Genomic DNA, 72,089 nt, shown 5'->3' with positions numbered 1-72,089 from the left:
ATTTATTTTTTTTAGTGTTATGTGGCATGAGAGAAGAATAAACTGAGCTTTTGAGATAGTCCAGTCACCCACCCTTACCTTGGGGCTTTTGCATTTGGTGATGCTGTATTGGAACATGAGTTACTCTTCTTCACTCTCTAGATTTGTGTTAACACCGTACTTTGTCCAGTGATGATTATAATTCTGAAAGACACAATATTGACAGACTAAAATTCTGACTGTCAAAATTTCCAGAGTCACAATCCCCAAACTCTAATTTCAGTTGGTGGATGAGCTATGTAAGAGGGGTGGACAGCTGAATTCTGGGAAAGAGATTAGTATGTTTTCTGTTATTCACAGGATGGTTGTGAAATTGCTCAGTCGTGTGCTGCTTCTGCCCCTTCACACGGAGCACTGTACTTGCCTGAAAAATGCCCTTCATCATAGGATGAAAATAATCTGTGACAGGCAGGGACCTTCTGAGTGAAAGACACTCATTGATACAGAAGTTTCTTTAGTGTTAAAAAAAAAAACACATTAAATTGTCAACTGTTCTTGCTTAGAGATTTGACTCTTAAGTAAGATAGGCGTATATTTACCACTAAGTCAAACAGAACACTAGGGTATGCTTCCCTTTAGCTAATGGATGGCACTTGCAAAACTTTCCCTTATGTATGTACAATTGCCCATAGTCGACCTTTGTAATATGCATTTTCATTTGTTGATTTTTAAGTTTTTTTCCCTTTTTAAACTTTCATTCCACTATTTTTAAATTGCTAACATTAAGCCAGGCGTGGTGGCGCATGCTTGTAATCCCTGCGCTTGGGAGGCTGAGACAGGAGGATCACACGGGTTCAAAGCCAGCCTCAGCAACTTAGTGAGACCCTTTTTCCAAATAAAATATAAAAAAGGTCTGGGAGTATAGCCCGGAGGTAGAAATCCTCTGAGTTCTATCCCCAGTACCACCAAAATAAATATATAAATAAAAAATAAATTGTTAACATTATTTTTTTTACAAGTTACTAGCCTATATATTTCATCTTCATATAGTTTTTCAATGCTGGAGGAATAAATTATATAACAATAAAGATTTTTAGAAAACCAGTTCCTTTTATGTGTTTCTTTTTGCAAATTCGTGTCTGTAAAAGTGCATTCTAACTTTACTGACTTTGTATAGAAGCATTGTATATGTGTGTAAAATCACTGAAAGGTCTTCAGTAAATAGATGACTTTTTTGTATATTGCATTTGTGAACGATAAAGTTTCTTGAGATGCTAGACCTTTGGGTGACTGCGTATGTAATGGTGACCCATCCTGGTTTTTGATTGCTCTCATCAGAATATTTAGGTTGTCGGCTGGGCATGGTGGTATACACGTGTAATCCCAGGACTTGGGAGACTGAGACAGGAGGATCGAAGGTGTGTGGCTAGCCTCAGCTAATTAGTGAGGCCCTCTGCAACTCAGTGAGACTCTGTTTCAAAAAAAGGAATAAAAAACAGGGTTAAAAGTAGAGTTAGGGGTATAGCTCAGAGGTAAAATGCCCCTGAGTTTAATCCTCAGTACTGCACACACACAAAAAAATTTAGGCTGTTTATCATACCATTCAGATTACTGTGGCTATAAAGCTGAGTGCACATTACTATAAGCAGTGGTGATGTGCATTTATACCTTCACTTTTATGTGATTGCTGTTTGCTCATAACTGTTACATCTCTGCAACTGTCCTTAGTATACATGAATGTTTATATTTAACAAAAATATGTATGCTCTTCTAACCATGTCATTGCATAAAGTGGCTCTTAAAGTACTCTGTCATGATTTTATATGTTTCTCAAATATTTAAAAAATGCAAACATATGCCTTTTTTGTGGTACTGGGGTTCCTGGAAACCCTTCTACCTCCGGGCTACACTCCCAGACCTAATTTTTATATTTTTATTTGGAAACAGGGTCTCTTAAGCCAGCAAGGCTGGCTTCGAACCTGCACAATCCTCCTGTCTCTGCCTCCCAAGCATGGAGATTACAAGCGTGCGCCACCACGCCCGGCTAAATATATGCCTTTTAAATAATTTTTTGAATTATTTTTTTCCAGAATTATGTGTTTAGTATTTTTATCCTTTGGAATCTTAAACTTTAGAGACTTTGAGCTTTCTGAATTTCAACATTTGGGAATAGGGCCCAAACCCTCTTCGTCAATGCGTTCTTATCCACCACCATATACACATATACACGTAGCCACTGAGCTGCACACGTGCCTGCTGGAAGCCTGCTCTCCCTGCCATCAAGCTTTTGCTCCCCCCTCCCCCAGACAGTTAGCACTGTCTGCCATACTACATATCTTTTATTTAGTTCTCCATATTCTTTCTCTATCTACTTGGCTGTTACACATGAAGGCAGAGACTTTTTTTTCAATGCCTTTTCCCAATAGATTAAAATAGTCCTGGGCACATAATGATTAAGAAAAGATTGCTGAAAAAATGGATGAATGAATGAGTGAGTGAAAGAACTATCTGCACCATTAACCAAAGACACTATTTTTACAAAATAAGTAATTGTACATTTAAATTTCAGGAGCAGAAAACAATTCTTCCTGCAAGGCATGTAGTACCTGAAGTAATAGAAGACTTTCTCTGTAATTTTCTGATCAAAATGGGAATGACCAGAACTCTTGATTGCTTTCAAGCTGAATGGTAAATAATTATGTGAATAAATAGTATCTTACAAGTGTTATTGTCATTTAAAATGTGCACTTTTAACTGTCTTAAAAGACATTGAAATGACACAGTTTACACAAATGAGTAGAAACCTTTTGTACCTCTACCTCTGAAACCACACACACACACACACACACACACACACACACACACACACACGCGCGCGCGCGCGCGCTCTCCCTCCCCCACCCTCGCCTCCTCCCTCTCTTTCTCCAACTTAAGTACTAATTGCCAAATAATTTATATTAAACATCTTTTCAAAGATTCATTTAGCTGCTTTTCAAAAAATCAAGGAAGTAGAATATCTCCTTGAGTTATATAATGAAAAACTAGTTTATGAAATTTTTTTACTATTTTTTCATAATTAAGGATATTGTTTTATGTACTAAGACACACTAAAAGTACTACTTTGTTTGCTTTATTTATATCGTTAATGCTTGCCTTTCCCTATTATGTAGATGATCAAATTTTTCTATAAATACTATGTAAAAAGAGATTTGTATTTTCAAATATTAACTACACACCAGATTTTTTGTTATAACTGAAAATTTTAATGACCATTCCTTATGAAAATTCACAGACATGCTGTCTTTATCCCTTTGTCATAACAATAAGTTCGCCAGACACTTATGATTCCTAATATTCACTAAAAATACTATTAAATGATTAAATATGTACTAAGTTTGATCTTTAATAGCCATTGTATATTATACATAGAGATATATATATGAAAATTATATATATATATATATATATATATATATATATATATATATATATATATATATATATGTAGAGCTGAACGTGGTGGCGCACGCTTGTAATCCCTGTGCTTGGGAGGCAGAGACAGAAAGATCGCGCAGGTTCGAAGCCAGCCACGCGCGCTGGCTTAGGAGACCCTGTTTCCAAATAAAAATATAAAAAATAGGTCTGGGAGGGTAGCCCGGAGGTAGAAGGGCTTCCAGAAACCCCAGTACCACCAAACAAAAAACAAAAAAAAAAAAAGAAAATTATATGTGATATATATTCATATATATGATATATATCTATGAAGATCTTTTTGTGTTTGGGGGTTAAATCCTAGCTTGAAATATAGGTGTAATTTTCAATTTTTACCAATCTAGTTGTGATATAATTTTTAATTTTGACTTTTTTATATTCATCTACTGAGAACATGCATATAAAAGTAGTTGGTTTTGTTATTTCTAATTGAATGTAGTAACTAAATTTAATGAGAAGGACCACTTTTCATTAGAAAAAATTAAGAAAAAAATTGGCAATAGAAAAATAATACTTTTTTGTGCTACTGGGGATGGAACCCAGGGGTATTCTACCTCCGATGTACACCCCAAGCCCTATTTTTTGATTATTTATTTTTAAATAGGGTCTCACTGGGTTGCAAAGCGCCTAAGTAGCTGAGTCTGTCTGTGAACTGCAATCCTCATGTTTTGTCCTTCCAAATAATGGGATTACAAGAATGCATCACCATGGCTGGCTTACTTTTTAGTTTTTGAATAACACTTTTTAAAATTTGAAAATTATGCTAATGATTTAAAATATTTTTATAAAATATACCTAAGGAATTAAGAAAATACATTTTTGTAAGAGTAGATAGATGATTAGTTTTGTGTAATTAAGGAAATAAAAGATTAATGTTATTCAGTTACCTTCTACTAAGAATGTATTTTAGGACATATATTATATGTTAGGCCAGTCTAAAGTGTGAAATATTTCCCTTAGGAAAATCTTGTTCCTAGTATATACTTAGCAATTAGGTAATTGTTATAACATTGTCCTTTAAAATTTACCACTCTGAATTGATGAGATGTGTGTATAGCATTGGAAATTGAACCCAGGGGCATTCTACCTTTGAGCTACACCCAAGCCCTATTTTATTCTTTGGAAACAGAGTCTTGTTAGGTTGATGAGAGCCTCTCTACTTGCTGAGGCTGTCCTAAAGTCTCTATTTCTTCTGTTTCAACCTCCCAAGACTAGAATTACAAGCATGAACCACCACACCTGGCTGCAGTAAATCTTTTGAATTCAGGGTCAGAAAACTAAGACCTGTGAGCCTAATCTTGTTTTTCTTCTAGTTTTGTAAATAATATTTTATTGGGCTATAGCCATGACCTTTTTGTAGGCATTGTCTATTTTCATACTATAAAAGCAACATTCATTTGCTGGGGCTGTATGCTCCACAAAGCACTTTTTGCAAGTTCTAAAACACTTTCTTGCTCTTTCAAAAATCAAGTTGTCAAACTCTTTGTGCAATGTAGTCATATAACTTAAAGGGGAACAAGATAGTGGAGATATACATGCATACATCTCTCAATTTGCTCTTAACCAGTTCCCACCCCATTCCCTCCAATCCCTCCTCTCATCTCTGGCTTAGTGATGGACATTGATATGTTTGTTAGAGTACATCATGTTCATTAGAGAATTTCCCTCTTCCCCTGTTCCATCCCCTCAGTTAGGTTGCCTTATTTGCTCACCTATAGAATTTCCATCTTCATCTAGAATTCCTCTTAGAATTCCTCTAGAATTATCCCTAGCTCCTGCATTTTAGGGAAAGCATTGCATTTCTTATTTTTTGTGACTGACTACTCTCTGCATAATGTTCTCTGGTTCCATCCATTTCCCTGTACATGACATAATTGTGTTTTTTTATGGCTGAGTAAAATTCCATTGTGTACATATCCCATAGTTTTGTATCTATTCATCTGTTGATGGATATCTTAGCTGGTTCCATAGTTTGGCAATGGTGAATTGTACAGCTATGAGCATAGATACATATGCATTAGTTTGGTGGTTTGGTTTCCATTCTTTTGGGTAGATACCCAGAAGTGATATTGCTGGTAAGTTCATTCCAATTCTTCTGAGGGTCCTCCATATTGTTTTCCAGAGTGGTTGCACTTATTTGCAATCCCACCAACAATGTCTTAGAGTTTCCAATTCTCCACATCCTTCCTGGCATTTGTTGTTGCTTGTGTTTTCAATTATTACCATTCTAGTTGGAGTTAGGTGGAATCTCAGGGTAGTTTTGATTTGCATTTCTCTGATTGCTAATGATGTTGAGCATTTTTTCATTCATTTATTGGCCATTTGAATTTCTCCTTTTGTCCAGTGTTCACTTGCCCATTTTTTGTTTGGGTTATTTTATTTTATTTTGTTTTTTTGGTGGTGGTACTGGGGTTCCTGGAAGCCTTTCTACCTCCGGGCTATATTCCCAGACCTATTTTATACTTTTTTATTTTTGGAAACAGGGTCTCTTAAGCCAGTGTGGCTGGCTTCGAACTTGCGCGATCCTGCTGTCTCCGCCTCCTAAGCACAGGGATTACAAGCGTGCGCCACCACGTTCGGCTCGTTGGGTTATTTTCTTAGTGCTGAGTTTCTTGAGTTTTCTGTATATTCTAGATATTAGTCTTCTATTGAAAGAATAGTTGGCAAAAATCTTTTCCCATTTTGTTCGCTCTCCGTTGAAGTTCTTGATAGTTACCTTTGCTGTATAGACGCAATCCCACATATTGATTTGCCTTTTAGTCTCTTGTGCCTTTGGGGTCTTGTTGAGAAAATTTTCATCTGTGCTATGTGTTGCAGTATTGGACCTATACCCTCTTCAAGGAGCCTCAAAGTCTGTGGTCTAATTTCCAAGTCTTTGATCCATCTTGAATTGACTCTTGTGCAGGGTGAGAAAGTTGAATTTATTTCCATTTCTTTCCATATGGTTAACAAGTTTTGCCAACAACATTTGTTGAACAGGCTATAATTTTTCTAGTGTATGTTTTTGGCTTCTTTGTAAAAAATCAATTGTCTATCAGTGTGTGGATTTGTTTCTGAGTGTTCTATTCTGCTCCATTGATCTATGTATCTTTTTTCGTGCTAGCACCATGCTGTTTTTATTACTATGATTTTATAGTATACTTTAAAGTCAAGTATTGTGATTTCTCCTACATGATTTTTGTTGCTGAGCACTACTTTGACTATTCTGAATTATTTTTGTTCCAAATGAATTTAGGGACTGATTTTTCTATGTCTGTGAGAAATGACCTTGGTAATTTAATGGGTATTGTGTTGAATCTGTAGATTACTTCTGGAAGTATGGCCATTTTGATGATATTTATTTTGCCTATCCATGAACATGGAAGATCTTTTCATCTTCTAAGGTCTTCTTCAATTTCTCTTTTCAATGTTTTATAATTTTTTTGTAGAAGTCTTTTACCTCTTTGTTTAAATTTATTCCTAAGTATTTTTTTTTTTTTGAGATATACTGAGTGACAGTGTTTGCTGGATTTCTCCTTAAGTGTTTTTATGGCTGGTATATAAAAAAGCTTCCACTTTTTAAAGGTTGATTTTGTATCCAGACACTTTGCTGAATTTGTTGATAAGTTCTATAGGCCTTTTGGTTGAGTTTGTTGTGTCTTCTAAGAATAGTATCATATCATCTGCAAATAGTGAAAGTTTCAGTTCTTCTTTTCCTATTTGTACTCTTTTGATTTCCTTTTTTTTGCCTTATTGCTCTGGTTAGAGTCTCAAGTACTAAATTGAAAAGAAGTGGTGATAGTGGACATTCTTGTCTTGTTCCCCTTTTTAAGGGAAATTCTCAAAGTTTTTCTCCATTTAATATGATGTTGGCTGTGGGCCTATTGTAGATTGCCTTTATGATGTTGAGGTATGTTCCTTCAATTCTGATTCTCTGTAGTGGTTTTAGCATAAATGTATGTTGGATTTTGTCAAATGCTTTTTCAGCATTTATTGAAAGGATCATATGATATTTGTATTTGGTTCTATTTATATGATGAATTACATGGATTGATTTTCATATGTTGAGCAAGCCTTGCATCCCTGAGATGATTCCTACCTAGTCATGGTGTATGATTTTATTGATGTGGTTTTGAATGCGTGTTACTAGTATTTTGTTTAACAGTTTTGCATCCAAGTTCATCAAAGGGCCTGTAGTGTTTCTTCCTTGAGCTTCTTTATTTGGTTTTTGTATTTATGTGATGTTGGTTTCATAAATTAATTTGGGAGAGCCCCATTTCTTTCTATTTCATTAAATAGAATGAGGAGTATTGGCCTTAGCTCTTCTATAAAGGTTTTTATGAAATTCATTTGGGAAACCATCTGCTCCTGGCCTTTTCTTTGATGGTAGATTCTTTATTGCTGCCTCAATCTCTTTGATTGCTACTGGTAGGTTTAAATTTTCTATTTCTTCTTGACTCAGCTTAGGAAAGTTGTATTGTCTAGAAAATTGTCAGTTTCCTCCAGATTTTCCATTTTTTTTAATATAGCATATATATATATATATATATATATATATATATATATATATATATATATATATTTGTATGTGTGTGGAGGGTCTAGGGATGGAACCCAGAGGCATTTGACCTCCGAGCTACACCCCCTGCCCTATTTTTTAATTCTTTATTTTGAAAGAGGGTCTCACTAAGTTGTGGAGGACCTCACTAAGTAGCTGAGGCTGTCTGTGGACAACAATCCTCCAGTCTCAGCCTCCCATTTGCTGAGATTACAAGCATGTGCCACCACGCCTGGCTAAATATAGTTTTTCTTTCTTTCTTTCTTTCTTTCTTTCTTTCTTTCTTTCTTTCTTTCTTTTTTTTTTTTTTTTAAGAAAGACAGACTGCCACATGCAGCGCCTCATTTGAATGTGTCTGGAGTCTTGGAAGCTTGACTACCCTACGTTCTCCTACAAATGGACCTTGAGAGCTTGTTTGGAGGTTCTAGCAGGAGAGCGCAGCTACTCGTATACCCTTGACCGAAGACTGGTCCTTCTCTATTCGGGGAAGGTCGTCCTCTTCAACCAAGCACGCAGCTTTGGGAGGGACGCACATGAAGTGGTGAGGGAGGAAGGGGACACCCGCCTAGCCAGCCAGATCAGCCGAATCAACCCTGGTGATCAATGGGGTGACAGATGTTGCAGCCAGATCGCCCTCACATCCTGAATATAGTTTTTCAAAGTAGTTTCTTATAATCTTTTGAATTTCTACATTGTCAGTGGTAATATCTTCTTTTTTTAACTCTTATCATTGTAATTTGGGTTGATTTCTCTTTTTTGGTTAATTTTGTTAGTGCTTTATTTTATCTATCTTGTTAAGTTTTCAAGAAACCAGCTTTTTGTTTTGTTGATTTTCCATATTGTTTTTATGTTCTCTATTTTGTTGATTTCTGGTCTGATTTTAATAATTTCCTCTCTATTACTGGTTTGGGGATTAGATTGTTTCTGTTTTTCAAAGGCTTTGAGGTATGTCTTTAGGTTACTTATTTGGTGATTTTCTGTTCTTATGTGAGCATTCAATGCTATGAATTTTCCTCTTAATATTGCCTTCAAAGTGTACCAGAGGTTTTGATATGTTGTATCTCTATTTTTGTTTGTTTCTAAAAATGTTTTAATTCCACCTCTTACTTCTTCTATGAACCATTCTTCATTCAGCAGTGTGGTCTTCAGTCTACACATGTTCATGTAGTTTATCTGGGTCTTCTTATGGTTGATTTCTAGTTTTATTCCATTGTGGTCTAAAAAGACACAGGAAAGTATGTCACATTTTTTGAATTTGCTACTGCTTGTTTTGTGGTCGAGGATATGATCTATTTTGGAGAAGGTCCTGTGAGCAGCTATGAAAAATGTGAATTCTGCTGTCGTAAAGTAGAATACTCTATATGTGTCTAATTCATTCATTTGTTTGATGGTGTTCTTTAGGTCTGAGGCATCTTTACTGACCTTTTGTCTAGAAGATCAGTCTAATAGCAAGGTGGCAAGTTTCTTTTCTGGTGTTGTTGGGTGTTCCTATGGACCTCTGAAGGGCATGGTGAGCTCAGCTGCCACTGCTGGAAATTGTAGCCAGTGTTTGCGCAGGAGGAACTGATTTCTTACAGTTCTGATGATCTGCAGCTGCTCACTTCAGGTCCTTGATTGTTTTCCTGTTGGTCTCTGGAGTCGGGTACAGTGAGGAACAATGGCGCTGCTGTGGTGCCAGGCGGGCAGGTTTCTTTTGTGTTCTCTGACAAGTCTTCTAACTTTTTCCCTGCTGCTTTGTACTTATTATGTAATTTCTCTAGTTATGGTATTTTTGCACTTTTGTAGAATGCTTTCTTTAAGGCAATGGAGATTGGATATCAGCAGGACTCGTATGTACTGCTTCCCTTGATCGCCATCTTCTGTTAAACTCTTATATATTTTTATACTATACCTAAGTGAATATAGTAGGAATTTGTTCTATGAATCACCAAAAAATCTTCTACTGGGGGGTTTAATCAGTGCTATTTTATGTCTATTTTATTTTTTTATTTTATTTTTTTGTTTTGTTTTTGTTTTTTTGTTTTTTTGTTTTTTTGGTGGTACTGGGGTTCCTGGAAGCCCTCCTTCCTCCGGGCTACACTCCCAGACCTATTTTATATTTTTGAAACAGGGTCTCTTATGCCAGCACGGCTGGCTTCGAACCTGCGCGATCCTCCTGTCTCCGCCTCCCAAGCGCGGGGATTACAAGCATGCGCCACCACGCCCGGCCTTTTATGTCTATTTTAGAAGTACTCTATGGGCAATGGTAATTTACTCTGTGGTCCAAAATTGAGGAAGGGGTTATAGAATGGAGGCAGTTTAGGTCAGTGGCAGAGTCAACCCTGAGGAGACTAATCCTAAAGACCAGTCTCCTAACCACAATGCTATACTGTAGAATTGTATAAGGCATTCTGGAAAAAAGATTAACAAAGATGCATTGCAGCTTGGCTGGGGACTGGAAGAACTAAAGAAATGTCTTTATTTAGAGTTCAAATTTGTGCCTGTTTTTCAAGTTGGACTGAGGAATCATGGAGCCATTAATGAACTTTTAAACTGTACTATATTTGCCTGTGAAGGACCTCTACTTTTATTTATTTATTTTTTTTTCTGGTACTGGGGTTCCTGGAAGCCCTTCTACCTCAAGGCTACACTCCCAGACCTATTTTTATATTTTTATTTGGAAACAGGGTCTCTTAAACCAAGCAAGACTGGCTTTGAATCTGTGTGATCCTCCTGTCTCTGCCTCCCAAGTTCGGGGATTACAAGTGTGCACCACCATGCCCGGCTACTTTTATTTTTTTTAATACTGGAGATTGAACCTAGGGGAACTCTACCAGTGAGCCATATCCTCAGGCCTATTTTTTTTTTTTTGTCTTGCTAAATTGCATGGGCTGGCCTGGAACCTACAATTTTACCATCTTAGCCTCCCAGGGATTATTGTTGGGTACCATCATACCCAGTAGGACTCTCCATTTCTATAGTGATAAGTTATGCTGGTGTTGGGAAACCAATATTCTCAGTTTTAGTAGTAAATAAGAAAATTTTGTCTTTGTTGGTAAAATATGTTCCTAAATCTCTTTGAAAACATGGAGGAAAAAGTTCTTATTTAATACTTACTACCTACATGTCCTTTACTCTGCTTTTACATCTTGTGCCTGGTGTCATCATGATGGAAAACTGATCACTATTCTGACACCATTTATACCATGACTGGTATTTCATCATACTTTTCATAATCTAAGATAGATTTAAAGCTTTTTGGCACGTAGACAAATCTTACCAAAGTTCTCTATGCTTTCCCATGGAAATGCACACCTATTTTCAGTGTCTACATATTTCTGATTAGTTCATGGTAAATATTAAGAACAGTAATGGAATGCTATTGGCAGTTTTGTTGGGAATACATTTTTCATAATAGGTATGACAATCTTTTTCCAAGATTAGCATTTTTCATTGTTATTCTACGGACAATAAAATAGGATGAAAGAAATAAAAAGGCCAAAATATTTCTTAAAATTAAAACAATATAAGCCGGGCATGATGGCTCACACCTGTAATCTCAGGGTGGGCTAGGAGGATCACAGGTTCGAAGCCAACCTCTGCAACTCAGGGAGGATTGCATCAGCTTAGTGAGACCTTGTTTCCCAATAAAAACTTAAAAGAAAATAGGGCTGAGGGTGTAGCTGAGAGGTAGACTACCTCTGAGTTTAATCCCCAGCACCACAAAAATACAAACAAAACCTCCAATACATATATGAAAAAAATCACACCAAAAACTATAAATGATGTTAGATAGGAGGATGCAGGCTTTTCTGGGAACTCTACTTCTGGAATTTATAGATTGAAATCCCTAATTACTTACAGTGGCTATTTTTAAAGTCATACTTCTTATTTTTTTCATGGATGTCAGAATTTTGCATGATGAATGACTTTTAATATTTTAACATAGATGTGATATATGCTTATATTTTGATTTGCACTTACTTTTTCACATTTTATTTTATTTATATCATGGTGTGTGCTTCTTTAGCACATTTTATTTACACACGGAAAACTATGAAGGCACTTTTTACCCTCATAGAAATAATTTTAGTAAAGTTTTTATTTCTGTAATAAATAAAGTTAGTTGCTAAAAACAACTCTATGACCACAAAACCTTTATGGCCTAGTATTTCAATCAATTTCTATGTCTTCTCTTCATATATAAGCATATCCGAATTCCAAATTCAGATTAAATCTCAGTCATTCCAAATGCAAGTAAAATAGCTGAATTTATGATTAAGTAACTGTTTTCTATTTCATTACTAATTATGGAAAATACTATAATATATTGATTCAATTTTTTTAACCTTCAGGATATTCTACAGGGGTCCTCCTGAGAGTTTTTGATGTCACAAATTATTTGACATAAGAATATGTGACTTTATTAGTATGTTTATGGTTTATATTATGAAAATACAAAAATTAACTTTTACAAATATTAGGTCTCTTTAAATTAGAAAAAGCTTTGTAGACATTGACTTGTTAGTAACTTTTTACTGTGTTCATACTGTTTTTTTATTTAGCTTTGACTGGTATGTATAATGATTAAAATTGTAATTATTTACAGCCTATCAATAATTTTCTGATTTCCTTTTTATTTTACTAAGAACAGAGACAAGAGGTACCCTGCAGTCTCAGCTGCAACCCACTTTGTTCAACCCATAAAATATGATCAGTGTTACTCTTCTCAAAACCTTCCCATGGCTTCAGCCTGGTCAAAGCACAATTCCTTTTCTCACTTTAGCTCTTAGTTTCTCTATATCACTTCCCCATGCTCAGTTAAGTCAAGCTTCATACTGGCTTCTTGTAGGTGCCACACATGTCTTTGTCTCAGCACCTGCATTACTGTTCTATCAGCCCTGGATGCTCCTCTCCCATAGATCCACGTGATACCATCCCTCATTCCCTTCAAGTTCTCTCAAATATCAGTTTGTCAGTCATGCCTTGTCAGTCATGACCACTGTACCTAGCATAGCACAACCATCCCTGCCAGTATCACCTGCTCGTTCTCTCCTACCCTCCTCCTGCTTTATTTTACTTCATAGAGTTTATCACCATCACTAGATAGGAATGAGCGAGGCTCTTGGGCAGCTTTGTCAACTTCCCCAGCATGTGGACCAGAGCTGGCAATGCAGGGACTGTCCAGTTATATTTCATGCACCATGTTGGTATTCATATCTAGCAATTCATTAACATTTTATTTCAACAGAATACTATTGAAATACTATTTTGTAACTGTAATATGGCAGGTAATTACTACTATTTCTCTGAAACTGAACTTTTTGAATTGTAGATGAATTAAGACCATTTAATGCAGAGAAATGCCATCAAATCCTTTGTTTGACTTTTGTCCCTAGGTATGAGTTAATACAAAAGGGGGTAACTGACCTTAGAGCTGTTGGGACTGTTCCAGATGTCTATACTCAAGTTATGCATTTGGAGAACGAGAACAGAACTTTGAAGAAAGACTTGAAGCTCTACAAACAGGCAGCTGAGTATGCTATTTTCAGTGACTTTTTTTTCCCTTTTAATTTTGCATCAAATAAAAATAGTTGACGCCAGGCATATTGGCACATGACTGTAACCTGAATACTTGGGAGGCTGGAACAGAAGGATTGCAGGTTGGAGGCCAGTATGTGGTGAAGTAGCATGATCCTGTTTCAAAATAAAAAAAAAATTGAAAGGCTGGGGGTCTAGCTCAAAGTAGAACGCCACTGTATTTAGTCCCTAGTAACACACACACACACACACACACACACACACACACACACACAAATTGAATTAATCTAATATGTGTAATGAGGACATTAATTCTCTAGAGCTCTGTGTGCATATATATAGAGAATATGTATTTATATACATATTTTTATATATGTGTTGCTTGTATACATGTGTGTATACGTATGTTATTTTATGGTATGAATTTATACACAGAATATAAACTAAACAGACGCCAAATTTTTCCACATCTTTTTTCACTAAAATTAATGGGAAATATGTAGTTTTGAGGGAAAATTTTTTATAAGTAACCAATGGTATTCTGGCAAATAAATATGTGACTATGGTGAATTGGGGAGAATCTACTCATATGAGACAATGTTATGTTAAAAAAGTCAGTGCTTAGATGTAGAGGAGAGTTCATACTTTATTCATTCATTTTTGTTAAACATATTTAAGAAAAGGCCTGTCTGAAAAGAATCCCATATTAATAGAAAACTCAGAATAGCATAATCATTATATTAGAAAATAATATTTTAAGAGGTATAGAATATTTATTATGATGAAATATGACATTGTATTGCATAGTAGAAGAAACATTTAAAATATACTACTTTTAAAAGGTGGCAGTAAATAAAAGGTAATTTTATATGATTACTTACTCAGTTATTATAAGCATTTGCATTAGAGTTTTTGCAAAGTATACATTTTATATTATCTAAGGGTGTACTATTTAGAATATTACATTTTGTATAGACATATATGATGATTCACAATAATGTGTTACAAGAACCATTTTTGTCTGTATACTTGGTTTTAATCTCAGAGTGGTTTGTATTTTTTACTTGTAGATTCACTATGCTTCTGAATAGATACCTAATGGATACACTGGGAATTTGATACAGCAAAATTTTCAACAGTGCAACTTGGCACATTGTTTCAATTCCTGATTTCCTTTGAATAACTGCTTGAGTTTGCTAATTTTCTTTTCAATAGAAACATACTGTATGTAATAAGTCTTAATCAAAGGAATATTAAATAATCATTGTTGATTACTGGATGTTTACTGATTATTATATTTTAAAGTTATAATCAACATTATATAAGCTATTACTCATGCAAATTTTTACCTTAATGCTAAAAGAAGCCAAAATTAGAACAGATATCAAATAAAATTTTCTTATTTATGTTTTATAAAATATCAAATTATAGTTTTAATTTCAGTGGTTTATGTTTTATAAAGTATATTTAAAACATAGCAAAATAGAATATAAATATTTATCTACTTTACTTGAATGACAAATTCAATGGGAAGATGTTTGCTCTTATAGATGCTTAATATTTATTTTGATAGTGAATATTAAAGCCTGTTGTGTTTTCAGAGCATGCTTTTTTATGGAGTACATTCCAACAGCCTAATATAACTGATACATTTTCAGAAAATGGAGAATGATGCTTTGTAAAATGTTCCCCTCTATGTCTTTTATGCTATAAGCTTACCCCACATTGTACTATTTTATATTTCATCACCCATACTTTTATATTTGACTTATGAAGAAATTTTCCAATAGCAGTTGGTGATAAACATGAGATTTGATCAAATTTTTAAATAAAATTTGATCAAATGTTTGCCTTTTTAGGATTAGAGTGTTTTAATATAAAATGGTTATAGATATATAATATTTTATGATAATTAATATCTAACAGGGAAAGATACTTAAGTTACAGACATATCATCCATTGTCTTTCATTAACAGGTAGCATTTTAGTGAAGCATTGAGAAGAATTAGAGAAATTACATAGCTATAAATTTAATATTTATTTAGAAAAGCATTGCCATAGAAAGAGTTATGAACTTAAATGACCTAGCTTCCTATATTCTACTACTTACTACCTCAGTTTTCTTTTGTTAATTTGGGAGTAATTATAGATGGTGTTATTAAGTCCTAGCGAGTGATGTGATAATTAATGAGACAATCTATGTTAAAGAGCTGTGTAAATTACAAAGTTCCTTGAAATGTCAGCTATTACTACCAGTATCTCTAAAGGTTGTCATCCTTAGGTTTTAAAAATATTGTCACATCATTTATTTTGAAATTCAGCAGTGGTGAAGCACATATAAAGAAATAAGAGGTGTAGTATTTTATGCTAAAGTATCATTTAAATTTCTGTAATTGAATCAAGGAATTGTCTTTTTCTCCGCTGTAAGCATCGTTAATTTCTGAGTCACAGAGGTTTTTCTTATACTTGCTACAAATAGTTTATCTTCCAAAATAGAAAGCTTGGCAAACAGTAGTTAGGAAAATTTACTTATAGATTTTTGGAGGAGAAATTATATTACTAAAAGATTTATAGTTACAATGAAGGTAAAAATGTATTCTATATGGGGTACTTGAGAAGAAATATACGCTAGGTTGACACCTTTCTAGGAAAAGGAAAATATAACTTCAGTTTTGTAGTGAAACATGGGCTAATTGTTATTTCAAGTGCATAGATATAGAAGTCAAGTGACCTCCCCTACATTATCAGATGATTAGTGATAGGCTAAAGACTAGAAAATAAAATTTACCGTTCTAGTAACTTTGATCGTTAAGACACCATTTCATAAACTGTTTTTTATTGGCAGTTAACATCCTGTAAGATTCATGTTGGGATGAGGACCATAAGTGACTACTGTAAATTTTATGAACTAGGAACCTGTTTTTCTTGATCTTGTTGCCTATTTTTTATTAGCATTCTGTGTCTTTCCTCCTACCACAGACATGCAAATACACTTCATTGGATGGTTATTTATGAAAGTGCCAGTGCACTTGTACGTTAACAGCCTGTCGACTGCTTTCATCTCAACCTTTTATCACATGGTCTTGGACAATGGAGAACTTTTTGCTCCTAAATTTAAGTCACTTTTTTTTCCTTCTTTTTGGTGGTACTGGGGTTCCTGGAAGCCCTTCTACCTCTGGGCTACACTCCCAGACCTATTTTATACTTTTTTATTTTTGGAAGCAGGGTCTCTTAAGCCAGCGGGGCTGGCTTCGAACCAGCACAATCCTCCTGTCTCTGCCTCCCAAGCGTGAGGATTACAAGAGTGCGCCGCCACGCCTGGCTCTATCTGTATATTCTACTTTATTCCTGTCCTCCCACAGTTTCTCTGGCAGCACACTGTTTTGCCTCTCTTTCTGCCTTATCAGCTGACTCCTTTTCTTCTTGCTTTCCAGTGTTGACACTGTAAATCCACGATGATAGCCCTTGATTACACGTAGTTATTGGCAAATATATCATGTATGAGTGAGAGGTAAAGGCTCTGAAGTAAAATAATGTAAATGAAGGAGATAGACCAATGGGTGCTTTTTTAGATTTTGTGGGGCAGGGAGGTCCTCTCAGATGTCCAGAGAGTAAGGGAGGTTATATACAAACCTGGGAAAGTGGAGTTCTGGGCAGGTGTAAAAGGAAGTACAAAGAGCCTGTGGTGAGGGCAGATTGGTTTGCTAGGGGATTAAGATGGTGGCCACGGAGCTGCAATAAGAGGGTCAGTGGTGGAGGTCTTTGATAGAACTTTGCTTATTTTCCACAAGTAGTATATGAAATTAAAGGATGGTTTGAGCAGAGGTGTTAAGGTGACCCAGCTTCTGCATGAAAAATAGATCTGGTTGAGGGACATGATGGAAATAGAAAGCAGATCTTCTTTTGGGTTGCTGTAAGGTAGTTGACTATATAGTAACAAAGTCAAACAAAGTTCTTAAGGGACAATTAGATTTTTCCAAGGATAGTATTTAATGTTATCAATCCCTTCATTATTAAACCCATGCAAACTCTGGTTCAGAACAGATCACTGATCAGGTGTTATGACTAGGGTAATACAAATGCATAATGCTTTGCCACTTCTTAGATAGAATAATATAATTATCACTCAGTTTCCTCTAACCTAACTAGGGCAACATTTTATTTATTTTTGTAGTACTGGGGATAGAACCCAAGGACATTCTACTTCTGAGCTACACCCCCAACCCTGTTTTTTTTTTTTTTATTCTTTATTTTGAAACAAGGTTTCACTAAGTTGCAGAAGGTCTCACTAAATAGCTGAGGGTATCTGGATTCTATTTTTCTATTCATCTATTTTCTTATCATCATGCTTACACCATTCTTTTTTATATTAGTTTTAATTAAGTATTAAGGCCAGGTAGTATTAGTTTTCCACCATTTTTTTTTTTTTAGGATAGTTTGACTCTTATAGGTTTTTTGTATTTTCATAGAGGTTTTAGAATCACTTTGCTAATTTCCACAGAAATACATGGATGAGATTAAGATTGAAATCATATTGAGTTTAGCTTAATTTGGGAGCGGGAAGAATGTGAGTCTGCCTGTGTATATGTATGTACATACGCATATATATTGGGAGAAAGGATTGATGACTTCAGAAGTTTGAGTCTTCTGTTTATATAGGCTATCTCTCCATTTATATACGTAAGTTATCTTTTTTTAATATCATAGATAAATAGATAGATAGATAGATAGATAGATAGATAGATGAAAGTGTTTGGAAAGTATGCTTTCATATCTAATTTTCTGTATTTTATATAAATTGTAAGCTTCATATGGTAGATACTGGGACTTGTGTTAATTATATCCCCAGGGCCTGTTGCTGTGCCCAGCACACAGTAGGAACAGAAACGATGGTGTGGTGTTAATCTTTTGAAATTTTTTATAATGATTAGTTAATTTTTGCTGCTTTCATAGCATTTTTTTTTGAGTAAGCATCATTTTCTTTTTATAATGGGAATTTTTAAACAACATTCTATCAAGTTAAATATTGTCCTATTTAGAGTATTGTCTTCTTTTGCTGAGTTTTAAGTTAAGGAAATAAAATGCTGACTAGAAAGGGTCTACTGAGAGCCCGCAAGAGAAAATAATACTGACTGAAATTATTAATTATAAGCCGGGCGTGGTGGCGCACGCTTGTAATCCCCATGCTTGGGAGGCTGAGACAGTTGGAGAGACCCTGTTTCCAAATAAAAAATATAAAATAGGTCTGAAAGTGTAGCCTGGAGGTAGAAGGCCCCTGGGTTCCATCCCCAGTACCACCCCCCCAAAAAAAATAATAATAATAAGTAGAAAAGTACCATTTTAAAAATAATAAAACATTTTATTATATTACCTTCTTCCAGAAAAATATAGATATGGAGAAAATTTACCTTAAGTGACAATTAATATTAAGGAAAAGATTAGGTACTTTACTAAGGAGCCTTGCTTTCACTTCAATGAAAGGTCAAAGAGTGCTCAGCTTTTGTGAAGACCCATTTAATTTAATGACTTTCAGAAACAAACAGTGTGAAAATAAAGATAATAATGAAGCCAATAAAATTTTATGCTTTAGTGTTTAGGTAATTGCTTGTTAAATTAAGAAGGTATTTTTTTTTCTGGACATGAGTATACCCCTTTATTTTTTGGCTAAGATTATAATGAATTTTTTCCTCTAATCTGGTTGAATCCTATTTGACCTTTGAATAATTATTCCAATATTAATTTTAATAGGTTAATTTCATTTATGAACAACAGAAGATAATTAAATATTTGGTAATTAAATAATTATCAGAAATTACTGTGGCTCATGTTTGCACAAGAGGAAAATACATGGCAAAGATGTCCTGTTTTGATACAATAAGAATATATTTCTATATTTTATTTTGCCAAATAATTATAATAACATAGTACATTCATTATCAAGTGGTTATTTCAATATAATTACTTAAAAAGTATTCAGTTAATAAAAGGATTTCAATAGGGGTATTCATGCAAAATAATTTTAAGAGAATGCTACTAAATTACTTTCATATCATGTTGAAAAATGTACTTTCATAGTATGATAATATGTGTATTTTAATATTGCATAATTGAATTATATACTTTGATGTGCTGATTTCTTGAAGTAGAAAGGTTAAGGCAATTATACCATCTCATTAAGACAAGGCATGTGTGAATTATATTCTTTATGATATATCAATTTAAATAGAATGTTTCACTGAGTAACTCTTACTTCATTGTATTAGAAACAGAATCTCAGTGTTTGCTGTCTGTGTTAATAAAAGTTTTTTTCTAATATGAAGATACTCTACTAATATGATGAGAAATACTGGGTCATTTAAAATATTAATTGCTTTTATGAATATTTAAAACTATTCTTTAGTGAAACTTTTATTTTCCTTTTATCAAGCAGATGGGAAGCAGGAAGGTCATAATAGGAGAAGCATAACCATGAAATGAATTTAAATTGTTTTACTGAGTAGACTTCATTGTGCAAACAGAATGCAAGTCCCTGAAAACCAATTTAATGGTCAGAAAAACTTTAAGGTCTAATACTTCAATCAATTCCTATGCTTTCTTTTCTGGGATGAGCATAAATAGGTTTCTAAATGTGTATTAAAAAAGTGAGTTGATGCAATGCTGCACATTTGTGGTTCTGGGTAAGAAGCTTGGCAGCATTAATTTTTTTTAAAGCATTTTAACCTATTGAGGTCTTACATTTCAGATAAAATAATATATATCTGTATTTATATAATTCAAGTTATTGAAGACGGTTTTAGTGATGTTTGTATAGATGCTCATAAAAGTTTAATTTGTTTTTAAAAAGATGAATAGTGTTACTAATAATTGTGCATCCTGATATTGTTAGTCCATTAGAGGAGATTTAATTAGTTCTTGCCACTCTCCTTATTTTAGAAAGACAAATGTGTTGGAACAACTGAATATATCCCTTCTTGTATACTAAATAGTAATAGTAACATGCTAATAATGATGATTTTGGTAACATTTATTGATTTATGTATGCAAGACAGGTACCAATTTTACTAAAATATTTAATTGAATACACTTCAAGCCCTACTATATGGCCATTTTGCAGATGCTAAGTCTGATATGTAACTAGCTTACATGGCTTTTTTTTTGTGTGTGTGTGTGTGTGTTTCTGGGGATGGAACCCAGGGGAAGTCGTCGACCTCTGAGCTACAACCCCTGCCCTATTTTTAATTCTTTATTTTGAAACAGGGTCTCACTAAGTTGCAAAGTGCCTCACCTAAGTAGCTGAGGCTGTCTGTGAACTGCGATCCTTCAGTCTCAGCCTCCCAAATGCTAGAATTACAAGGGTGCACCACCACGCCTGACTACTTACGTAGCTTTGTAAGGTTATTCTATTTCCAGTATGATATTATTATACTATAATTACTGTGATGAAGCAACTGGACCTATTAGTAGATGATTTATTGAGTTGTTTTGATATGCCTATCAGGATATTCTGAAGAACTCTTAAAATATTAGACTTTAAATCAAATGTCATCAGGAGAGCCATACTACCAAAGTGATCTACAGATTTAGTGAAATACCTGCCAAGATATCAATGTCATTCTTTACAGAGCTAGAGAAAAGAGCCCTAAAATTCATATGGAAAAATAAAAGACCCAGAATAGCCAAAGCAGTTGAGAACAATAAGAACTGTGCTGGAGGCATTATAATGCCTGATTTCAATTTATACTATAGAGATATACCAGCAAAAGTATCATGGTATTGTCACAAAAATAGAAAGAGACCAATGATATTGAAGATACAGAAATAAATCCTCAAACTTATATCCATTTAATTTTCAACAAAGGAGCCCCAAACATATACTACAGAAAAGAGTCTCTTCAACAAATCATGCTTGGAGAACCATATATCCTATATACCCATATCTAGAAGAATGAAATCTTGACAAGAGTCAAGATGGATCAAATACCTAGACTTTAGCACAGAGACTTTGCAGTTACTGTTAAAGAGCATAGGAGCAACCTTCCAACATATAGGCACTGAAAGAGACATCCTTAGTAAGACTCCCAAAGTGTGGGAAATAAAACTGGGAATCCATAAATAGGGTGGGATCAAGTTGAAAAGCTTCTACTCAACAAAAAAAAACACACGAAAAGTATGAACAGAACCTACAGAATGGGAGAAATTTCTGCCAGCTCCTCCTCTGATAGAGGACTAATATCCAGAATATATAAAGAACCTAAAAAACTTAACACTAGAAAAGCAGCCCAATTGAAAATAGGCAATTAAACTGAATGGTTACTTCCCAAAAGAAGAAATACAAATGGCCAATAAATGCATGAAAAATGTTCAACATCACTAATAGGGAAATGGAAATAAAAACTACAGAGATTCCATGTAATGTTAGTTACAATGCCAGTCATCAAGAATCAAACAGTATTAAATGGTAGCAAAGATGTGGGGAAATAGAAACTCTTATATACTATTTGTGGGACTACAAATTGGTACAACCACTCTGGAGATCAATACAGAGGCTCCTCATAAACTAGGAATGGGACCACTGTAGGACCTACCTCTATCTCTTCTTGGTATCATTACAAAAGAAGTCATAATACTATAGTGACTACTTATGTCTCCTCACTTCCTCCTCACCCCCATCTTTTTCCAGAATACTTTGTTGAGTCTTGTGGTGGGTGAAAGCTTGTAAATGAGTTGCAACTCCCGGCTCTTTCAAACTGTCATGCTAATCCGCACTTGACGACCTTACGAACTACTTTAAAGTTTTAGTTGATTTCTCTTGTCCTAGGATACCTCCTCTGCCTGGCCATAGTTCGTATTCCCGTCTTTTCTTGTAATGGCTTGTCTGTATTTTGATTTCATGTTATTAGGTTCTTTGTCATTTCGGCTATCTGATAGGTTTGAGAAGAATATTAAAAAGCTTTCTAAAAGGCTATTATGTCTAGTAATATGATACCCTGTTTGGTATATTTTTCTCATATGATTAACCATAAAACTTTTCATAATTTGTATGCTTTTCTCAAATATCACAACTAAATAATCAAATGTATTCTTTTAATCTATGATTAAAAGTGGAGAGTTAAATTCTGTAAACCTTTTTCTTTTATTTGTAATTATTTTGAATTACTGCATTTTGTATACATTTCCAATTTGGAAGCAAAACAAATTCTCTTTGGAAATAAGCCTTCAAAGCATTCTGGCAGCATACCTTTAATTTTAATTTAGTTAAGTGAAATGTGAATAAATAACATTTTTGAAACTACAGATTTTTGTCCTGTCATTCTATGTCCCCTTTCACATTTGATCCACCTTGTATGTAATCTTTCAATGAAAATTAGAGTGGAATCTCTGTTTTTCAATTCTATTTGAGTTGGTCAATAGTGAATTTGAATGAAGACTAAATAATTTTCAAGAAAGGGAGACTAGCAGTGATTTTTAAAGTTGTTATTATTATTATTTTTAGCAAGGCTAAAGAAGATCTACTGAAAACTCAAAAAGAACGCGATTTCCATCGAATGCATCACAAGAGAATAATCCAAGAAAAAAACAAGTTAATTAATGACCTCAAAGGGTAAGCTGCTTATTTTGTTGGCGTGTTTATTGTTATGTAACTGGTGTTAAGAAATTTGGCTATGGCAGAAGATTTTTAATTTTTATGATTTTATTAGTAATTATAGCCCCACATCTTAATGTAGTTCATAGGGCAGAAGATTTTAGATATTCATTCAAGATTTATTGAGAATTTAATATGTACCAAATACTGTATTATGTATTTGAAACACAAGGATCAATACAGTTAGGACTTTGCTGTCAGGAACCTTATATACTAATTAGGAGAGTATGTGATGGAGGAGGAAATAAATAAAAATGTAACAAAATGTACTTCTACACTGTGGACATATCACACAAGAGGGTAGTTGTCTCAACAAGACTGTAGTATAAGAGGGATCCAGGGCGAATTTTTAGGGAAAATGAATTCTAAAGAATATGTAAGAGTAAACAGAGTGAAGGAGCGTGATGAGCAGAGTGCTCTTGGCACTTGGTGTCTCATATGCAAAGGTACCAAGTCATTTTTAGAGGGCAAAGTACAGATATGGTTTTGAAGGGGTAGAAAGAGGAATATCCTAAATGACTGTACATTTTTATTTAAAAATTTTTATCTTTAATAGGGATTTATTTGTGCATTAGAGTCGCATGTCATAATGTAAACCATGTTGACTGTGATATACCTGCCCCTCCCTTCGGATGCCTACCCATATTCCCCTTCCCCCACACAGAATACTAAGATTGACATTGGTATTGTCACATGTATACATGGCTGATGATAGTGATTACTTAAGTGAAGCTCAGACTTTGGGTTTATGATGAGGCATTATTCAGATTTTTCATTTTGCCTTACCTTCCTTTTCCCTAAAACAAGAAGTGAATTTTTTTTAATCCTTAACTAAAATTCCCTTTTACTTGCTCTAAGTCAGAGCCATCCAGTAGAATTTCCTGTAATGTCATAAATTTTTATGTTGTCTAATACAATAACAACTATGCATTGATATTTTAAAAATATATCATACTTGTTAAATATCCAAATATGTTTAAAATGTTATATCATTTCATATAAAATTTTATACTTTTATTCTATTTATTTAGTTATTGCTTTGTTTATTCATTCATTTTTAATTGGTGTGCTGTAGTCATGCATCTTCGTGGAGTACAAGATGGTTGAGGAGTACATGCACTCATCTCTCATTTAGCCCTTCCCCAATTCCCACCCCATTTCCTCCACACTTTCTTTTTCTAATGTTTGGCTTAGGGATGACTTTGATATGTTTGTGAATGTACATCATGTACATTAGGGAATTTCCCTCTTCCCTGTTCCCACCCCCCTCAGCTAGGTCACCATATTTATTCATCTGTTATCTCCTTTGTGTAGAGTTCCTCCTATGACTGTTTTTCTCCCTAGCTTCTGCATATTAAAGAGAACATCCAATTTTTTACTTTTTGTTACTGACTAATCTCACTTAGCATAATGTTCTCCAGTTCCATGCATTTCCCCTCAAAATGTTCTTTATGGCCTGAAAAAAATTCTGTTCTGTACATATCCCATAGCATTGTAATCCATTTATCTGTTGATGGACATCTTGGCTGGTTCCATAGTTTGGCAATTATGAATTGTGTGGCTATGAACATAGATATGCATGAATTAGTTTGGTATTTTGTTTTCCATTCTTTTGAGTAGATAATCAGAAGTGGTATTGCTAGATCATATGGTTGGTTCATTCCCATTCTTCTGAGGATCCTCTCTACTGTTTTCCAAAGTAGTTGCACTGATTTGCAATCCCACCAACAATGTACTAAAGTTCCCACTTCTATGCATTCTCCCAGCATTTGTTGTTTGTGTTTTGAGTGATTGCCATTATATTTGGAATTAGGTGGAATCTCAGGATAGTTTTGATTTGCATTTCTCTGATGGCTAATGCTGTTGAACCATTTTTTATACATTTATTGGCTATTTAAATTTCTTGTTTTGTGAAGTATCTATTTAGTTCACTTGCCCATTTTTTATTGTGTTGTTTTCTTAGCAGTGAGTTTCTTAAGTTCTCTGTATTATTCTTGAGTTCTCTGTAGATATTAATTCTCTATTGGAAGAAGAGTTGGCAAAATTTTTGTTCCATTCTGTAGGCTTTCTGTTGAGGTTCTTGATAGTTTCCTTTACTGTACAGAAGCTCTTCAGTTTAATGCAATCCCATGTATTGAGCCATGTTTTAGTTTCTTGTGCCTTTGGGGTCTTGTTGAGAAAGTTTTTACCTGTGTCTATGTTTTTATGTGTTAGATCTATATCTTCTTCAAGGAGCTGTAAAGTCTCTGGTCTGAATTATGTCTTTGATTCATCTTGAATTGACTCTTGTGCAAGGTGAGAAAGTGACATTTATTTTAGTTTTTCTGAGTGTGGTTAACCAGTTTTGCCAATACCATTTGTTGAAGAGGCTATTTTCCAGTATATGTTTTTAGCCTCTTTGTCAGAAATCAATTGGCCATAAGTGTGTAGATTTGTTTCTGAGTCTTCTGTTCTGCTCTATTGGTCTATGCATCTGTTTATGTATCAGTACCATGCTATTTTTATTATTATGGCTTTGTTGTATAGTTTGAAGTAAGGTATTGTGATTCTTCCTGCGTAGTTCTCATTGCTGAAAACTGCTTTGGCTATTCTGGTTTTTTTTTTTGTTCCAAATGAATATTTAAGGACTGATTTTTCAATGTTTGTGAGGAAAGACCTTGGTAATTTAATGGGTATTGTGTTGAATCGGTAGATCAGTTTTGGAAGAATGGAAATTTTGATATTTTTTCTGCCTGGCCAAGAGGATAGAAGATCTTTCCATATTCTAAGGCCTTTTTTTATTTCTTTTTTTCAGTGCTTTATAATTTTCTTTGTATAGGTATTTTGCCTTCTTGATTAGGTTTATTCCTAAGTAGTTTTTTTTCCTGGAATATACTGAGTGGAAATGTTTTCTGAATTTTTTTTCCACTAGACTTATGGCTGGCATACAGGAAAGCTTCTGATCTTTTAATATTGACTTTGTGTCCAAACACTTTGCTAAATTTATTGATCAGATTTATAAGCTTTTTGTATGAGTTTGTTAGGTCTTATTAGTATCATATCATCTGAAAATAGGGATAGTTTTAGTTCTTTTTTATTTGTACTCCTTTGATTTTCTTCTCTTGCTCTGGCTATCGTCTCAAGTATTACATTGAAAAGAAGTGATAATGCTGGGTGTGGTGGCGCACGCTTGTAATCCCCGTGCTTGGGAGGCAGAGACAGGTTGAGCTGGTTCAAAGCTAGCTGCACTGGCTTAAGAGACCCTTTTTCCAAATAAAAATTTAAAAATAGGTACTGGGAGTGTAGCCCAGAGGTAGAAGAGCTTCCAGGAACCCCAGTACCACCACCAAAAAAAAAAAGCAATAATATACAATAATATACAATCTTGTCTTGTTTTTAGGGGGAAGTTCCTCACAGTTTATCCCATTTAATATTATGTTGACTCTGAACCTATTGTATATTGCCTTTATGATGTTGAGGTATGTTTCTTATATTCCTATTCTTTGCAGTGCTTTTAGCAAAAATGGCTATTGGCTATTATTGAATGCTTTTTAAGCATTAGTTGAAATGATAATGTGATTTTTCTGTTTGATTTTTTTTATGTGATGAATTACATTTTTTTAATTTATGTTGAACCAACCTTGTGGCCCTGGGATGAATTCTGCTTGTTCATGCTGTATGATTTTCTTTGTGTGTTTTTGAATGCGTAGTGCCAGTATTTTATTTAGCAGTTTTACTCTAAGTTCATCAATAATATGGGCCTGTAGTTTTCTTTCCTTGAGCTGTCTTTATTTGGTTTTGGTATTCATATGATTTTGGCTTTGTAGATGTATTTGGGGATTCCTGATTCTTTCTATTTCACAGAATAGAATGAGTAGTATTGGGATTAGCTCTTCTATAAAAATTTTATAAAATTTACTTGGGAAATCATCTAGTCCTGGGCTTTTCTTTGATGGCAGACTCTATTGCAGCCTTAGTCTCTTTTATTGCTATTGGTCTGCTTAAATTTTCTATATTTTCTTGGTTCAATTTAGGAAGGCTGTATGCGTTTAGAAAAAGTGTCAATTTCTTCTAAGTTTTCCATTTTGTTGAAGTTTTTTTTTTTTTTTTTTTTTTTAAGGTCTGGGGATGGAACCCAGATTCAGCCTCTGAGCTACACCTCCTGCCCTATTTTTTTTATTCTTTATTTTGAAACCAGGTCTCATTGAGTTGCAGAGGGCCTCACCTCACTAAGTAGCTGAGGCTGTCTGAGAACCGCGATCCTCCGGTCTCAGCCTCCCAAATGCTGGGATTACAAGCGTGTGCCACCATGCCTGGCTGAAGTACAGTTTATTAAAGTAGTTTTTTTTTATCCTCTGGATTTTTGGTTGGTAATATATCTATTTAGATATCTTATTTTATTAATTTTTATTGATTATTTTTCTTTTGGTTAGGTTGTTTAGTAGTTTATCTATCTTGGTTATTATTTTTTTTTTAGAAACCAGCTTTTGGTTTTGTTGATATTCTGTATTGTTTTTTATTCTCTACTTCATTGATTTATGCTCCGATTTCAATAATTTTCTGTCTTCTACTGGCATTGGGGTTAGAGTGTTTCTGTTTTCCAACAGAAACAGGGCTTTGAGTTATGTCATTAAGTTATTTATTTGATTTTTTTTTTATTCTTATGTGGGCACTCAGTACTATGAATTTTCCTCTTAATACTGCTTCAGCATGTCCTAGAGGTTTTGATATATTGTGTCTCTGTTTTCATTTGTTTCTAGACATTTTTAATTTTACCCCTTCTCCTATGATCTTCTCCTTCTCTCATTCAGCAGTGTGGTAGTCAGTCTCCACATATTTATGTGGTTACTCTGTGTCTTCTTATAGTTGATTTCCAGTTTCATTTCATTGAGGTCTGAAAAGATGCAAGGAAGTATGTCTCGTTTTTTGAATTTGCTAGTGCTCTCTTTGTTACCCAGGATATGTCCTATTTTGGAGAAGGTTCCATGAGCAGCTGAGAAAAGTGTGAACTCTGCTATAGTTGGTGGAATATTCTGTATGTGTCTAATATGTCCATTTTGTTTATGGTGTTATTTAAGTCTGAGATATCTTTATTGACCCTAAAGTCTAATTTGTCTGATATCATAGTTGCCACTCCTGCTTGTCTTAGAGTTTCAGTTGTATGGATTACCTTGCTCCAGCCCTTCACCTTTAGTTTGTGACTATCTTTACTTATAAGGTTCTTGCAGGCCACATATAGATGATGGGTTCTGGATTTTAATCAATTAAATTTACCACTTTATGTCTTTTTACTGGGGAGTTGAGACCCTTTATGTTCAGAGAGATGATTTTTAATTCCTAACATTTTGAGTTTTAAATTCTGTTTGTTCTTCTTTGCTTAGTTGTTTGATTGATGGAATTTATTGTTTCTTTGGTTCTGATGTTTATTACTTATTTTTCTTTGCAGTTAATCTTTTTGAGTAATTTTTTTGTGATGGTTTGAAAAACATAAATTCCTTCAGTTTCTGTTTGTCATAGAACATTTTTATTCCCCATCAAATTTGAGATATAATTTTGCTGGGTATGAAATTTTGGACTGCAAGTTTTTTTTCTTGTCTCCCCCCCCCCAGAGTTTGGAATATGTTGCTCCTGGCTCTGCTGGCTTTCATGACTTGGTTTGGGAAGTTTGGAGTGATTCTAATTGGTTTTGCCTCTGAATGTCACTTTGTCTTTTGCTTTTGTTGCCTTTAACATTCTCTCCTTGGCTTTTACATTAGTCAGTTTGTCGATTATGTGGCTTGGTGAACCTTTTCTTTGATATTGTCTAACAGGTTTTTATGTTTCCTGTACCTGTTTCTCTACTTCTCTATCAGTGTTTGAAATTTTTTCTGACATTACTTCTTTAAAAAGATTGTTGATTTATTTGGTTTTATCTCCTGTTTTTTTTTTCTCTTCTATGCCTATTATTTTTAGGTTAGTTCTTTTAAGATGGGCCTCTTTGATGTCTGATTCATGCTTTCCAATTGTTTTTTCTAAATTATACACTATGCATTTCATTTCTGGAGTAATCATCTTCTAACAAACAGTAAGATTTTATTTTTCATGTGGTCTAATATATTCTTTATAGTTTGTATTGACACCTTCACTTCAATGATTGTGTCCTTCACTTCTTTCAGAACTTCTTTCTGTTCAGGGTGTCAGATTCTTTTTTGTTCCTTTATTTCTTCCAGGCACTCTCTAAGTTCTTTGGGGGCAATTCGGTATCATTTTTACTATTAATTTCTGATTTGTCCTTCTGGTGATCTCTGAAATTCTGTGTTGATGGGTTCTCTTGTGGGGTTGTGGGAGCTCATTGCTTCCTTTCATTACTTCCTTGTTTTTTCTCCTCATGATTTCACATTTCATAAGTTTGTATCTTTGCTGCTTTTGATAGCTTTCTTTCACTGTGAGGTGCCAGCCAGCTGGTATATCCAAGGGCAAGTTGTGTTGTATTCAATGCTGAAGTTTGAATGAGGAGGAAGGTGATATAGTAGTAAATTCAAGAATAGGGTTAAATAGCAGATAGGATTGAACAGAATGAGAGTTTGAGTTTAGTAAGGTAATATATAGTAGATAGATTAGAGTTAGTTAATATATATTAGGTTTCTAGTAACCTATGTAGAGTATTTAATATAGTGATATGAAGTGGATTTAATATAAGACAAAAGAAAAAAAAAGAAAAGTGATGGAGAGAAGGAAGTAGATATGTATGTAAGAAGAAGCTTGTAAAAGGGGCAGGGAAGAGCATGAACAAATAAGCACATACACACACACATACACATACTCTCACACACAAATAACAAAATAACACAACCCCCAAAATATATGAATACTGAGTAGACTTGGCCTCTGCAGTCTTCTTGGGTCTGCATGAATTCTTTCAGCTGTTTAAGTTTTACATTCTATAATAGTTCTTGACCATGTTCCAGGCACTTTCATTTGCTCTGTAACCTAAATAATGATGTCAGTTGATAGCCCTGGTTTTGGTCTTCTTCAGTGATTGGGACCCTGGTCTGGTGTCTCTTTTTGTACAGGCACTGAGTGCGACCAGTACTATTCCCACTGCAAGCCTGGGTCTCTGAGCTCTTAAAAATAACCTGTCTCTGAAACTCACTCAGTCTATGTAGGCAGCCAGTATCACTGAGGCTATGTTTAGTGTTAAGTGTGGATGGGTCTCCATTTCTTCCATAGACTCTGAACCCAGTTTTCTCCCTGCTTGCATAGGTGGCAGATGCTGCTGGTACCAAACCCAGTGTCTACATAGGAGTTCATGTTCTCAATAGCTATAGTTGGGTTGGTTTGACTTCTCCCTGGTGACCACAATTGGGTGGTCTGTGGTGATCTCTGGAGGTCCTACTAGGGCTCTGCACCCTGGGGACTGTAAGCCTTCTTTGCTGATTGGTCCTGGGGACTATCTAATCTATTTCTCTGCTGTATCTTACAGCAGACTCCACTCCTATCTTCACCATGATGAACTGCAAATTCTCAGACCCTGTAAGTCTATCACTTGCTGCATGTGTCCCTGTGACTGCACTGGGCAGTCTATTTTGGGGACTGCTGGTTCACTGAAGGTGTTATTTAATGCTGCTCTGGATCTCTGGAGGACATGGTGAATTTGGCCACTGCTACTGGCCCATGCATGCAGGTCATATCCAGAGTCTGGTCAGGAGGAGCCGACTGCTTACCATTTTGATAACCTGCAGCTGTTTACTTCAACTCGTTGATGTTTTTGCTGTGGTCTCTGGAGGCACAGTGCCCCTGGAGGTGGGTGGATTACTTTTCTGCTCTCCTGCCTTCTAGCTTTGTTTCTGCTGCCTTTCAATTCTCTGCTCTGTTCAAATTAATGCTAGTTTATTTCTCTTGTCAAGATCCTGTTTTCACAGTGATAGAGATCAAAGATAGAGATCAAGTATTAGCAGGACTGCTTCCCTTGGTTGCCACCTTCTTGGAAATCAAAATTTTATCATTTTAGATTATACTTTTGTTTTTATTTTATTATCTCAGGGACATTGGTAAAAATACTTAGAATGCCTTGTGATACAGCTAGATTTTTTATATGCTCAGATTATTTCTTCATTTACTCATTAGGAATAATGTCTTCATTCTCCACTTATATGAATCACTATTGTGCATTTTTTAAGGACCTTAAGGAGAACTTCACTGATACTATTAGAGCCACAAAAAAAGCTCGTAAAGCCAGGTGTGGTTGCCCATGCTTGTAATCCCAGTACTTGGGAAGGCTGATACAGGAAGACTGTAGGTTCGAGGCTAGCCTCTGCAACTTAGTAAGACCCTGTTTCAAAATAAAGAATAAAAAATAGGGCTGTGGGTGTGTAGCTTGGAGGTAGAATAATCTGGGTTCAATCCCCAGTACCAACAACAACAACAAAAAAGCTAGTAATTCACAAGTGACTCTTTTTTCTTGTGCTTTTATTGGTGCATTATTTTCATATCCTAGTATAAATCATGCTGACAATCACATACATGCACATGTTCTTGGTGCCCACCTCTCCAATTCCCTCACTCCCAATACAGAGTACCCACATGTTATATATTCACATGTATACACATAGTCTATGGTAGTATTTCCATTAATGAAACTTAGTCTTTCTCTTATATCTTCTCCCTGGCTCCACTAAGGTTTCTCCTCATCATCTGGAGTCTCTCTTGTATCCCATTTACTCCCTATCCTGCACATATTAAAGAAAATATATGAGCCTTTATTCTCCGTGATTAGCTAATCTCACTTAACATAATGTTCTCTGGGCCCTTCCATTTTCTTTTAAATAATATAATTTCATTTTTATTACAGAGTAGAATTAAATTGTGTGTATTTTCTGTAATTTTGTAATCTATTCATCTGTTGATGGACACCCAAGGTGGTTCCACAATTTGGCTATTGTGAATTGTGCTGCTATGAACATGAATATGCATATATTACTGTATTTCTCTGGTTTCAACCCTTCTGAAAATGTACCCAGTAATGGTATGGCCAGATCAAATGGTGGATCCAGTCCCTGTTTTCTAAGAACTTTCCATACTGATCTCCATCTAATTTTTTTTTTTTTTTTTTTTGGTGGTACTGGGGCTCCTGGAAGCCCTTCTACCTCCGGGCTACACTCCCAGACCTATTTTTACATTTTTATTTGGAGACTATTACTATTTTTACATTTTTATTTGGAAACAGGGTCTCCTAAGCCAGCGCCCGTGGCTGGCTTCCAACCTGCGCAATCCTCCTGTCTCTGCCTCTCAAGCGCGGGGATTACAAGCGTGTGCCACCATGCCCAGCTGGACTAGTTTTTAATTCCACCAACAATGTAGATACATGCCTATTTTCTTATCCTCACCAACTTTTATTGTTATTTGACTTCTTTATGATTGCTATTCTGATTGTGATTAGATGTAATTTCTGTGTAGTTTTATTTGCATCTCTAATGATGTTAAACATTTTATCATGACTCTATTGGCCATTTGTATCTCTTCTCATGTGAAGTGTTCAATTCAGTTGCCCATTTCTTGATTGAGTTATTTGTATTTTTAGTGTAAAGATTTTTAAGTTCTTTGTATATTCTATATATTAGACCTTTGTCAGAGGGATAGCTGGTAAAGATCTTCTATTCTGAAGGCTTTCCCTTTAGACTCTTTATGATTGCCTTTGAGGGGCAGAAACTTTTTTATTTTGATTCCATCCCACTTATTAATTCTTAATTTTCTGAGCTTTGGGGGTCCTATTGAGGAAGTTTCTACCTGTGCCTATATTTTGGAGTTTTGAACTCTATTCTAACAGGTTCTTAGACTCTGGTCTAACTTTCAGATCTTTGATCCATCTTAGGTTGATTTTTGTGCAGGGTGAGAAGTAAGGCCTTAGTTCCATTTTTCTACAAGTGAATAGCCTGTTTCTCCAGCAACATTTATTGAAAAGACTGTCTTTTCTCCAACATCTATATTTTGCCCCTTTGTTGAAGATCAATTGTCTATAAGTGTGTGGATTAGTTTCTGTATCTTCTATTCTGTTCTACTCATCTGTGTGCTTTATTTTTTGCCAATACCATGCTGTTTTAATTACTATAGCTCTGTAATATAATTTGAAGTCAGGAATTGTGATGCCTCCTGCATGGTTCTTGTTACTGAGAATTGCTTTGGCTATTCTGGGTATTTTGTTTCTCCATATGAAGTTTATGACTGGGTTTTATAGGTTTATGAAGAATGGCATTGGTATTTTGATAGAGCTTACATTGATTTTCTAAATTACTTTTGGTAGAATGGCCATTTTGATGATATTTATTCTGTCTATCCAAGAGCAAAGGAGAACTTTCCATCTTCCGAGGTCTTCTTCAGTATCTTTATTTACCATTTTATTTTTTTGAGACTTATGGCACCTCAAAGTTAATAGGGTATGTGTAGGGTGAAAGAGACCAAGAGCCTCCAAGTCCATCAGAAAGGTAGTTCTAATAAGAGGGTGAGATTCAGTTCCACACTGTATAGTGAAAGATTTGAAGGGTGACATCTGGGATGTCAGATATAAAGAACTGCAAAGGGATTTGAGCCCTAATGGAAAGAGGAGACTTGGACTTAATGTGGTGACTTGGACAGAGCTAAGGGGCATCATGTGAATACGTTAAGCAAATTGTGCTGCTAATGCTGGCTTTCTCTTTAGCGTTTTATAATGTTTATTGTAGAAGTCTTTTTACCTCTTCAATTAGGTTTATTCCTAGTTATTTTACTGGTTTTGAGGTCATTGTGAATGGGATTGTTTTCTGTATTTCTTTCTCAGTGGATTTATGGTTGGCAAATAGAAAAGCTATTGCTTTTTTTAAGTTGATTTTGTATCTAGCTACTTTGCTAAATTATTGGCTAGTCAGCTTTAGTAGTTTTTTGGTTGAGCTTTTTGGGTCTTCTAGATATAGGATATGTCATCTGTAAACAAAGATAATTTTAATTTTTCTTTTCATATTTGAATTTCTTTGATAATTTTTCTAGTCTTATTGCTTTGGCAAGAGTCTCAAAGGCTATATTGAAAATGCATCATGATAGTGGGCATCATTGTCTTGTTCCTGATTTTAGAGGGAACTCTTGCAGTTTTTCCTCATTCAATATGATGTTGCCTTTTTATTTATTGTATATTGCCATAATGATGTTGAGAGACATTTCTTTCTTTTATTCCAATTTTCTGCGATTTTTTTTAACATTAATGGGTATGGATTTTGTCAAACACTTTTTCATCATTTATTGATATAATCATGTGATTGTTCTTAGTTATATTTATGTGGTTAATAATATGTATTGATTTGTGTATGTTGAACCAGCCTTGCTTTCCCCAGATGAACCAACTTGGTCGTGGTGTACAATTTTCTTGATGTGATTTTGAAGGCTCATGGCTATATATTTTTTAGAAATTTTGCATCTATTTTCACCAATAATGTTGGTCTGTAATTTCCTTTTCTTGAGGTATCTCTGTTTGTTTGGTATCTTTGTTTGGTATCTTTATTTATTTGAGGTATCTTTAATTTGATACTGACCTCATCAAAGGAGTTTTGAATAATTTCATCACTTTCAATTTCATGGTGTGTTAACCTTTATATGGTTATTCATTTTTATTCCCCAGCCAAGAAAAAAGAGAAATAAAAGAGAAAAAGGTTTAGGTGTTAGATGGAAATTACTGATTTAACTTTTCCACTCTGTAAGATGCAATTGGTCTTTCATATTTTATAGGCTGAAATTACATTATGCATCATATGAACCAACAATAAGGGTATTGCATGAGAAGCATCATGCTTTACTGAAGGAGAAAATGCTGACCTCTTTGGAAAGAGACAGAGCTGTTGGACAGGTAAAGAGATACTCAAAGCTACCTTCAAACAGTTTTTAAATCATTATATTGTCCTTTTATTTGTAGTACAAATAGAAATATTAGCTTTATTTTTAGATTTATTTAAAAAATGTCCACCAATTTACATGTAAAAATTTATTTGGAAATTTTTTTAAAGTATTTTATCCATTCAAAACCTATAATGATTATTATTAAGTTAAATATTATTTAAATGAAACATTAATTTATAGGAGATTATTATAAAATACAGTTAGAAGAAATTACTCGGGCATTGTGCTAGACAAATGGATTAAATGCTGCCATTGATAACTATAAGTATTGGTCCTAGGCAAGTTACATAAATACTTGGAGCTTGGATTTCTCATACATAAAATATAGCCACAGATATCCATCTTTTAAAGTTTTGGGGAAACATATGAAATAATGAATAAAACTATCTGGAAATTTTCCCTAAATGACTATTTGACATTCTTAGTTACTGACTGAATTTTTGCCCTCTTTTGCTACTGAGTGACACCCTTTTTCATTCTTCCTGCAGAGTTTTTACATAGACTTAGGCCTAGGACAGTTGTGAGGAAACTTTGGCACATAATTTGAGAAAAAGAAAACAAAATATTTATATTTCACATTAAAAATTATATGGCAGTTTTTCAACATATGTAAAATTGTGACTATGTCTTTTGTTTGTTTGTTTGTTTTCTGAAGATTTTAAATTTTACCTAAACTTAGAAGCTACAAAAGCTTGGGTGTGAATAATACCATTCCTTTAGTAGTTGTAGTGGGCTCTTTTGTTTGTATGTTTTTGGTGCTGGGGATTGAACCCAGGGGCATTCTACCTCTGAGCTACATTCTCAGCCTTTTAATAATAATAATTATATATATAATATATAAATATATATATATATATATATATATATATATATATATAGTATTTTTTTAAACAAGGTCTCCCTCATTTGCTGAGGCTGTTGTCATCCTCTCAAGTATTATAATTACAGGTCTACACTACCATTTCTAGCTAGTAATTTTATTGTTAAAAGATATTTCAATTAAATTTGTCTTTTGAGTGAATTTCTTAGTTATTAAAATGTAAAACATTTATTTCAGTACCTTTGTGCTTGAATTTCATTTTTTCTTGAATGTTTAAATTGTATTATGAATAGTATTGACTACAGATTTCTTTATCTGGTTTTTAGCCTACTTTTCTTTTTGGTCTTTGGTTTTGGAACTGGGGCTCAAACCCAGAGTGGTGCACTTTAAAGGCAAGCTGTTTACCACTGAGCTACATCCCAGGCCTAAAATGAGTTTTATAATAATTTAAATTTCATGACACTTTATGTCAAACCTTCACAATTTCATCTCCTTGCTCATTTTTATTTAACTTTTGGCAAAGTGTCTGTACCTCTTCCAGATAGTTAATATCTGCCTCTGCAACCTGTCCAGCACTGGATCTGCCACTCCTCTGCCCTGTGATTAGGGGCTACTTATCTTCCTGGAAAAGTCCTCAGTTATCCTAACTTATAAGATAAGGGTAGTTTCTAAAGTTAGGTGAAAGGTTATATTGAGAGCATATTTAGAACACTACAATCTTTGAGTTCAGATTGTTTCTCACTGATTTAGTAGAAAGAGTTAAGGATTAACTATGGTGGGTGTGAATCTAAATTGTGCTATAAAGTAGCCATGTGATCATTCAGCTCATCCATGCACCAGTCTCTTCTCACATATTAAACAGGGATAAATTATTTGCCTTGTGACCGATATGTATGTAAAATTAAAGCATGTTTAAAAAGTTAAAAATGCTGTATGAGTAAAGGTTGAATTTTATATAGTACTGTTTAGACAAAGAGCTGTATCTTTATTACTTGCAACTGATTTTATTTTGTCTTTGAACTTCTGTTCCTAAAGGCAAAAGAAAACTTGCCATTTATATACAATCTAAATTTCTCTGGGTTAAAATAGACCCTTTAGGATTTAACACAGAGTATGAGAATATTGTATTAACTAATATTATATTTGACTGAAAAAAAAACTATCAGTGTTAATTTTCTTTCTTCAAATGACATCTTTACTTATTCTTAGTGTAAAGTACACCTGCGTATCAATTTGGCCTGGAGCTGCATGCTTTAATGTCTTCACTTTCTAATGTGTTGTGACATGCTTGATCATATTCCGCTGTGTGTGTGTGTGTGTGTGTGTGTGTGTGTGTGTGTGTGTGTGTCACTGGGGTTCCTGGAAACCCTTCTACCTCTGGAGTACAATCCTAGACCTATTTTATACTTTTTTAAAAAATTTGGAAACAGGGTCTCTTAAGCCAGTGAGGCTGGCTTCAAACCAGATGCTCCTGTCTTCACCTCCCAAGCACGGGGATTACAAGTGTGCATCACCACTCCTGGTGATCATATTCCTGTTTATGAGGTACATGGTTCTGAGTGGTTCTTTTGAGTATAAACCCAACACACCTTGCTAAATCCATGTCTACCACAACATTTGTGAGCTTCTTAACATCAGTAGTTTCACTCTCCTAACTCTAGTCCTGTTTTGAAAATGGCACAGTGCTTCAAATCTTAACATTTCTTGTGCCGGTATTGGAAAATGGCTTCGAAATGTAATTGAAAAATAGCTGTGGTATTAATGTGTCGATATTGTGAAATGGCTTCAAAATGTATTTGAAAATAGTTTTGGTATTAATGTGCTGGTATTAGAAAATGACCTTGGTACTAGTGTATTGAAAAATGAATTTGGAAAATGAATTTGGTATTAATGTATCAAAATTGGTTTTAAAATGTAAAAAACAGTCAGGGCTGGTTATTGCCAGGCACTCTGGCAGCTGTTATAATGCAGAGTCCCTTCACTAAAATAATTAGCAAGTAGACAGAAGACTTGGGACCTAGAGCCTTCATATTCTAACAACAGGTTTACATAATAAGTGACATCTAGCAGAAGAGCTAAGAATCCCCCAAGAGTGTAGGAGGAGAGGGTGCAGAGTGTGGGAGGAGGGTACAGGCCTCTGTCAAAGGGGAGCAGATACACCATGGCTCCTGACTTTGTTAATCATTCTGGCCCTAGCAAAGAAACCTAGACTTACACCTGCAGTAAGGCAGGAAGAAGATTTTTTTGGCTGAGCAAGAAATCTGCATAATCATAATCCCCATAATCATAAAAAGGGCCCGCATGGAGTTAGTGGGCGGACTTACACCTAGGTTAGAAGATTATTGGAGGAGCAAGATGAAGGACCATCTATAAAAACTACTCTGTATCTAAAACTCTAGTCATTTATTTTTAAGTTACTCCCCCATACTACCTCTGGTATAGGGCTTTATTAACCTCTCCTTTCTTTCTGTCTTTGTAATAATAAAATTGCTTAAGCTTACAGCAAAAAAAGAGTTCTGGCTATTGTTTTCCAAAATAGCTAAAAACAAGAAGCCATGGCTACATCTCACTGTTACCGTTTCAGAGCCCAACAGGGGCACAGTAACAGTTTTCACCATAATATTTCTGTTTACCTTTGAGATGTGCAGAGGTTTCTGATTTCCCTGTACTGCAAATACAAGTTATAAGCAGTTTGAGAGGCAGTTTGGGTCTAGCTGTATAGACATATCTCTCGCAGTCAATTTATAAACACTAGAGGGCACTTTGTTTTTCCAGAACATTACAAAATATGAGGAGCTCTTTCAGGGAGCCTCAATATTTGTAGTATATCCCCTGAGAAACTAGGAGCAATTATACTCTAATCTTGGAAGATCCCCACACCACGTGGCTTTCTTTGTCCTTTTCTTCCAATTAGTTCCACTTGAAATTTTAGCTTGGCAGGCAGACCAGCCCTCTCATGGCTGACCTCCTGCTTCTCTTTAATCAGACTCAGAATCCTCCCCAAATATTTTAGATATGGCTTTTCTTTCTACGTCACATCTGCTGTTGAAGACGGTAGATTCACTTCCATGTGAAAAAATCAAGTTTAAATAGAATATCCCATTGCTCCTCTACAGAGGTTTCACTGTGGAAATTATCGATGCTGGGAGCTCAGTGCTTTTTTAAAAACGGTTGTACAGCCGGGTGTGGTGGTGCACGCTTGTAATCCCAGCGCTTGGGAGGCCGAGACAAGAGGATCACACAGGTTTGAAGCCAGCCTCAGCTACTTAGTGAGACCTCTCAGCAATTTATGAGACCCTGTTTCCAAATAAAATATAAAATAGGTCTGGGAGTATAGCCCAGAGGTAGAAAGCCTCTGGGTTCCACTCCTAGTACCACAAGAAACAAAAACAAAACAAAATAAAAGACGGTCATACAGATGTCAGTGGAAACGAATGCAGCAGCCGTGTACTGTATGTGATACCTAACACATTTTGTTCAGTCCACAATGAGTGATGGGGCCTATGCAGTAATGTCTATATGCTTGTAAAAGAAAAAGCTGTATAAACATCTAATATCTATAGAAAACAGTGGAAGATTTATAATTTGCTAAATGAAAACTGCTAAGTCATGAAAATTATTGTCAGCTATCACTAACACCATTCTATTTCTTGCTAGGATCAATTAGTTGATTATCCAAATTAGGTCAGAGAATATAGTTTTAGTCCAGTTCTCTAGGACTGTCAAAGGAGCCAAGGTTAACTCTTAATGAACTGTACCCATCTGGGCACACCTAATACAAAGGACAATTTATTACCAGTTATTTTTAGCCCAAACATATAAGATGTAAGCTAAGAACAATATGAAGCATTTCTCATATTTTAGCTGGATTCCTAATCATTACTGCCTTAAATACCATATTTTAATGAAGATTTAGCTTACTATATATTAAATATATACTCTGAATAAAGGTGGGCTAGAATTTATATTTTTGTACTGTTGATTTTATAGAATTTATATTTTTGTACTGTTGATTTTATATAAAAAGAATCAAAGTATATTCTGATATGACAAAATCTAATAAGTATGTGTTTTTAAATTTCTTTAGTTTAAATAATGAATAGTGAAACAACTGTTTTAAATCTAACACTTAAAAGGAAAACATAAAATTTTAACTGTTTTCAGTTTTACAAGTTTATTGAGAATATTGTTCAAAATTCTTAGAGTTCCAAAACTAAAAAAAGAAAAAATATATAATTTATTTGTTTGTTGGTATATGTGTATAATAAATTATATTTTATTGTTTTTTGATTATGAAACGAACTCTACATATGTACATATACATGCACTAATACATATAAAACATATGGTAAGCGCCCGGCGTGGTGGCGCACGCTTGTAATCCCCGCACTTGGGAGGCGGAGACAGGAGGATCGCGCAGGTACAAAGCCAGCCGCGCGCTGGCTTAGGAGACCCTGTTTCTAAATAAAAAAATATAAAAATAGGTCTGGGAGTGTAGCCCAGAGGTAGAAGGGCTTCCAGGAACCCCAGTACCACCAAAAAACAAAACAAAACAAAACAAAACAAAAAAAAACCATATGGTATATAATACATATAAAATACATATAAAACTAATGGGATATGTCAAGGGACAAAGAAGCTGGCATGTATCTATAGAGGCTGTGAAAAATTTTATCACTTACCTAATTGAAATTTTTGAGAAAGTAGCACCTGCCCTTAGCATTTCTGGATTGTTTGAGGGTGGTGGTGGTGGAGTGAGTGAATAGGGAAAGGAAACTGGCTTGAAGATTTTATTGTGGATCAGGTTTAGAGTAGGGTGAACATTCTCATGTGAAGGAAAGGACTTGTATAGTTTAAATCTCTCCCCAGATGGAGATGGTACCTAGGAGGTGTTTTTATATGCTTACCCCAGTGTGTTGCAAAAGAGTTAGAGGAAAGAGGTAAGGCTTAAAAGCTGTTAGTAGTAAAACACCCAAAAATTGAATCATATTTTCTCATTATAGGACCCTAAAAGAATTCCAGTGTTGAAATCTATGACAATTTGGGCATTAACATAAATAATATAGTACTATAAGTAAAGCATAACCTAAATGCTATGATTGCATAATGGCATAAGTAAATGGTAAATAATTAGGGGAGAATAAGCAAATCTCCCATATAGAGGAATCCCAAGTTATGTATGTAGATAATCCTTCCCTCAAAGAAGTAGAATTTAACAACTCAGCTGTCACATGTTGGCTGCACTTTATGACTTGCTTCCAGATATACAGTGGAAGATGGAATATTCTCAGACTTATTCTGCAAAGTCAGTATCACCTTCATACCAAAATCAAATAAAGATGCCCCAAGGAAGAAAAACTGTACACCAATATTCTTGAAGAACATAGATATAAAAATTCATAATAAAATGCCAGCAATTTACATTCAAAACCACAATAAGAAGATAGTGGACCATGACCAAGTTGGTTTCACTCCAATGATGCATGCTTGGTTCAACATATCAAAGTCAATAGATATATCCCATAAAAATATATAATATATCCCATAAAAAGTGACAAACACCATGTGATCATCTCAATCCATTTGGCAAAACTGACAAAATTCAGCATCTATTTACCCTAAAAACACTGATCAAATTAGTAACAGAAGAAACTAATCTCAATATTATAATAGAAACACATGATAAACCCAAATCCAACATCATACTGAATAGGAAAAAACGGAAAATGTTTTCTTTAAAATCAGGAACAAGTCAAAAATCTCCACTAGCACCACTCCTATTCAATATCTACTTGAAATTCTAGCCAAGAGCAGTAAGATAGGAGAAGAAAATCAAAGGGAAGCAAATAGGGGAAACAAATCTAACATTATCTCTATTTGCAGATGACATGATTTTATACTTAGAAGATTCAAAAACTTAACTAGAAGCCTTCCAGAGCTGATAAGTTAAGCAAAGTAGCTGGATACTATATATATATATATATATATATATATATATATATATATATATATATATTTTTTTTTTTTTTTTTTTTTTTTGTGGTACTGGGATTCCTGGAAACCCTTCTACCTCCGAGCTACACTCCCAGACCTATTTTTATACCTTTTTAAATTTGGAAACAGGGTCTCTTAAGCCAGCACAGCTGGCTTTGTGTGATCCTCCTGTCTCCCCCTCCCAAGCACGGGGATTACAAGCTTGCGGCACCACACCTGGCTTACAAAATCAATTTGATAAAATAGTTTTTCTATATACCAGCCATGAATCCCCTAAAAAAAGAAATCTGGAAAACAATTTATTTCACAGTAGCCTCAAAAAGAATGAAATACTTAGGTAGAAATCTAATCAAAATAAAAGGTCAGTACAATTAAAAATACAGAACACTGAAAAAAAGAAATTGAAGATCTTAGAAGATCGACCATGTTCTTGAACAGGCAGAATAAACATTGTTAACATGGTCCTACTTACGACATCTATAGATTCAGTACAGTGACTAACAACATACCAATTTCATTGTTCAAAGAACTATAAAAATGTCCTAAAATTCATAAAAAAGAAGAAAAGACTGAGAATAGCCAAAGCAATTTGAGCAATTAAGGATCATGCTGGAGGCATCATGATACCTGATAGCTATATAGTATAAAAAACAGCATGGTATTGGCACAAAAACAAAGACCAATGGAATAGAATAGAAAATACATAGACATCCAGGCATAGTGTGCATACCTGTAATCCTATTATTTGGGAGGCTGAGAAAGGAGGATCACAGATTCTAGGACAGCCTCATCAATAGTAAGACTCATCAACCTAATGAGACTCCGTTTCAAAATAGAATTTCAAAAAGGGTTGTTATTTAATTAACTAATTAATTAAAGGCTGTTGGTTAAAAACTGTTTTTATTCCCGAGTAGAATACCACTGGGTTTAATCTCCAGTAACACACACACACACACACACACACACACACACACACACACTAAAGGAAAATTCAAAATTTAAAAGAAAATACAGAAACAAACCCTCACACTTATAGCCAGTTGATTTTTTGACAAAAGAACCAAAGGCATACTTTGGAGAGGAGATAGCTCCTTCAACAAGTGATGCTAGGAAAACTAGCTATGTAAATATAGATAATTGAAATTAGATCCCAATATCTCACCCCAAAGAAAGGTCAATTCAAGATGAATCAAAAGTCTAGGAATTATATCAGAAACTGTAATTACTAGAAGTCATTGGACCAACTCTCCAAGATACAGGTTACAGGCACTGGTAGAGAGTGCCTCAGTATGATCTAGAATGAATATATATATATATATATATATAAAGAACTTAAAAAAAACTTTACATAAATAACAAATGACCCAATAATAATGTTCAGTCGAACAAAATAGATACTTCCCATAAAGAAAAAAATAAAATTGACCAATAAATGTATGAAAAGACTTTCCACATTATTAGCAATCAAGGAAATGCAAAACAATTCACTGAATTTTCACTTAATTCCATTTAGAATGAGTCATCAAGAATACAAACAATGGCTAATATGGTGAGAATGTGACAAAATAGGAGCTCTTATTCAGTGCTGGTGGGAGTATAAACTAGTACAACCAATATGGAGAGGGGTTTGAAGCCCCTCACAGAACTAGGAATGGGACCACCTTATGACCCAGCTAGTCCACTCCTTGGTACCTTTCCTGAAGAATTAAAGTCAGAATACTATAGTGTTATATGCATTTTCTTGTTTATAACAACACAATTTACAGTAGGCAAATTATGAAATCAGCCAAGGTGTCTGGTATCTTTCAGCATATTAATGTAAAAGAAAATGTAATATATGTATATGCAATTCTACTCAGCCATAAAGAACAACAAAATTATTCCATGTTCAGGAAAATGGATGGAACTGGAAAATATTATGCTAAGTGTTATCAGCCAGTCTCAAAGTTAAGGGCAGTGTGTTTTCTTTCAAATGTGGAAGTTAAAGAGAAAATTGAAACCATAAGGGGCTTTAATAAAAAAAGAGATCTGTATAATAGTTGAAGGGATTTGGGGGGGGTGAAGGAAGGGAGGAGGGAGGCTTGAAGAAACAGTTTAAATAATATTATGGCAATTTTGGAAGGTGTCACTTCTAGCCTCACTAGATCTCCTGAGAAGGGAGAAGGAGGTAGTGGGTGGGATGTGGAGGGAAATGTACAAAGAACTGTGTGCATGTATGTTTTATTCACTTTGAACCTTACTTTGAGTATGATCACAATACACTAATAAAACAATTTGTGTGTGTGTGTGTGTGGTGTGGTGCTAGGGATTGAACCCAGGGGCATTTTGCCTCTGAGCTACACCACCAGCCTGATATTTTATTCTTTATTTTGAAATAGGGTCTCACTAAGATTCTGATGGCCTCTCTAAGTAGCTGAGGCTGGCCACAAACCCACTCAGCCTCCCCAGTACTAGGATTACAAGCGTGTGCCATCATGCCTGGCTCATAAAACCCTTTTTACAAGTACAGCAGCATAGTGTACATGGAGGTGAGTTTCCCTGACTTCTCTCCTCTTCCACTAATCTCTTCTCTTTGCTTTTCTTAGCTTGTTTCCCAGGAATGGAGAGGTGGTTGTCCTCTTTGATGTAGTACTTATGGAGATGCATCCTCCCTTTGAGTTCCTTCCCCCTTCTCTCAAGTTTTTCATCTTGAAGTCCTTAGCTTGTTGCCTAGGAATAGGAAAATATTGTGCTTTATGATACACTTGAAAAACCCTACTGAGATCACACAAAGTTCAGGTAGTTTTCCCCATGAAAGAGAGAAGTACCAGGGCATATCTGAGGTCTTGCCCATGAATGCACTGCTCTGGACCCATCTTTCCAACCAGGACTGCAGAGAGCTGCTAACTCACTAAAAGTTCCCAAAATTTTCCTGGACACCGCAGTTCCTTTGGTCGGGTGCTGTATATAGTGTTCTCTTTATTGATACTACAATAGTCTGTGGTTTTAATTGATATCAATTACACCATCTCTGGATAATTTTCTGCAGGGCAACTCCTCAGGATGATATCCTCAGGATGTGCATCTTTAATATTACTGATTACATATATTGAAGTGGGATTTTCTTGTGTTTTGATCATTTTCATATTAAATCATCTTTTTACCTGCAGATCAGAACAAGTGGATATAGGGGAAAGTAACTACACAGTAAAGAAACCTGGTGAACTATCTTAGCCAGGTGACCAAAGCTAATACACCAGTGCTAAGTCATACTGTGGCGTTGTATGTTTGCAATGTGACGCACTAATAATGGTGTTTCCTCTCTGCGGTCTTCCTCCCCAATGATGGCAAAAATATCAGATAAACCCAAACTTAGGACTACTATGTAAAATACTGAAAAGTGCTTTATTTCCATTAAAATCATGGAAATTCTGAGAAATTGCCCCAGTTCAGAAGAGGCTAGGGAAACGTAATGACTATATCTCACATAGTTTTCTGGATAGTCTCCTAGAAGACACAAAGGATGCTGTGGAAAGGAGAATGAAATCCAAAAGAAAAACAGACTTCAGTTCACAATAATATATTAATATTGGTTCATTACTTGTAACAAATGTACCATTTTTTTTTTGGTGGTACTGGGGTTCCTGGAAGCCCTTCTACCTCCGGGCTATACTCCCAGACCTATTTTATATTTTTATTTGGAAATAGGGTCTCCTAAGCCAGCACGCGTGGCTGGCTTCGAACCTGCGCGATCCTCCTGTCTCCCGCCTCCCAAGCGCGGGGATTACAAGCGTGCGCCACCACGCTCGGCCAAATGTACCATTTTAATGCATGATTTTAACAAGGGAAATGGATGTGTGGTATACAGGACCTCTCTACTATATATGCAACTATTCTGTAAATATGCTGTCTAAATAAGTTTATTTTAAAAATGTATAATTCAGTTTACTTCTAAGAAAATATATTAATTTATCACTTTTTAATCCAGGTATTTCATTAATACTAAACTATTGGTTATAATTTATCTACAGTTTTTATTAATAATTATTGTTATTCAGTAGCAGTAGAAAAATGTATGTATATAATCATGGTATTTTCTGTTTGCATAATCATATACAATAAAGAATGAGATAGCTTTTTAATGTTGAATTTTAAACTTAAGGTAAATGTTCAGGTAAGTGGTATGGCACCCAGCTAACAAGTGTTTCTAATTATAAGACATATTTAATAAAACAGGGGGCATCTGTGAGTAGAAATGAACTAAGAAACTGAGGCATAAAACAGCCTCTTTTTATTTTACTTTCCAAATAGTACTTGCCTCACAATTTATATTTATAAAGATAAGTTGTTGTGAAGCAACCTAAACAGAGGACAAGCTTCTCTTCAAAAATTAAGTTCTCAAAGTAGAGAGTTTAATAATCAAAGTGTGTAATGAGTATTCTTGATTCAGAATAGTATAGTGTTAAATAAATGTTTCAGAGCTTACCCATAGCGGATAATTAATAATTACTTGTAGAATTGAATTTTAACTAAAAGTTATGTTTTCCTTTTATTAAAATGTGCTTGACTTTTAAATTAATTTATAGGCATCAACTCAAGAAAGATTAATATTCTGGTATTTTGCAATTAGTTTTATACATAGTATTTTGTATAAACTTCTAAAAGTCATTTTGCATATAACTATATTTTTTTATTTTTAGATGTCTAGACTTCAAGCAACATTGCAGAACATAGACACAGGGCATACTTTTCGTGTTCCTGAAATTAAAGGTAAAAGTAAAATGTAATGAATCTCTATAATTTAATATGGTTAGGTAATTCCTCAATCTTATTGGATACTAGATACTAGAGATATTTAAAATGAGAAAATGATGAGGTAGCTATTTTATAAATCAAAATTTTAATTAAAAGATTAATAGGAAATATAGATATGATATATATTTTAGAGAAAAGTATGACTCAACCAAGAAGAGACTTCTGGTTGATCATGACAGGAGTGCCTCAAATGAGACCAGCCTTTGCTTCATGAATAACTCTAAAACTAAGCTGTAGAGATGAAGCAAGTAAGTTTAGGAACTGGGAAAGAGCAGAAGGGCAGAATGATACAGGAGAGATTTACAAGCTGATTTCCAACTATGGCTTCACGCTTGAGGAAATGTCCAAGGAAAGCTTCCTGGAGACAGCTTCTGGGAAGAGCACGGTTGTCCTGAGTCAGGGAAAAGGCAGACATACAGAGCACAGATGTTGACACAACTGGAATCTGTAAGATAGGGTACTAGGGAAGATGGCCCTGAGATGAGGAGTGGCCTCATTCATAGGGGGGTTTACTGTGAGTCCTGGATACATGTGTGTAGCAAGATTACTAGAGACTTACCAGAAGGGAGAAAAGTCTATAGGACTAAGAAGGGACTAGAATTTTTTTCTTTTTTTTTTTTTTTTTTTTTTGTGATACTAGGGATTGAACCAAGGGACATTTTTACCTCTGAGCCACACTCCTTGCCCTTATTATTTTTTTTGTTTTGAAACAGGGTCTTCTAGGTTGCTGAGATTCTGGCTATTTCTGGGCAACCTGTGATCTTTCTGTCTCAGCTTTCCAAGTATTGGGATCACAGCTGTGCGCCACAGTACCAGCCTGAGACTAGAAATGCTGTAGGTCGAGCAGTGATGGGAGATGATATCAATCCGGCTATACCTGTTGCAGAGGTCTCTTTCACACATTTTTAACAACACATTGACATTCAGCATTCTATTCCCAGCCCATAAAAAGTAGAAACAAATCTTACACAGAATTCTTAGGGGATACAAAGTTTAGTTTGAGTCTTGCCAAATTCGAGGGCCTTTGGAAACTTAGAACTTTGCAAACATCCACACAAAGCAAAAAAAATTAAGCTTTAGAATTCCAAAGTCATCAACCCAAACTAACTGCTTTCTAGAAGAAAAATCAACACCTTTCAAAAGAAGAGAGTTGCTCAGAATCTTTACAGTCTATCATTCCATTGCATAATATATAATTTAAATTTCTCTCTCTATATATAAAAGGATAATGTGAATGACAATAAAAAAGTAGAAAATACTCTAAAAATTGCTAAGATGTTAAATTTACAAGATTAAAAATACTGAAGCAGCTATTTAATTTATATATATACACGTATATATGTGTATTTATTTATTTATTTATTTTTGGTGCTGGGGATAGAACCCAGAGGTTTTCTACCTCTGGGCTACATTCCCAGACCTATTTTGTATTTTATTTGGAAACAGGGTCTCACTAAGTTGCTGAGAGCCTCACTGAGTAGCTGAGGCTGACTTTGAACCTGTGTGATCCTCCTGTCTCAGCCTCCCAAGTACTGGGATTATAAGCATGCGCCACCATGCCCGGCTAAAGCAGCTACTTTAAATGTGTTCAGGGACTTAGGAGAAAATATATTAGTAAGAAACAGGGAATTTCGTCAAATTATTGAAAAAACACAAAAGCACACACACACACACACACAAGCAAATTGAAATCTTAGAACTAGACAATAAAATAACCAAAATAAAAATTTTATTAAATTTTATTATATACAGAGCCCTCATAAGGCAGTAACACTTAATGGTCCCACCTGGTCTTACCTCTTAATATCACAATGGTGATTAAATTTCCATGCATTTTGGAGGGGACATTAGACAATAGAATTCTATCCCTAGTCCCTCAAAAGTCATTTCCCTCTCAGAGACATACAAAACACATTTATTCTGTCTCAGTAGGCCCAGTCTTAACTCCTTCCAGCACCAGCTCAAAAGCCCAACATCCAAAGTCTCATCTGATACTTAATGGCAAACTTCTAGCTATGAGCCTATAAAATCAAAACAAGTTATTTAATTATAATATATAGCAGCAAGATAGGTACAAGATATCTATGTGTTTGTATTCCAAAAGAAAGACAGACAGAAAGAAAGGTGACATAGACCCCAACCAAGCAAGTATGAAACCCGATAGGACAATCTTTAAATTCTGAAACTTTTAGTCTTATAATTCTTATTTGATATACTTTACGACAAATAAAGATTACAGAAATGTCAGTGTATCTGAAGAGAGGCCAATAATAGTAAAACCCATCTATTCTAAGGAAGAGAGAGAGAAAAAGATTAAAGGGAAATTTCTCTACTTAACATATATGTATTTGAAATCTCAAGAAGAGAAGATTTAGAATGTAGCTTAAAAAGTATATTTTTAAAATAGCCTAGAATTTCTTGATCTCTATGTAAAATGTAAACTTACAGATCCAAGAGGCGCATCTAACTATAATATATAAAGCTGTTGTGGGGTATCTCCTATTCAAATTGTTGAAAATTTAAGTAAGAAAATATTAATAAGTAAAAAAAATAAACATTACATACAGGTGACCAGTAACACAAACAAAGACTGATTTGTCACAGTGGAGGCTAGAAACAGTGAATGTTGGCATTAAAGAAGACACTTCAGAGACTCTTCAGACTGAAGTGTCTTCTTTACTGCCAACTTTAAGAGATTATTTTGAACATTATGGAAAAACTGAAGTGATTGAAATCATAACTGACAATGGCAGGGGAAAGAAAAAGGAGGGGTTTTGTGTTTATAAACTTTGAGAACCATTACTCTGTTTGGTAAGTTTGTCATTCAGAAATACCATACTGTCAGCCAGGCCTGGTTGTGCACAGCTGTAATCTCAGTTATTTGGGAGATTGAGACAGGAGTATTTCAGGTTTTAAGCCAGCCTCTGCAATTTACTGAGGCTCTCAGCAACTTAGTGAGACCCTGTTTCAAAATAAAAAATAAAATAGGGATGGAGTGTAGCTCAGAGCCAGTATGCCCCTGGGTTTAATCCTCATACTGTGTGCACATGTGCGGGGACACACACACACACACACACACACACACACACACACACACACGCACACACAGAGGAAATATTACACCGTGAGTGGCTTCAGCTGGGAAGAGAGGAAAGTCTTAACAGAGCAAGAAATGGCTGGTGCTTCCTGCTTCCTCTGGCAAAGAGGCTGAAGCGGTTCTGAAGACTTTGGTCGTAGTCATGGAGATGGTTTTGGTGGCAATGACAATTTTGTTAATGGAAGAAACTTCATTGGTCATGGTGACTTTGGTGATAGCCATGGTGGAAGAGGCTATGGCAGCCCTGGGCTCAGTAATGATGGAAGCACTTTTGGAGGTGGTAGAAGCTAAGTAATTTTGACAGTTATGACACTCAGTCTTCAAGCTTCAGACCCATGAAGGGAGGAAACTGTGAAGGAGAAGTTCAGGTGCTTTTGGTGGTAGAAACCAGTATTTTGCTAAACCATGAACCAAGGTGGCTGTGGTGGTTCTAGCAGCAGCAGCAGCAGCAGCAGCTATGGCAGTCACAGAAGGTTTTAAGCATAGCAGGAAAGGAGAGCCACAGAAATGACTGAGAAGCTACTGGTTACAACATATTTATGAACTCAGCCAAGCACAGTGATGGTGTAGGGGCTAGCTGCTACACAAAAGATGTGGTTTACCCAGTACTTGTGTGTATAGACAATGAAACTCAAGGGATATATTTGTGACTAATTGTTTAATAGGTCATTTTAGTTTCTTTTCTGTTCAAAGTGAAGCATTCCAACAAAAGTCTTTTTTCTTTTTGTACCCATGTTGTTGATTGCTAAAAGTAATAGTTAGATGACGATACTGAACAAATGAATCTTTTTCTTTTCTTTCTTTTTTGCAGTACTGGGGATCGAATTCAGGGACATTCTACTTTTGAGCTACACCTTCAGTCCTATTTTATTATTCTTTATTTTGAAACAGGGTCTCACTAAGTTGCGGAGGGCCTCACTAAGTAGCTGAGACCAGTCTGAACCTGTGATCCTCCTGTCTCAGACTTCCAAGTACTGGGATTACAAGCATGCACAATGACACCTCGCAAATTTATCTTTTTATTGAAAATGGTTGCAATTGTATTTTGATCTGTGATATTTTGAAGTGAGTTTCAGGCAAAATAAATAAATTCTGCCCCAACATGAAAAGTTATGTTTTTTAGTTGCATATATAAATTATCCAAATATTTTGAGTTTCTTAAATTCTGTGATGAATAATTTCATGAGTCTTCTCAACATGTATTCTTGTTATATTTTGGAGTTGACATACATTTTCCTTAGCTTCTAGTCTCAGCATTTGACTATGTGACCTCAGACTCTGTCACCACTCTAGAACTTGGCGTTCTGCTTAGCCAATATTCAGTTTTTTGTTTTTTTTTTTAACTGGGCTGAGCATAGAAACTAGTACCTCACACATTGATTATAGAAAATTGGATGGTAATAAAATATGTTTTTAAAAATCATCCTCATACAGTAAAATCATATTTGATTTTACATTTATCACTTATATGATAGAGAATTTCCTAGAAGAAACTATATATAAAGCAGCAAATTATTATTGACTATATATTTAAACTGGTAATTATGGAGCATGTTTGCCTTTATTGATATGAAAGGCAAACATAAAATGAAACTGCCCAGAAATCACTTTAGAATTATACACAATTTTCTAAAACTTTATGAAATATCCTTTTTTATTGTTATGTTTGTATTATTATTTATATTACTTTGGTTTGGTATAGGTTGCAATTTGTATGCAAAAATGCTTATTTTCAAACCAGATTATGACATACATATGCAATGGTATTTTAATATATATTATTTAGCATAGGAAATTATAAATTCCTAATGAATAGCTAGAAGTTGGAAATATTTGGTAAAGTGAAAAATTATGAAAGTTGACTTCAAAGCTCTATAGAAAAAATGTTTTATGTAATAAAGCAAAGTACTCCTAATTTATACTAAATTAATAATAGAAAATAGTACTTCTTAATATACTTCACCTATAGTAGACCAAAGTACTCTTACTCCATGTAGTTTAATTAACAGCTTTTTTTTGAGTATTTTGTTGTTATTAAGAACTACATTATGAGATGCCAAGTTTATGTGACTATGTGGATGGCATAACCTAATTTATAAAAAGAGACTATTTTCAAATACCTTCCCTTTGAACTCTATCTTCTTTTACTGAATTCCAATTACTTGTGTTCTTGGCCTCATTTTATCTTAAACAAGCATTTTAATCTCTTAGATTATTTTCAACTTATCACTCTGGGTGAAATTTTGAGTAATTTCTTTAAAACATTTTTTTTATCAGTCAAATAATCCTCTTTAATGTTTTGTTTGATTAGTATAGGAGTTAAGAATCGGCAGAGGTTGGTGCTTAAGAATTAAGAATTTTTCAAATGAAGGTATTCATGTGTTTATGTTATTTATCCAGGGATCTGAATGTATTCAGTGAACCCTATTTGAATGTGCACAGAAACGAAGGAGTGACTGAAGGGGAAGAATTAGCACTTGAATGTACAATAAATAAAATTTCTGTGAATAAGATGTGATTGTTTATTTGGTACTTCTTTTTATCTTTTTAAAGTCATTATGCATTTCTTAAAATTATTGTACTCACATAAAAATTTGGGGAACTGTGCTGCATCAGTCAGCACTATAGGACTTATTACTAGCAATCATTGGATTATAGGCATGAGGACGGCGTGATGGAGACCTGGACTTTGCTAGAATATTGCTAACATTAGGGAGTATCACGTGGAATTTGAGAAATATGTGCATATAAACATGAATGTACTATAGACTTTAATGCTTATAGCTCTTGTATAAATCTGTTTTGAGTGATACAGTTTTGATGAGGAATAGAAGTCATGTTTATTCTATTAAAAGAATTAGGAATTAATTGAGGATATTATCTCTTTGCTAGTGTAGTGTACATTTCAGAGTATTTATTCTCAACTGTGGTTTAAAGTGTTGGATATTTTCCTAAAACTTTATTAGACTATGTATTTTTATAATTTTATTTTGCTTGTGGAATAACAACATATACTTAAAAGACAATCCCTTTTGGGTTTTCTACTTTCATTTGTTTCCCTTTTTATATTTTTCTTGCTTTTTAATTATTTTTATAAAGCAATACTTAGTAATGTCTTGCATGCTATATGAAATTTACTCATATTCTTGGAATTATCTGTTCATGTCCTATGTGTTTCTCTCTACTGCTTTCTCCTTTCTTCCCTGTATCTATAATTTCTCTTCTCATCTAAAAAAAGAACAAAAGGTAGTGACCTTCAGAGTTTTATTGGCATAATTTCATGATATAATATGTATAAATATGTATGCAACATATTTAGAACAGTGGCCGTTATATAAGAAAAGATCAATGAGGTGTGTGCTTTCTATTATTTTTAACTTTACCAAGTTTATCTCTTTATTTCCACAAGCTGCAATTACTACCTTTTCCCAGCACTTTGGCTTTCAAGGTCTTGTGTGACCCTAACTTGTAGCACGATGGGTGGAAGACAGATGGTCTGGATACCCAAGCCTTTCTTGTTCTATCATATAGCACTGGGTTAGAGAACATTCTGTTTTTATGTTACTGTAGGGGTTCTTTTGAGAATTTCCTTTTTTTAAGAACTGATATTGAATCAAAAAAGATATCAGGAAAGATAATAAGTGTCAGCATGTTTCCTTGCTTTTATAAACTCAGGATTTGTTAATAGAGCCTTAACATTGAAATCTTCCAGACATTTTTGTGCTTATCATCTTTTCTCTATTAAAAATCTAGTGTGTAATTTACAACATTGTGTCATTTATTTTATTTACTCATTAATGCATATAACCTTATTAGTTATTTTAAATCAGCTTGCAATTAAGAAATACAAATAGAAATCATGTGCACTTAAACATGTATATGGAAACATCAGAAAGAGACCTTTTCTGTCACAATTTTCTCCCCTTAGATGGTTCCCTTTGGACTGCTCATGTCCTAGAAAGTTAGAAGACCAGTGTTATAACCACATTGGAATATTGCTTTGTGTTTTTTCCTCTTTCTGTTCTCAATATCAAGAAGCAGAGATAATAACATCTTATTAATATATTTTAAAATGTCTTATTTATTATCCAGTTTCACTTGGGAAATTTGCTGTTATTCTTTTCTTTGGCCTTAAACTTTGTTTAAAAACACTAAAACCTTGTTATGATAGGAACTTGGATATAACATGATTGGAAATTGGCTTTTGTGTTCTCTAACTGGCTGACTATTCGATCTCACCAGCTTTAGAGTAATGCCACTCTGCATTTTTGGGAATGAACTTTGAAACTTACTTCATTTAAAGAATTTTGATTATCATTAGTTTAATGCCTTTAGAATATATGTATTAATTAAATCTTGCTTTACGTTCTTTTGGTTATGATTTTTTACAATTAAACATTACAAATATTAAGGATACATTGTGTTATCTTGTAGTTGGTCACAGTGAAAAAGAAAATGTACCAGAAGGTCCTAGTCAGAAAGTTCTTCGTGAAGCCAGAGAGCAAAGCAAGTGTAAAACTAAGATGAAAGACAGTAAAAAGGTATGATCTTTATTTATTGTTCTATTAATTTATACTTAACCCTCAGATCTTTAGATCCACACACTCATAGAGTAAAATAGATTTACCAGAAAAAACTTAGAGTTATATATTATAAGCCCTTTGATCAAAATGGAAGGCAAAATGGAAGCCCACAGATATTAGTAACTAGTTAATGCAAGGATAAATGCTTATTAGTAGCAGAGATAGCTCAGTGAATCTTTTTGCCACCTGGCTAATAATAATCATGGTTATGTCAGCGTCAGCAAATCTGCTTACTTTTCTGCCTAAAATTATCTAGGTCCAAAAGAAATTATTCTTAGATTGTATTTTTCAATGTCTTTTCTTACAATATAACATAACTTTTTAAGTCTTCCTTAAAAGTAGCATAGAATAGAATTACGCTCTATTTCAAAATTTGCCTACATCTTGAGTACTTTTGCTTTGTAATAAGACTAATAGAATCTTTCATTGTATTGTTTTAAAAAGGTATTAAAATGTCTGATCAAAGAAATAAAACATAAAAAAGAAAATTACATAAAACCTGTAAGAGATTTAGTTTCTTGTTAAGAAAGTTATGTAGAATTCTGATATAGTTAATTTTATGAAGTTTGTTGTTCTTAAAGAGATTTATAGTATCTGGCATTTATTTTAAAATGAAAATATTTAGATTATAACTAGCCTTTAGTGGTAGAATTCTAGATGAAAATATTTTTATTAAATTTAAATAAAGCATTTACTTAGATAATACAAATAACCTTTTTCCTGTAAAGTATGCATTTGAAATCAGGTATTATATAACATATTTTAATAAAATGGAGAACAAACACCTTGTGGTTATACTGAAGTTTTGACAAAATAATCTTTTGACGATTTTCGGATTCTTGTTTTAATCTTCCTCTATCAGCACTATTAATTTATGGATTATAGTATTTGTGGTAGATGTACATCAGAGTTAAGGAGTTTTGGTGATAGTGGAACATTTTCATCTTCTGTTGATTTAAGTATTTTTTTTCAGGCAATAGGTCATGATTAAAAGTGACTTGTCGATTCATTCGTTAAGTATTTATGGCTTTTAAAACTTTATATTATCAATGCAAAGTTGACTTTTTATGTAAAAGAAAGCTACAAAAATAGGACATACACTTTACATATTTAGGCACAGTGTATTGCTCTTAGTATTGTATTAAAATATTTAATGTAATAACTAAAATATTATAAAAAATTTAGTCCTTTAAAAAGGGCCCAAGTATAGAATAAATGAATCCTCATCCTCAGTAAGTTATCGTTTTAATAACAATTCTCTTATAATTTTCGTATAGTTATTATTATAATAAGTGGTTGAATTTGATTCCTGTTTTTTGTGTTATTGCTCTAGATGATAGTTATTGACTGCTCTGTGGACATTAAGATCCAGTTAGCACTCTTCACTGATTTGGTTGCACTAGTATGCGTATCGTCATAATTGTTAGCATTTATATTTGTTCTGTAGTTCTAATTCTGTTTTCTTGTGGTTTGTCTGCAAACTGAGACATTACTTCCACTAAACAACAAAACCAGTATTTCATAAGCCTTGCTCTTCCTCTCATATTCTCATTTCCTTAGGTGTTTGGCATTCTGATTTATCATCTCATGTTGCTTTTCAGGTGCCTGCTCAAAAAAACTTTATCTAATTTATCATTGGTTCTTTCCTATTTATTTATGAATTTGCTTTTCTTTTGAAAATTAATTTGAAAATTCTATTATTCATTTCCAAGATTTATTTTCTGTTATCCAATTACTTCTTTTTCTTAGAACATATTATGTGTTCATTGCTTTAATATTTGCATGAATCTCCTAAAAGACGATAGTTAGACTTTTTATTTTTTTTTGAGGTTCCTGCAGAGATTCCTATACCCATAGCCCTATTTTTTATCTTTTACTTTGAACCAGGGTTTCACTGAGTTGCAAAGGGTAGCTGAGGTTGTTCTTGAACCACAGTCCTCCTGTCCCAGCTTTCCAAATGCTGTTATTACAAGCATGTGCCGCCATGCCCTGCTGGTAATTAGACTTTTTAAAAATGATCTTCTGCTCCCTAAATTTCTTAATTTTTTTCAGACTTTTTCATTTTGCTTTTTTTTTAAATGACAAGTGATATACCAGAACTTATGTTCATGTATTAGGGAATATATTTGGTTATTATATGTTTCATGTCCATCATTAAAGAGTTGTTTCATAATCAAAATGCCTAATTGGCATGAGTATCTTCTGCATTAATGGTTTTGTAAGGACTCACAGTGTGCTTTCTTATAGTGGGAGGGACACTGATCTTTCAGGGACATTGAAACAAAGTAGACAGGAAGACTGAGCATGATACAATAAAAACCTTGGCTAAGTAAATGAGGAAATTATGGAACCTGAAATACATTAACGTGTTTTACTGATGTGGGCTTTCCTTTCCCACTATCCTTTCCAGGTGGTAAGGTTCTAGCTCTTGCTGGAGGGGTGTGTGTGTGTGTGTGTGTGTGTGTGTGTGTGTGTGTTACTGGGACTTAAACTCAGAGGGCATTCTACCTCAGAGCTACATCTGCTGGCCTAGTTTGTTTTTGACTTTGAAAGAGCATCTTGCTAGGTTGATGAAAGTGTCACTACTTGCTGAGGCTGTCCTGGAACATACAGTCCTTCTTGCCTTAGCCTCCCAAGGACTGAGATTACAAGCATGAACCACCACCCTATTTAGGGACAGTTTATAATCTACATGTAAAAATATAATCATATAGTCCCTATAAATAGGAGCACAGGAGAGCAAGGGAAGGGAAATTACTTTTCCACTTTTGTATTTTCAAAGCAATTGTTTTATGAATTTCTCTGATATCTTAGGTCTTAATTTAAGCCAAGTCATAAAAATGTTCAGAATTTCAGTCAAGAAACAATTGATTTAGGTCTTTTGAGCAAAGTGACTTTACAAGAAAGAGGTTCTACAATGAAAGAAGGGCCAAGATGTCAGATAGGAGATGGGGAGACACCCCAGAGTTGGACAGCAGCAGGACACCACCATCTTCTGTGTTGAAGGAAGAGTGGGAGAATGAGTGTTAGCAGAATCGAGAAGCTGTGACCCTCAGGTGTGAGTTAGATTTTTGAGTAAGAGCTCTCTACTAGTAGTTAGAGCCATGCAAGACATGTGAGTAAAGGGGAAGGAACTTGTAATACTAGGGAAGCTACTAGAAAAAATAATTGATTAATATATATATTCAAAAGAATATTTAAGCTGAACAATCTGTTTTAGTCTTGATTCATATATTTTCTTCTTTTAGTTTTTTTTTTTTTTTTTTTTTGGTGGTACTGGGGTTCCTGGAAGCCCTTCTACCTCCAGGCTACACTCCCAGACCTATTTTTACATTTTTATTTGGAAACAGGGTCTCCTAAGCCAGCGCACATGGTTGGCTTCGAACCTACGTGATCCTCCTGTCTCTGCCTCCCAAGCGCAGGGATTACAAGCCTGCACCACCACGCCCGGCTTCTTTTAGTTTTAATTGAATATTTTTCTTTGCTCGGCTAGCACATTGCTTATTGGAATTGTTTACCTAGTGAGTTGACCAGTCTTCAATCCTAAAGGGTCTGAGTCTTTAGAAGGACTGCCATCTTGGACTGATGTAACTTTTCTTTGACATTTATCATTTAACATGGAAGTACTAAGATGTGGCCCATATTTTTGCTGAGTTCCATCAAAGGTGTTCTCTAATTGTTTAGAGAAGGCACATTTCCACTTAGTGATTGAGAGCCAAACTGTCAAGACAGATTCCAGAATCATATATGACAGATTTAACTTTCAATTTGATGGCCACCTTTCTTTTGTGCCATAGTATAAGCATTCTTCCCCTTCAAATTAAGCAGCTAATAGTGAGCCCAGTGTTGAGTGTTGTAGGGGGAAAGAAGCAAAATCTCTGCAGGTTGTTTAAAGAAGCAATAATGAGAAAATTTACTTCTATCTCTGACTACTAGGTTTTTACAAGTATCTCTGGGAAATAGAAAATAGCATTTTTTAAATTAACACAACAGCTGAGCTTTTAGTAAGTTATTAACTTTTTCTATCTGGATGTTTGCTTGTAGGTGGTAATATACCACTAATTCCATAATTGTTAGATCATAACTAATTTGGAGCTTCTCAGGAGAGGGCATCCATTCTGATTCAGTTTCTACTTACCTCTGAAAGATCTCAGAGACAACAGTTGCTCTATTAAATAGTCACTGTCCCTTTGAAAAAAGTTTAGAGGAAGATTTCCAGTAACATTTATGTTTTCCTGAATGGCCCCTGAATTACAAATGAATACATATTTTGTTCAATGAAAACAAATCTCTTGCCTTCTAAAATGGAAATGGTTCAATATAATGAACCTGTTACTAAGAGGCTGGCTAGTTCCCCATAGTAAGGTGTCACATGACAAGGGTTCTGTGTTGGCTTTTGTTTGCAGGCTAGATTTGACACTGGAGGTTGGCTAGGTGAAATTTTCTTAGAAGTCATTATTGAACCCTTACAGAGCCTTCATTTAACACAAGTCTATCTGAAAACCAGGCTATATTTTTTTCCATTCATTGATACCTGGTCATACTTAAGTTTTTACAAGTTGGTTTCTTTTCAGGAATGCAAACCGGTTCAACATTCTTAAGTCAATAGGTATAATTCATAATATAGAGCCAATTACAAAAATCATGTGATAATCTCAGTAAATGCAGAAAAAGCATTTGACAAAACCCAAGACCCATCCATGTTAAAAACACTGAAATCATTAGGGCCAGAAGGAACTTACCTCAACATCATAAAGGAATTATATAGTAAACCCAAAGCTAACATCATACTGAGTGAAGGAAAACTGAAAGTATTTCCTTTAAAATCAGGAAGAAGACAAGGATGCCCACTGTCACCATTCCTATTTAATTTAGTACTCTGAAAGCACTGGCTAAACCAATCCATAAGGTAAAGTAGTCTCAAGTTAGACCCAGAGGGACTCACACCAAGCGTTGTATGCAAGAATGTTTGTATCATATTGAGTTTCACTCTGATATATAATTAAAATTCCCAGTAAAAATATATCAAAACAAAGAGAGTGAGAGAGTTTGTATGTTCCCGAAGTAAAAAACTGAAGTTTTACTGCTGGCTTTTCTATATAAGTCACTTATTATAATTATTTTAATGATAGGAATCTAGAGGAAAACATTAATCACATCAGTAGCCTCACTCATAACAATATTAGGGGGGGGGATTTTGATCTGCTCTAGTAAAGATACCACATATGGCACAATCCTTATGTCCCAGATAAAAATGCTCCTCCTCGCATGATTCTAAGATTGCAGAACACTTAATATCTTGCTGACCCACCTTGACTTAGCGTCACACTTTGCTTGCCCCTAGGCTTTTCATAAAGCAGGCAAAAAGAATTTAAGGTCTTAATGGTTGATTTGAACGTGTAAATATATTGTTCCCTTAAGTTAGACATCTTAATGAGCATGCATAAAGATCATATGCATCATTTTGAGTTGTGGTATGTAATTCTGAGTAGATATGAAGTCTAAATGAATTACTACGGAGTAGCAGTAGATTCCTTTTACAAATTTATAGGACCTTAAATTCTCCTGACATTCCAAAACAGTACCTATACTTAAGCACATCTAAAGACAGTCAAAATATATGGACCACACATTATTGTCTTTCTGTTTTAATGAGCTACCTCTTTTGTATATTTGTCATGAAATCAAAGTATATTAAATATCAGCAAACATCTTGTTTATTATGATTAACATAATATAATGTTTAGTGATGTTCTGTGATATTTTTGGACAGTAAAGATCCTTTCAGACTCTTATGACAGTGGGTGGGAATGTTAACCTAGTAAAGAAAACAAATACGTACTGTTATCTGTTCCAAGTGAATGCACGCTGCTTCTTATCCTACCTTCTGATGGGATGAAAAAGAACACATTTGCGAGATTAATGGCTGCTACACACTATTTACCTGAGGACCTGCTATTCTGCTGTTGCAGATACCAGATCAGGCAGAGCAGCTGCAATTCAGGCTGCTGCTTGGTTGAGCTTGCAGTAGTCTACTGTCATTATCCAGGGTTTTTATGGAGGTTGGACTGGAAGAATTAAATGAGAATATGTGGACTACTACATTTTCACTCTAATTTCTGCCAATTCTCATGACCTCCTGGTGTGCAATATTACTTTATATGAAATTGATTAGTAAAGAGAGCAGTTGTAGAGGCTACCATTTGGCATTTCCCTCTATCATAACCCTATCTCATAAGTCAAAACATAATATGGGAATACTGTGGACTATCGAGCATGTCCTTTAAAAAATTTTTTTTTTGTAGTACTGGGGATTGAACCCAGGACATTCTACCTCTTAGCTACATTCCCAGCCCTATTTTTTATTTTAAAACAGGGTCTCATTAAGTTGTGGATGGCCTTTCTAAATAGCTGATGCTGGCTGTCAACATGCAGTCCTTTTTCAGCCTCCCAAGTACCGGGATTATAAGCATGTACCACGACACCTGGCAAGAATGTTCTTTAAAATTACTCATTTACACTCTGGAAAATAACTACTAGATTGTTCATGCATCCTGTCTCTTTGTGAACCAGACTTGGAAAGTTTTCTCTTTATTACCTGGTCTCTATGAATCTTGGCCTCAGCTCTTATGGGTGGCAAGGATATTGTAACATGTGTGTCCCTGAGTCAATGCAATCATGTTAGGCTCAGTGTTTGAGTGTTCTTTCTCTAATGTGTAGTTTCCCTAGTGACCGATCATTGGTACTTAGGTTGAAGCATTGAAGAATAATTGTGTATACTGACTACTGTGTTACAGGATCTTTTTTTTTTCCCCCTTAGAGGCCTGACTTTTACAGGATGTATGTTCAGTGTGAGAAAACCGGCTCAGGTTGGAAACCAGGCAAAAGATGGTGACTCTTTATGAGATGCTTGCACTTAGCGTTTTGATCATTCATCCTCAATTTCTTCTGGCTGTATAAACTGAACATTACCCCTGTTGGCCTCTAAAGATGTTACATTCTATTAGCTACCTCCATAAGCTCTTTATGGTTCCAGCTATCTGACAGCTAGCTGACCTTGCTGATTTTTTCCATAATTGTGCCTACTTTGCCTTGGGCATTAATCCCTTCCATCTGGCCTCTGCTGTCTCATGATCCTTTAACTTCCCAGTGCCTTCACGAGGTCTAGTATTGAAAAACATCTCCATTGTTGTCCTTATTGAGACCCATGAGGGGCTTCCAGTGCTTTTGCCAGCACCTCTCACAGTGCAGTACTCACTGTTTCCTGCCCAGAGTATCCTCCAGTCATCCTGTGGCCACTGCTGTCTCACGGGGTTTCCCACTTGTGTAGTGTGTCCAAACTCTCAAGCTCACTTCTCTGAGTCTTTCTATTCTCCTCCCACCATTTGTTATGGTATAGACTTCGCATTTGTACTTCATTTAGTCTGTATGTTTCTTCTTTCTATGCTTCTAAGGTCCATTTTAGCATCATATACAGACTGTCGTCCTTGTAAAGGCATTAAATCCTGTATTGTAGGATTGCATTCTCCTACTGGTAAGTTCTCTCTTATCCAGTTTTAGGTTTCAGCTCCCTATATCCGCAGTCTCAGGATCCAATCTTATGTGTACTTTCCTGGTACCCACAGGTACAGTTTGGATAGTTCCTACAATTGCTTTAGGAGTAGTTCTTTTCATTTCTTAAAGGAATCATTGCTTCTCAGGCTAGGTTTTATTGTAACAAATAGATTTTGGTTTATTGGCAGTTAATAAGGTGGGTAATACTTTGTAAGGATATGTAGTATTTTTCAAGGCAGAATAATTTGAATTGCCTTTGGTTAAGGGAAACATGCTAGTCTTAATAGAATAGCAGGTCAGAACAGGTCAGTTTTGTTGACCAGAGAGTTTAGAGAAGCCTAAAGATTTAAATTTTCAGTATACTATTTCATTTCTCCATAGCACCTTTATCCATTAGGTGTCCATACATTTTGGTTATGCCCTAATTACTTAAAAGAAAATATTAAACAGTACTATTATTAATTTTCTTGGTTCTGGAGATTGAAACCAGGGACATTTTACCTCTAAGCTACACCCCCATCCTTTTTTACTTTTTCCCTTAAAACAGGGTCTATGATGTCTATGAAAGTCTCATTGTGTTGCTGAAGCTGTCCTTCAACCTGTGATCCTCCTGTCTCAGCTTTCCAAATACTGGGATTATAGCTAGGCACCACCATGCCCAACTAAAGCACTATTATTATTAAAAGAAAATATTTCACAATTACTATATAATTAAAAAGTAAAATTAGGTTGTAGTCTATAACTCTTTGTGTAACTCAGAATAAAATTTCTTCCTAATATTCCATTTTAAAAGAGTTGATTTTCCTAAACTGTGTTTTCTAACTTAAACTTTCAAATTCACTTTTATAATTATATATTATTGTATGATACCTTACACCAATATTTGTAACAATGCACAGGGATTTCCAGTTTGAATTTTCCATCACCTCAAATTAATATGATTTAAGTCACAACTCTACTTCTTTTTCTGTTTTACAGTGCTGGGGATAGACCCAGGGCTTCTCACATACCAGGCAAGCCCTCTACTATTAGTTAAATCCCCAGCCCAGAAATCATTATCTCATTTTACAAGCCAATTAATTCCTTCACCTTTGAAATATCTGCTAATGGTATCTACATCTGCATTCTGTTATTCCATTCATTTCAAAATTAACATGTCATTGTTGATTCTATCCTTTTCAATGTCCCTAAACTCCCATTAATGCCCTTTTCACTTTAATTGGCAGGTTCTAGATTTCTTTATGGGGGGATTTTTATTTCAAATATTTGTTGGTAAGTGCCTAAGGGACTTACCTTGAAGTTTTATTTGCAGAACAAACCTCTGTGTTCAGAAATTTATTTGAGTTGAAGTTGGTATATCTAGTGGAGATAGGGAGTTTTCTAAATCTACCCCAAACCTCCTGTTGCATTGTCCCTGTTTCTTTTTAATTTTCACTCCTACTTTTCTAAATCTGGTTTTCATGGATTAGATGAATGGCTGTCTGGTTTGTCCTCCTTTAGTCCATTCTGTGTAGCGTTAAACACTTGCCTAAATAAACTGATCTAATTTTCCTTAAAGTATATCAGTTGAGAAGGTATCGGGCTGTTATTAGTATTCAGTCAAACCAGTTCAGTTATGTCTTCTTGCTATGGCATGATAATTGTTACATATATTTCTATTGCATTATACAATCTCATTTTATATATCACTTGATATAATGGTGAGTTAATAATAGGACTGTACTTTAAAGTCAGTTCTCATATTTAAAATTTTTATTTTGAAATAGAAAAACAATTTGTGTGAACGTTGGAAAGGCATTTTTCTTCTGAAAGTTTTTAAGCCAGATACATACTTAAAACTCAACAACGGAGAAAATAATCCAATTCAAAAATGGGGAAAGGCTTTGTATAGACATTTCTTCACAGAAGATATACAAATGGTTAACAAATAATAAAACAGAGCCAGGTGTGGTGGTGCATGCTTGTAATCCCAGCATTCAGGAGGCTGAGACAGAAGGATCGCGGTTCAAGGACAGCTTCAGCTACTCATTGAAGCCCTTTGCAACTCAGTGAGACCCTGTTTCAAAATAAAGAATAAAAAATAGAGCTGTAGAATGCCCCTGGGTTCCATCCCTAGTACCTCAAAACAAAACAAAACAAAACAAAACAAAACAGCAAAACAATACTCAATGGTATGATAGTTACTCAATAGCTAAAAAATAGAATTACCATGATTCATTAGTTATGCTTCTTACTATTTACCTCAAAGAATTAAAAATGAGATTTTGTGGATAAATTTATATACTCACATTTGTAGCCATGTTATTCACAATAGACAAAACATGGGAATAATATGGATGAAACTTGAGGGAATTTTTCATTGTAATAAACCAGTAACAAAGGAAAATAATCCATAAGTGATTCCACTTACATGGGTTAGTTAAAATTATGTTTGAAGTATTCCAGTTTATACAAACAGATAGTAGAACAGTGATTGTTGGAGTTGGCAAAATGGGGGAGAGTTATTGTTTAGTGGGTATAGAGTTTCAGTTTTACCAGATGAAGAGAGTTCTGGATATGGATGAGGGTAGTCATTACATAATACTATAAATATCTTTAATAGCACTGAACTCGGTCCTTGAATGATTAAGATGGTAAATTTTATGTTACATGTATTTTACTACAATAAAAATTTGGGAAACAATAGGTATGTCTTCTCTAGATGTATAGAAATAGAGAACATGTTGGAGATGATGCATAAGAGAATATAAACAGATACATAAGCAAAAACATTACAGTGTGTACAACAAAAGTTTAAAATACATCTTAATAATTTAAATATCAAAAGTTACAAGAAAGAAATACCAGTTACATTTTGGGAAATGTTCACATTGTCTTGAGAATTTTAGAAGAAAAGTCAAAACACCTATACTAAAAGTATTATTTTCTCAGGCAGAAGCCTGTTTAACAAGTATTAACAACTTATGAGAGAAAGCTTCTTAGCTGAACACAGTAGCGAACTCCTGGAATCTCAGTACTTGGCAGGTTGAAACAGAGGGATCACAGGTTTGAGGCCAGCCTCAGAAACTTAGCAAGATCCTGTTTCAAAATAAAAAAATAAAATGGCTGAGAGTGTTGCTCAGAGTTAAAATGTCCCTGGGTTCAATACTCAGTACCAAAAAATATATACTAAAATAACTGCTTTATCAGAAGCTGTGGATAAATTTTTACAAGATGTGGATGAGTTTTTATTTTTTACCTTTTTATCCTAACTTCTTTTGATAGTTAGAAATGATATGTGATATTTTTAAGGCATATAGAATATTATTTTGTAGCCTTTGTTTAGTTCTTTCATACAGAAGCCTAGCATAAGTTAACTTTAATCAATTTTACTACAGCTTAGCATACACCAGATACCATACAGACCATGTACTTTGACAAATGCTTTTTTAAGGATCATAATTATTTTTGAGTTTAATTTATATTGGAAATGCAGAATGAGGATATACTACCTGGAGAAGCATGGAACATTACTTCTATGTTTCCATCTCTATATACTGTTAAACATATCTCCATCAAACAGTTTTTATTAGGATTCAGTGAAATAATATATGTAAGATATTTAATGTTGTGCCTGTAGCAGAATTTATACTCAGTGTAAATGATAGCATTTATGTAGAAAAATGTTTTTTACCAAAATAAGATAAATGCATTTTAATTTTTCATACTCTTTTCCTTTTTTGAATATTATATAAATCTACTGAATAGAAGTCTTTTAAAGACATCCAAATTTATTAGTTTTTAACCATTTTAGTCATTTCATTATATAACGGCAGGAATAATTTGGAAATAGCTTTCCTAGAAATATGGTGATTATGGAAGTATGGTGAGTAATTCTCATGTTCTAACATAGCATCTCCTCTAAAATATATATATATATATATATATATAATGTATGTATGTATGTATGTCTTAGTTTTATTAGGTGCTATTCTCTATTTCAATTCATTTAATGGAAACAAAAGTGTTTTTGTTGTTGTTGTTAATGGAGGAGCTCCACATGTTTCCTAGGCAGGTCTGAAATTCATTGACTCAAATGTTCTTCTGGCCTCAGCCTCTGGAGTAGCTGGGAGTGTAGGTGTGTACCACTGTTCCATATATATATATATATATATATATATATATATATATATATATATATAATCTTTATATATATAATATATAATCTTTATATATATAATCTTTATATATAATATATATAATCTTTATAATATATATAAATATATATAATCTTTATGTCAATATATATAATATATATATAATCTTTATATCTTTATCTTGCCATCTGCCTATAGTGATTATATAAAATAGCTGTGATTTCCATAAAACCATTTGAAAATGTGAGGAGGAGAGAGAGATCCCCTTGAAGATGTGCCAGCCACACTGGCAGGACAATCACAACATTCAAGAGCTCTGACCCACTTAGGTGCTGGTACTTTGTTTTAATTACAGTGAATTTGCTTGCATTCATTATGGGATTCTTGAATATTTCTATGCAGCTTTTATTAGGTTTTGCCTAAATTATCCTTGTGATTCTGGTATCAACCTAGTATCTGATTTATATTTTGCCAGTAATTTTACATACTTCATCGTAATATTAAATCATTCTACTTCTCATATGTAAGGTAGATAAGAAAATAGTTTTACATATTTTCAGAGTTTGGAAAAATTGAAGCCATAAAAACATATGCTCTTGTGCAACTGGGAACTTTAGTGCTAATAATATGAAAATAATGTTGAATATCTTTAACAGTTAGTTGAATTCACTTAAAAATTCCTGAGGAATATATTAACAAAATATTCATATTATTGTGCTATGTTAAATAGATAAGGATTAAGGTAACTTGTTTTAATTCTAGTATTGGTAGAAGATAAAATAAATAGAAATATACTATAATACTAAGTATATTCTGCATATGTAAAATTCAAATTAATGTAAATCAGAATAAAAGCAATTAAGAGATTCTGATTATTCTCAGGTATTAACGCCTACTAATTATATTGAATTATACATGCATAACCATGGATCATTTACAAAATAACAGAAAATGAATTTGCAGTAAAAAAGTTGCTCAGAATTTTCAACACTTTGAAAACTTTACTCAATATAGTATCTATATTTGAAGCTAGGCATGGTGGCACACACTTGTAATCCCAGCATTCAGGAGGCTGAGACCAGAGGATTTCAGTTTTTAGACAGCCTCAGTGAGTTTTTAGACCCTTCGCAACTCAGTGAGACCCTGTTTCAAAATGAAGAGTAAAAAAATAGATATGGAGGTGTAGCTCAGAGGCAGAATGCTTCTGGAGTCCATCCCTAGTACAGCAAAAAAAAAAAAAAAAAAAAAAAATATATATATATATATATATATATATATATATATAGTATCTATATTTGAATATACCAATATATGAAAACTGGATTTATGAATTATATCATAATTTTAAATAAATGTGAATATTAAATTAATGTTTAATTAAACTATAACATGTATGCACTTGACTGTAATATGTAAATTAAATACATATGGCACATTGATGTTATGAAATACAGTGTGTGTAGTATTCTGCAATTCGCTTTTTTGATTTGGTGTTTGTTTCTGTTGTTGTTGATGGATGTTCAGGTTGTTTCCAGAATTTGGGTGTAATAAGCAGTACTGCCACGGACATTTTGGACATATCCCTCTGGGCACCTGTGGAAGGTCTTCTGTAACACATTGACCTAGGAGTGGAATTGGGGTTAGGAATTTTACTTGATAATACCCTACTCTTAAAAACCAATTGGACAAACCCACAATCAGAATTCCTGTTACTTGATATTCTCTCCAGCATCCAGTATTACCAAGGTTCTTGAGTTTTTCCAATCTAACAACTATAATATGTTACCTTACTGAGTCTTCATTTTTATATTTTCTGATTACCAGATTGGATATGTACTTTTTTGATTGTAGGGAATTCATATGTTAGCTTCTGTGAAATAACAGTTTATAAATTTTGTCCATTTTTCTATTTGAAGAATATTTGAAATCTCTCTTCAACATTAATTTCTTGCTCAGTTTTATGAATGTTAGGTATCTTATTATAGATGATGACTTATTTTTTGTTATGTTTTTAAATGACCATAAATAGCCAGGTGTGGTGTCGCATGATTGTAATCCCAGCATTCGAGAGGCTGAGACAGGAGGATCGCGGTTCACAGGCAACCTCAGCTACTCAGTGAGGTCCTCTGCAACTTAGTGAGACCCTGTTTCAAAATAAAGAATAAAAACATAGGGCAGGGGGTGTAGCTTGGAGGAGTTCAATTGCCCATTTCTTAATTGGGTTATTTATATTTTAGGTTCTGTCTGCAGTCCTGCAAAATAAATAAGCAAATAATAATAAATAATAAATAATAATAAATAATAAATGGTAATAAATAAATAAAATGACCATAAATTCTTAATGTTAATATAGTTAAATTTACAGTGCATAGTCTTTTGTTAACACTTCTTATCACTTTCTTAAGAAATAATTTCCTATCCTTAAGTCAGAATACTATGCTTGTATATTTTGTTTATTATGTCTTTCCCTTTACAAATAATTTATTATATAATTTAAGAACACAGAAATTCTCCAGGTTCAGAAAATGAACATTACTTTAGTCTACAGAATTGCATTTGAATTTTTCTGTGTTATATTGTTTTTCTTAAAAAGAACTCTTTATTTTGAGGTAGTTTTAGATTTATATGCATTCATAATATATAAACCAGAGTAATCCCATGTGTCTTTTACTCAGCTTCTCCCAATAGTAATATCTTGCAAACCTATAGTATAAATATCATAACCGGAATAGACATTGAGAGGAATGAGGTATAAAAGAGTTAGATAATCATAAGGATCACTTCTGTTGCTTATTTATAGCCACTGCTACCTTCATCCATCCTCTTCCCCCAGTCTCTAATTCCTTTCTCCATTTTTGGATTTTTTTTTCCATTTCAAAATTGTTATTTAACATGTGACATAATTCTCTTGAGATTAAGCTGTTGTGTGGATGAATAGTTTATTCCATTTTTATATCTGAGTAGTTGTCAATTCAATTTTTAAATATTGGTTAGAATGAGTGGATAAAGCCGGTGTGGGTGTGGTGGGGGTACACTTGTAATCCCAGTACTTGGGAGCCTGAGACAGGAGGATAGCAGGTTTGCAGCCAGCCTCAGCAACTTGTGAGGCATTCTGTAACTTAGTGAGACCCTTATGTCAAAATAAAGAATAAAAAATATGGCTGGGGGTGTAGCTCAGAGGCAAAATGCCCCTGGGTTCAACCCCCTGTTCTGAAAAATAGAAAAAAAAAAAAAAAAAAGAATGAGTGGATGAAGCCATTTGGTCTTGGACATTTTTTTTTGAATAACATTTAACTTATCGATTCAATTTCTTTAATCAGTATGGGCTATTCAGATTATTTCAGTTTTAGTTGAGTTTTAGTAGTTTGTATTTCTTATAAGTTGTCTAATTTATGAACATAAAGTTAGGTATGATGCTCCTTTATTATCCTTGTAATGGCTACAGAGTCTATAGTGATATCCCCTGTTTTATTATTGATATTTGTGAGTTTTGTATTATTTCATTTTGAAGTTCTTTGTCACTCTTGTTAGAGGTTTATCAATTTTACTGAGTTTCAAAGAATTACCTTTTTTGTTTCATTAAATTTCTGTCGAGATTTTCTCTTTCTAGTTTGATTGATTGCTGATTGTATTTTATTTTTCTAGTTTTGAGTTTATTTAGCTCTTTTTTTCTATTTTGGAGTGGTAAGAACTTAGGCTATTGATTTGTTTTCTGTTTTATAATATAAGCAGTAATTATTATAAATTGTATATTTTATACATATTTTAATATTCTATTTTAAGTTTTAAAAAATATTTTTATTGGTGCATTATAGTCTCATTATAATACCTTTCAGAGCGGTAGTGACACACGTGCACCCAGCACTTGGTGCGTTTTCCTGGCTCCTTCCCCACTGTCCCCTTGCCCATATGTGATACTGAGATTGGCGTTGGTATTCTCGCACATGTACATAATAATGTCAGTAGAAGCGATCCCCCTCTAACCCTTCCTAGAGAACCTTCCTCACCCCTTTGGAGTTTCTCCTCCAGTATCTACAGTCCCTCTTGTATCCTGATTACTCCCTGGCTTCCACATATGATAGAAAACATGATTCTTCACTTCCTGTGACTGGCTGATCTTATTTAACAAACTATTCTTGAGGTCCATCTATTTTCCTGCAAATAAAAACTTTGGTCTTCTTTTTTGCTGAGTAGGATTTTATTTTGTGGATGTCTCATAATTTTGTAATCCATTCATATCTGATGATCGACACCTAAGTTGGTTCCGTAACTCAGCTATTGTGAATTTTGTATCACTATAATATTCTGACTTCAGTCTTTTTAGAAAGATTCCAAAGAGTGGAACAGCTAAATCGTATGGTGGATCTATTTGCAGTTTTCTGAGGAATATCCACACTGATCTCCATAGTGGCTGTATTAATTTGTAATTTCACCAACAGTGAATAAAAGTTTTTATTTCCCCACATCTTTTCCAGCGTTTATTGTTTGACTTCTTGGTGATTGCCATTCTAGTTGGGGTTAGATGAAATCTCATTGTAGTTTTGATTTGCATCTCCCTGATTGCTAATGGTATTGAATATTTAAAAAAAATATTTATTGACCATTCATATTTTTCTTTTGTGAAGTGTCTGTTTAGTTCAATTGCCCATTTCTTAATTGGGTTATTTATTTTTTAGTGTTAAGTCCTTTAAGTACTTTGCATATTCCTGATATTAGGAATACCTAGCAAAGATCTTCTATTCTATAGGTTCTCTCTTTTAGATTCTTGATAGTTTCCTTTGTTAAAGAGTAACATTTTAGTTTAATGCCATCCCATTTACTTTTGTTTTGATTTCCTGAGCTTTGGAGGTCTTGATGAGGAAGTTTCTACTCGTGCCTATATGTTGGAGTGCTGCCCTTATGCCCTCCTCCAGTGATTTCAAAGTGTCTGGTCTAATTTCCAGGTCTTTGATCTATCTTGAGTTTATTCTTGTGCATGAGTAAGAGGTAAGGATTTAATTCCATTTTTCTACAGATAGATAACGAGTTTGTCCAACACCACCTTTTGAAAAGGCTGTTGTTTTTCCAATGTATGTTTTTGGCACCCTCGTTGAAATCAGTTGGCTATGGTTGGATTTCTTTTCGTATCTTCTATTCTCTTCCATTGGTCTATATTTTAATTTTCATTTAATTTTCTATTTTTCTTTCTTTTGAGTCTTTCTGATGTCCCATAGATTATTTTAATATTTATTTATTTGTTTACCTATTTATGGTACTGGGAATTGAACAGACGGTTCTAACCAATCAGCTATACCCCAACTCTTTTTTATTTTGAAGCAGGGTTTTGTTAAGTTGTTGAGGCTGGGCTTTATCTTGTGATTCTCCTGTGTCAGCCTCCCAAGGACTGGGATTATTTATTTATTCATTTATTTTGCAGGCCAGGGGATGGAACCCAGAGGCCTTTGACCTCTGAGCTACACCGCCTGCCCAAATTTTTATTCTTTATTTTAAAACAGGGTCTCACTGAGTTGCAAAGGACCTCATTAAGTAGTTGAGGCTGTCCGCGAACCATGATCCTCCAGTCTCAGCCTCCCAAATGCTGGGATTTCAAGCCTGCACCACCATACCTGGCTCTATTTTTTATTCTTTATTTTGAAACAGGGTCTCACTAAGTTGGGTAGGGCCTCTTTAAGTAGCTGAAGCTGTCAACAAACGTCGATCCTCTGGCCTCAGCCTACCAAATATTGGGTTTACAAGCATACACCACCACACCCGGCACTACAGACTTTTTAATCGTGTGTTTAATTTCCAAATGCTTGATATTTTCCTGCTTGATTCTTAATTTGATTTTACTGTAGTCAGAAAGTACATTACTATTTGTTTCCAGGCTGAGGATCACACCTGAATTACCTCTTGTCTGTCATGGAAATGGTAGAATGTCCTGCCTCTATGCTACTTCTTCAGACTTGATAGTTCTGCGCACATTATCTTCTTGTTTCCACCTTTCAGAGCCCTCCTCATATTTTCTCTTGGATCATTTACAGGGTTAGTTGTACTTAGCAGAGAAGAGCAATGAGAGAGATG

This window comes from Muscardinus avellanarius, assembly GCF_963383645.1.
Source record: "Muscardinus avellanarius genome assembly, chromosome: 2".
In the NCBI taxonomy this organism is placed as follows: Eukaryota; Metazoa; Chordata; class Mammalia; order Rodentia; family Gliridae; genus Muscardinus; species Muscardinus avellanarius.
The sequence above is the reverse complement of the archived record's forward strand: the minus strand, read 5'-3'. Positions refer to the sequence as shown.